The sequence below is a fragment of the Nomascus leucogenys genome, chromosome 2 (assembly GCF_006542625.1).
Source record: "Nomascus leucogenys isolate Asia chromosome 2, Asia_NLE_v1, whole genome shotgun sequence".
Classification (NCBI taxonomy): Eukaryota; Metazoa; Chordata; class Mammalia; order Primates; family Hylobatidae; genus Nomascus; species Nomascus leucogenys.
Window position 1 is genome coordinate 125,943,163 of NC_044382.1, and position 72,089 is coordinate 126,015,251.

Below are 72,089 nucleotides of genomic sequence, written 5' to 3' on the forward strand. Positions count from 1 at the left end.
TTTTGACATCAAATACAAAAACAAAATTGAAGTAAGAAATTCTGGTTTCACTGAGTTATCCTTAACATTGCATAATTGGTTGTAAGCTACGTATCCACATTTAATACAAACTTAAAAATCCTTTCCATTGCCCTTAGCTTTTGGTAAGCCTTGTTTCATTTTATAGTTTGGGCTTCAAAATTCTACCATCTGAGTTTTGAATTACTCGCATATATTTGTCTTTTTTTCTCATCATTTTTACCTGCATATCTTAAACCAAAATTTAAATGTTCTTGGATCCACACTGGATTCTTTCACCACATTCTTATTTTTTTTACTTAAATATTTTATTGTATAATCAATACTGAAGTTCTGAAAGCCTTCAAATGTTAGAGAAAGCTTTTTTCTCCCACAGTCTTATGGTATGTAGTAATACCTCTATCTTTTCTAAAATGTTTGAAATCTAACTTCCTTCCTATCATGTAGTAACCAGAGATATAAAAAGAGACACTAAAAATGATCTATTATGTTACATTCACTTATATATTTTCTTAGTTGTCAAATTACAATTTACTCAATAAGTTTTACCTTTGTTTACCTTAGTTTTATAATATACTAAAAATATTGCCTGATACAACAGAATAACATTTTGCAAAATATTTTATCTGCTAGGTAAGATGCAATTAAAATGTACATTGCGTCCAATATACTCAGAAGAACGGAATATTGATTGATATTTGTAAGAGGAACAAGCACAAATGAGATTTTTTTAATAACAGTTTTTTCAGTATAATGTTCTACTTTGGTGACATTCTTTACCAGCATATTCATTATCATAATTTCAGTGTAAAGTTATGCAGTAAATTAAATGAAAATCTTTTTAAAAATTTATCCTTGAGTAACTTTGTAAGCCTCAGAAAAGAGGTATTAATAAAGCCTATTTTGCAATAAATCTTCATTATCCTCTTATGTAAATATCACTGCTTGGATTAGTGAGTACACTTAAGAGATTAATGACAATAAATAACTTTCATACCTCACACATAGCTGATATATCCATTTCCAGATCCTTATGTGTATGCGGACATTATATGTCATATTCCTGTAAACTTCTTGTTATAAATATCAGCACTGTAATGATAATGACCTTATCATACATTTCACAAATCAGAGAAGTTACTTGTAGGGAATATAAACCATTAGACATATTTTAAATGTGATGGTTGATTTATTTTTGGTATATACAGAAGTCTCTGTAGCTTTTCATACTGTCAAGAACCTGGAACTATTCAAGAAATATAAGTCTGTTGGCTCTGTGTGGTTAATGACACTAAGTCCAAAGGCGGGAATGAAACAGAAGGCCTCAGAGCTGAGTAAGACACATTTAAAGGTCTCATCCAATGCAAGATCTCAGTGGGATTTCAAGCAGTGTGTAATGTGGAAGGTCATAGACAAAAACTTTATAATAAACCTTTCTAGCCAGAAAGCAGTCTTCCATGCAATCTATCCCCCAAATGGCACACTAAATAAAAATAACATCGCTAAGTTCATAAGTTCCAATATACTACTGGCATATAATGAGATATCCAAATATTTGGTCATTAAAAAATATGATATGGGTATATTGTTTTATCTGGCACTTCTTTGTCATCTCCAAATAGTGAAAAAATAAAAGTAAGATGGATACACAAATAATGATAATGGACAAAGGTTAAATACAATCAGAAAATGAATTCTCCATAAGAAAATATACTTTGTTTAGTTCAGTGAAGAAAATAGTATTTTCTTCATGTGGCCAGTGATCCTTATTGCTTTATTAGTATATTCAAAAATGATGGTTCGTGAGCTTGTATCCTATGAATAGCAAACTATGCTACCTGGATTAACCAGCAAAATTAAATCTTAAATGATTAGAGATGATCTCTCCATGTTTATCCTTTTAGCCGCCAGTTACCTTCTCTCTCAAGTCTCCCTTGTAGTTGAAAAGGCATAAATAGGTGTGAGTTTAGTAGGTGTTTTATAAGAGAGGAGAAAATTTAAAAATGTAGATAGTTATTAAAACCTTTAAATATTTGCATGCACTAAAGTGTATTGCTCTGCATCAAATTTATGTTTGCTCTCTTTTAGTTACAGCCTTAATTGCTTCCTTTTTGTGTATCATCTCACAGAAACTATTGTTTTATGTATTAAATCAAAGAAGGTTTGTTCACGCTCATTATAACTCACCTGCATACAAATATTTAATAACATCTTTTGTATCTACACTTCTTGCAATATTTTACTTTTGCCTAATAATGAGAGCCAAGAAGGTAAGCTTCGTAGCAACACTGTGATGTAATTCTCAGGTTGAGTTTTATCTCTAAATGTTTTTCTCTAACATTAAGTGCTATAGAACCTATTAGCTTGCTCTAGATAAAAGTGTGAGACTGAGCTATAAAGATTGCAAATGAGGGTTCGGATTCATTTTTGGGAGTCCTTATTTTTTTGCAGGAAATCTAGAATCCGTCATGCTTACCTTAACAAAACCCCAGCTGCTACTATGTCTCTGCTGACAACCTTCATCATTTTCCTACCAATAAGACATAGGAAATAAAGGGCAATCAATATTAAATTTATTTTGCATGTGAAGTACCAATAATTTTTCCTTAACACCCTACTCTGATGTACTTCAGCCTGCAACTTTGAAGTGGAGTATTTCTAAAGCAACGTCACACAACAGTGGAACTCAAGGATGTTATTTATTCAGATGTTCTTCCAGGTTTGAGAACAGATACAGGCATCACTGTTCACCTTCCATCTGACGAACCTTTCTGGCATTTTAATTACCTGAGTACTGATTTTATCTAGCTAGAAGTTTATCTTAGTGTAGTGGCAGCAGCAGCAAAACAAGGTCACAGTCACAATATCACCAGGGAGATCCAGACACATCAGTTTCAAAACACCCATAATAGTCCTAGCACTTTGGGAGGCCAAGGCAGGCAGATCAATTGAGGTCAGGGGTTCGAGACCATTCTGGTCAAAATGGTGAAACCCCATCTCTACTAAAAATACAAAAATTAGCCAGGCGAGTTGGCATATCCCTGGAGTCCCAGCTACTCCAGAGGCTGAAGCAGGAGAATTGCTTGAACACAGCAGGCAGAGGTTGCAGTGAGCTGAGATCGTGCCACTGTACTCCAGCCTGGGTGACAGAGTGAGACTCTGTCTCAAAAACTAAACAAACAGAAAACACCCATAATGGGACAACATTGAAGCTGTACCTTCTGCATAGCCATTCTTTTCCTCTAATTACCCCTACTTCTCTAACTGATTCTCCTTGTTTTTTTTTTTTTTTTTTTTCCCGGTGTCTGTGTTCATGACATACCCTGGTTCTCAGCTGGATGTCAATTAATCCCTAGTAACTAAGATGTTAGCCAATAAAGCTTTATATATTCCCTCCTGCAGTTATTCACATATCAAAAGAGAGGAAATAATCCTGTCAATCTAGAAGGATTGAGTTTTCAAAAAGAAATTATGCCTATCTCTCCTCAGTGGTTCCTAATCAGTGACTTCTAATTCCAGTTGCTCTCATCAAGTAATACAAACTGAAAAATCTATATGTGCTAACCAAACAGCTGTCCGATGATGTCTTAGAAACAGGGTGGTTAATCTAGACACATCACAAAGTAGTGCTAGAAAGGAGTTGGAAGAAACCAGTAAGCCTTTTACCAGAGCAGAGCTCTGTTTTATTCCAGACACCCACCAGCAGCTTATTTATAAAAGTCTAGAATCAGATTAAACATTTGCATAATTCTCTATATCATGTAGTCAGCTATACCTGACATTTAATACTCACTATCATTATCATAGAGACAATATAATATTTTAATTAGAATTTTTAAATATACCTCAAAACCATACTGAAACTCACCAACAACAAACTAAAGGTAAACAGAGAAAAAAACTTCTCCAACAACATTTTTGGGATCAGAAATACCACCCAAAGTCCAGAAGCCCAACTGTCAAAATTAAAAGATGACAAAAATATAAGTAGGTAATTTTTAAACTTCAAATAAAACTAGAACAAAAATTAAGCTGAATAATCAAACTCTGACTAGGTCAGAGTTTATTGCCTGGAGACTCAGGTCTCTGAAACAAGGTAAGGCCAGTGAGAAATTCTTTGAAGCAGTTAATGAAATAAGATAAGGACTTTGTTCCTCCTGATTTACACATGTTCCTAGTGCTGTTACCTGAATCAAATATCCTTCCTGAACTCAACCCCCTTAGTAAAAAGGACAGCAAAATCTACCTGGTAAAGTTACCATGAATATTATTGGCTCATTCAGTGTAAATATAGTTGAGTGCTTTATGTGCCTTTCTGAATACAAAATATAGATGCTTATTTCAGAAAATAAAACCTCACTACTCCTTGAAAACACTTTGGCATTTTTTTCCCTAGTATTTTATCTTTGTATCACAACCCTAAATCCTTCTTTATTCACTAAATGTGTTATCATGAGAGGCAAATGCCGCTAAACAGAAAGTCCAGAAAATCTGAATCTCAGATCCTTTTATGGAATTGAACAGGATGCTAAAGCTCTATAAGCCTCAATATTTTTACTTTGATGATGGGGATATTATTAGCTACTTCATAGATTCATTTAATGAGATAAAGAATGTAAAAAGCCTAGCACAGATTGGATATATATAATTTATCAATAAATTATGTCCATTCTATCCTGAAGGCTAGTGAAATCAAGCAAGGGAACTAACAGACAAAACCATCCATCAAGTAACTAGGAACTATCCTCAGGTCTTCAGTGCTTTCAAAACTGTCAGGAAGAGGTGTGTGTGCGCACGCGCATTGAATGTGTGCATACACGTGCGTGTGTGTGTACAGGCCATGCTTATGTGCAAATGTGCACACATACATGCTTTGATGTATATTACCTTAAGACCCTACCAGAGTGGAAGTCTCTTCTGGGGCAGGGACACGGAGATGGATGCCTTCTGAAGAAGCCCATGGGGAAAACTGAGGTAGGCTGCTGATCACTCTGCTAGACACCTCTGTCACTGTGAAAAAGGAGTCACCATTCATGATAGAATCTGCTAGGCCTTTTGCTCCTGTACAGTCGCTAAGTAGCAGGCATTCCTATCCTGCACTTTGGAGCTCCCATGCCAAGATGGCATGCTGAGATTTTGCAAGCCCTGGACCAAAAGGGTTATTTTTGAGCTAGATGTGGCTCAGGGAATCTAAGGAGAGTACAAGGTAATAAAATCAAGACTTCGCCAACAAAATTACTCCCTTATTCCCTGCCATTAAGATAGTTCTGCTTTATTCCACAGGATATAAAGAGGATTTAGTTGAATAAGTCCTATTATTTATTACAGCCACCATTTACAACAGAAATAGTTTCCACCCGCCTGCTTTAGGAAAATGGACAAATTACTAGATCATCACTTATGGCACAGAAACATCAGTTTCCTAGCCAACAGAACTCCACACTGCAGATAAAAAGATACAAGATGACAGAGAAGGCGATAGAGCAAGGAACGGAAGCTTCTGACTTTCTAGCACTGACTTTGAAAGTCATAGAAATATGGGAAACTTTTAGAGGCAGCAAAGTGGACTGCAAATGTGGAAATGCAGGCTTCCAGGTATACCCACACAGAAATTTAACCTCAAAGAAAGACAACAATTTTACCACAATTCATTGACGTGTTGAATTTCCAGCTTTCATGTAAAGTCATTGAAAATAAGAGTAAATGCAGTCTTTTCAAATAAACACAACTATCTATTTTGTTCTCATTCAGTCAAATTCAAAATGAAACACAATGTCTGGATACATTTAAATTCCTTGACAGTTAAATGCATTTGTAATGTTGGTAAAGGAAAAATTACATATTTTAATGTAGTAATGCAAGAGAGACCTGTATCTCCTGACATCTTTGAAAGTATATATTTATAATTTTTTTCTTTCTAAAACTATGATTATCCCAACCTGTTTCTTAAGTTAAAAATAAAATAATTACATTTTAACAATCACAAACACTTTCAGTATTTTTGAAGAGTAATAGCCTTTAGTTGGTTTGTAACTTGATAACTCTACTGTATGAATGTGAATAACATTTATATATAATGTATATGGATAATTTTAAAAGTATTTAAATAGCCACCACTTTGTCTTTCCTAGTCTAGTTTCTCTTTAATTAAAGGCTGTAAAAATCCACAGAGACTTTTGGATAGCTGTTACTTCTGGGAAGTCAATCAAATAGTCGGGAGTCCCTAGTCACCTGGGAAGCCAGGAAGAAAATACACTTTAACAAAGTACAAGTGCAGTTGCCTAAAAATCTGGAGTCTGACTTCTGGTACTGCCACCTCTTATGAGCGTTTGACTTGAAAAAGTGACTTAAGTCCATGAAACCTAGTACACACGTCTTCTTACATTAGATTGCAGGCCAAGAACAGGGTGCTTTGAAAAAAAATTAAAAATATACAAACTTTGTGGAGTTGTTGGATTAAAAAAATTAGATGTTGTATAAATATGTAATAATAAAGTAGAATTCCATCTGTTATTCCAGTCTCTGGAGATAATTGCCTTCAACAGTTCTATTTCTCTGCTCCTCTTAGTGTATTATTATTTTTACTGTGGTTATTTTATTTTATTATAAATATTTTTTGAGATGGTGTCTCACTGTGTCACCCAGGGGTGGAGTGCAGTGGCGCAATCTTGGCTCACTGCAACCTCTGCCTCCTGGGTTAAAAGCGATTCTCCTGCTTCAGCCTCCCAAGTAGCTGGGACTACAGGCGCCATGCTACCACACCCGGCTAATTTTTTATTTTTAGTAGAGAAGGGTTTCACCATGTTGGCCAGGCTGGTCTCAATTTCCTGACCTCAGGTGATCCGTGCTCCTTGGCCTCCCAAAGTGCTGGGATTATAGGTGTGAGCCACCGCGCCCGGTTGTTCCATTTTATCTTAAGAAGTTTCCCTATCTAGTAGACTCTCCTCTGACAAATTCAAATATTATTTGATGTATAATTTTCTTTTTTCTTAGCAAGAGTTTAACAACAGTATCCCTTGCATAAAATGAGAGACACCTCTATTCGTTGCAATTTCAAGTCGTTCCAATTCTTCCAAAGGTCAAGTTACTGCTATCCCCAAATAACTTAAACATTTATAATTCTTTGCCCCCTAGGAGTTAAGGAGCTTCTAAACAGGACTTGCTTGCAGGGAATGCTTTGTGATCACAGAAACTTGCTCATTAGCTTGAAAAGACGGTTAACATTTCAAAGTGTAAAGGCATTATAATTGTATTTTTGGTGTAGTAGAGCGCTCCTAATGAAAATTATAGAGATGCTACATTTGTTTAAAGATTTTAAAATACAAGTGTATACTCTAGAAAATACCAAAAGGATTACACAACTTAGTCTCCTTTGCTCAGAAGCCACAAGTTATATTTAAACAATCATGATTTATGGAAGCCTGGAGAACTTCATGTTTTAAATATTATAAATCTATTTGGGATGCTTGTTGAATCTGAGGTATGTAATATGCCATTTATAAAGATGTATGTAAATATCCACAACTCTGTATGTCGATAGCTGTTTAAAAACGGATACTTTCATTCCCTCATCCAAGCATATGTAGTAGCATGCTGACTATGTGCCAACAACTATACTAGTTTCTATAGGGAATAAAGAAGAAAGGGCAGTTTCAAGGTACAAGCACCCTTGCACACTGTTGGTGGGACTGCAAATTGGTATACTTTTTGCAGGGAAGATGGACAGACTTTACTGAAATCTGAAATGTGTATAGTTTTTGATCCTGCATTGGCACTTCTGAGAGTTTCCCCGAAAGGAAAAACTGTGGCTGTGTGCTTGTGCATGCATATGTGTGAATGCAGAAGTTGCACTGAGCTGAGATTGAGCCACTGTACTCCAGCCTGAGCAACAGAGCAAGACTCTGTCTCAAAAAACAAACAAACAAACAAAAAACAAAAAAAAAGATAAAGTGGAACATAGTTTACAAAATAACTGGAGACTTCTTAGTAAATATTTTTATGACTGTGATCTTTCTGGAGTTATAATTTCACTTTAAGATTTCGTAATTGGCACATATGAATCACTTCAGAGAATGAAATCCAGAAATTGAGTTCAGTATTCAATGAAAGCAACATAGTGATGTCAAATCTGTTAGCTCATTTGGGCTACATGGGCAAGACAGGAGAATGATTCAAAACCTAACAGCTAGGGTCACACTCAGCAAGAGAACAAGGCAAAGAAGTGGCTTAAATACAAGTAAATATTGCAGGGGCAGAGGTCATGAAGATTCAGACTCAAGACAGACAAGTGGCAGAAATGTGGCAGACAGATGGGAAAAGAACTAACATGCATTGATTTTTCAACATAAACCAGGCACGGTGGCAACATCTTTTCAGACAGCTCTTATTTCTCTTAATCCTTCCAACAGCTTCTGACAGTCATTTATACTGATATTTATAGAAGAGGAATTGAAGCTCAGAGAACCTAAGTGGCTTTCCCAAGGGTTAGTCAGTTAATAAAAGTTAAGGTTAAAGCAACAAAAAGGATATTCTGTGAACTGCCCCATGCTACAGACCAGGGTGAAGACCCAAGTGAGAACAATCTGTCTTATAATAGGGAGAGAAGCTGTCTTTTCAGTAAGTTTCTGAAACTCTATGAGAGTAGGAAGTAAGAACTGGTTGCCTAATATGGGATTAAGTTTAGTCCAGCAGTTTCTCTAAGTATCATTTTAGGACCACATCTGTAAATATTGCCTGGATCCTATTAAAATGCAGGTTTAAGAGTTTTAACAAACATCACACATGACTTTAAGCACAGTAATACTTCAGAAATACTGATTTAAAGGCTCAAAGTTAGTTGTAATCGTATAAACCTTGATACCTAGCATATCCAGAGGAAACTGGTATTTAAAATTCAGAGGAAAACTATCCAGTTTTGCAGTTTCTGAATATGCTTAAAAATAATCATGAAATGAGGACAGCAGAATTAATTCCACCGTTAGTGACAAATTAAGTCAGAGCAGAAAAAAAGAAATACATACTAGAAATCAGTGTCAAGGATTATCAAATAACAAATGACAGAATTACTAAACACTAATAACAGAAGTGTCAGTTACACTAAAGCATGTGAAAAGCATTTGAATGGCAAACTAGCGTATGTTGATAGTTCTCATGGGTTTTCAGAACTTTGAGGCAAGATGAGATGTAAGTAGTTGGAAGAGTATTTTCTAAAGCAGCTGTTCAGCTAGTATTTTCAGATATATTAGAATAAGGGCTCAGGTAATTAAAGTTCCACCTTCAATTTAATTGCCAATTACACTACCTAAGTGAATCTGGTAGATGCTGTATAGGAAAGCCAAGGAGTCTAAGGGCCCAAAATACTTAATTATCAATTGGGAATTTTACATACAAATTGTCTATGGGGGAAAAGGAGGATTCTTTCTACAGCAATCACGTTTAGTACCTGTGAGGGACTCTACCAATGTCAAGAAGGAAAAAAATGTTATTCAGGAAACAAATTTCCTTTCCTTCATTCTACATGCCTTTCAGAAATACTATCTTATTTCTTATTTTTTGTTTTTGCATTTCAAACACTACATCCACAATAATTTCCCAACTCACCTCAAATAATATCATGTTACAACTTCCAGGCATGATATTCAAGCATAAAGGGATTTGTCACCCATGAACACATGTGTAAGTTCTAAAGTGACTCAGGAAAATTTAGTTGACATTTATTTTGTTTTATATAATCTCCTAGCCCTATTCAAATTATTTATATCAATCATCTGCTTTAATTCTCATCACAGTTCTCTCAGATGTGTTATCAATATACGCATTTTACAAGTGAGATCAAGACTCAGAAAAGGGGAAAGTTGCCCAAGTCACAGAGTCTGTAAGTACTGGAGCCAGGATTTCATCCCAGGAAATTTGACTCTAGAGCCCAAACCTTAACCACAATGCCATGCTAACAGCAATTAGAAACACAAATGTGAATATATGTAGTATCCAAATCAGCACAAATGTCTCTAACATGGGGTACTGACTGCTTTTAAGAAAATAAATGCAAAGTGTTAAAAATATGCCTATTGCACATGTTTTAAATAAAGGAGATTTACACTGTTGAGTATGGATTTAATTTTGATTCTCTGTAGCTCAGTTTCTAGAATGTGTGACTAATAATGAGAATCAAAGTTCATACTGACAAAGCTGCATCTCTGAAAGATTCTAGTTTCTTTTCAAAAATGAAAAAGAAATTAAAATGATGTCAGTATAGCCTGACTGTTACGTAGTTTAATTATTTGAAAACTGACAATTTGTTAATGGTTTTGGAATAAGATAAACTAGGATCAAATCCAAGCTTAGGCACTGACCATTGCTGTGATCTTGGTCAAGAACTCATTGTTAGAACTCATTGTTGTAATCTTGTATGTTAAGAAGGTAGACTAATTATTACCCCAAATGCTCTTCCTGGTCAGGCTACTTCAGAATCCTGTAGGAGGCTTGCTAAAACTTCACGTTCTTAGGACTTAGACCAAGATATATTGAATCAAAATCTCTGATGGTAGGTATTCACATTTTAAATAAGTCCTCCAGGTGAACATGTGAGCACTGAATTTTGAAAACTAATGGACTAGATGACTGAAATATTTCCAAGACACAATTTCACAATTAAAATAAATTACAGCTTCTTTTTTCTAATTTTAAAGAAAAGAGCTAAAAATATCTCAAAAATATAATGAACTATAATTAATACTCTGTATGTTATTTTCTTCCCAATAGAGAAATTTTAGTCATTGCCATTCTTTTTGCCTGTATTTACATTTTTCAGATTTTTAAAATTTATTATAGGTACATAATAGTCATGTATTTTTCTGAAGTAACTGTAAATTTCTTTAATACACAGATCTCACTCTATTGCCCAGGCTGGAGTGAAGTGGTGTGATTACAGCTCACTGCAGCCTTGACCTCCCAGGCTCCAGTTATCCTCCTGTCATCTCTCAGCCTCCTAAGTAGCTAGCACTATAGGTACACACCACCATAGTTGGCTATTTTTCTTTTCTTTTTATATTTTTTTTTCTAAAAACAGAGTTTTGCCATTTTGCCCAGGCTAGACTTGTGGTGTTTTGATAAAGGCACACAATGTGTAATGATTAAATCCAAGTAACTGGGGTATCCATCTCTATTAGGCTGTTCTTAAATTGCTATAGTGAAACATCTGGAACTGGGTAATTTATAAAGAAATAGGACTAATAGCCTCACAGTTCTGCAGGCTTTACAGGAATCCTGGTACCAATAGCTGCTTGGCTTCCACAAGGCCTCAGGAAGCTTAAAATTATAACAGAAGGTGAAGGGAGAGCAGGCACATCACATGGTGAAAGCAGGAGTAAGAGAGAGTGAGGGGAGTAAGTGTCACACATTTTTAAATGACAAGATCTCACAATAACTTACTATCATGAAAACAGCATCACGCCATGGGGGATTTGCCCCAATGACCCAAACACCTTCCACCAGGCCCCATCTCCAGCACTGGGGATTGTAATTCAACATGAGATTTGGGTGATGACAAATATTGAAGCTATATCATTCTGCCCCTGGCACCTTCCAAATCTTATATCCTTCTCGCATTGCAAAATATAATCATATCTTCCCAGCAGTCCCCCAAAGTCTTAACTCATTGCAGTGTTAATTCAAAAGTCCAAAGTCTCATCCTGGACAAGGCAAGTCCCTTCTACCTATGAGCCTGTAAAATCAAAAACAAGTTATTGACTTCCAAGATTCAATGGGGTTATAGGCAATGGGTGAATATTACTAGTCCAAAAGGGAGAAATCAGCCAAAAGAAAGGGGTTATAGATTAGGAGCAAGTTTGGAACCCAGTAGGCCAATCATTAAATCTGAAAACTCCAAAATAATCTCCCTTAACTTCATATCCTGTATCCAGGGCACACTGGTGCAAGAGGCAGGCCCCTATGGCCTTGGGAAGCTTTACTCCTGTGTCTTTTCTACGCTGAGATTGCAAGTTGCTGATTGCTGTACCATTCTGGGGTCTGAAGTTCCCACAGCTGCACTAGGCACTGCCCTAGTTGGAATTCTGTGTGGAGGCTCCAACCTCACATTTCCCCTCCACATTGCTCTAGTAGGGGTTCTCTATGAGGGCTCCACCCCTGCAGCAGGCTTCTGCCTGGACACCCAGGCTTTCTCATACATCATCTGAAGTCTAGTCAGAGCCTTCATTTTTGCACTCTGCATGCCTGCAGGCTAAACACCACGTGGAAGCTTCCAAGGCTTATGGCTTGCATTCTCCAAAGTGGCAACTCAAGCTGTACCTGGGCCCCTTTGAACAACAGCTAGAGATGGAGTGGCCAGCTGTGGCGAGCAGTGTTCAGAAACTGCGCAGGGCAGCAGGTCCCTAGGCCATGAAACCAGACTTCTCTCACAGGCCTCTGGACCTGTGATGGGAGGGGCTACTGAAAATGTCTCTGAAATGCCTTTAAGACATTCCCCCACCACTCCCCTGCCCTTGTCTTGGCTATTAGCACTTGGCTCCCTTATAGTTATGCAAATATCTCTAGCAAGTGGTTGCTCCACAGCCTCCTTGAATTTTTTTCCCAAAAAGAAAAAGCTTTTTTTTCTTCCCAGTCACATGTCCAGATTGTAAATTTTTGACGCTTTTTTACTCCACTTCCCTTTTAAATATAAGTTCTAACTTTAGGTCATTTACTGCCACATTTGAGCGTATGCTGTTAGAAGTGGCCAGGCCATATCTTGGATGCTTTGCTGCTTTGAAATTTCTTTCATCAAATTTTCTAGATCATCACTCTCAAGTTCAAATTTCCACAGGTCTTTGGGGCATTGACACAATGTAGCCAAGTTCTTTGCTAAGTTATAAACATGGGTGACCTTTGATATAGCACCCAGTAAGTTACTAATTTCCATCTGAGACCTGATGAACCTGGATTTCACTGTCCATATTACTATCAGCATTTTGATTACAACCATTTAACCAGACTGTAAGAAATTCCAAACTTTCCCTCACTTTGTCTTTTTCTGAGCCTTCCAGACTTCCAGCCTCTGCCCATTACCCAGTTCCAAAGCTGTGTCCACCTTTTCAGATATCTTTTGAGCAATGCCTCACTCCTTGGTACCAGTTTTCTGTGTTAGGCCATTTTTTTCATTGCTATTAAGAAATTCCAGAGACTGAGCAATTTATAAAGAAAAGACGTTTTACTACCCTACAGTTCTGCAGGCTTTACGGGAAGCTTGGTGTTGATATCTGCTTGGAGGCCTCAGGAAGTTTACAATCATGGTAGAAGGCAAACGGGGAACAGGCACATCATGTGGCAAAAGAAGGAGCAAGAGAGACAGAGTGAAGGAAGGGTGCCACACATTTCTAAATGACCAGATCTCACAAGAACTCACTATTGTGAAGACAGCACCAAGCCATGAGGGATCTGCCTCCATGACCCAAACACCTCCCACCAGGCCCACCTCCAGCACTGAAAATTATAATTAAACAAGAGATTTGAGTAGGGACAAATATCCAAACTGTATCACAATCATCTTAAGCATTTATCATTTTTTTTTTGTATCAGGAATATTGCAATTTCACTCTTTTAGTTATTTTAAAATACACAATAAAATATTGTTAACTATAGCCATCCTATTGCACTACGGAATACTATATCTTATTCATTCAAACTATATTTTTGTACCCATTACCCATCCCCACTTTATCCTCATCCCCCCATTACCCTTCTCAGCCTCTGATAACCATCATTCTACTTTCTGTCTCCATGAGTTCAATTATTCTTTTGTTTTAGCTCCCACATGTGCATTAGAACCTGTGATACCTGTCTTTCTGTGCCTAGATCATTTCACTTACAATGCCCTGCAGTTTCATCCATGTTGTTGCAAATGACAGGATTTTCTTTTTTATGGCTAAATAATAATCCATTGTGTATATGTACCACGTTTTCTTTACCCACATTTATTTTAAGTTGTCGGACAGTTAGATTGATTTCCTATCTTGGCTATAATAGTAATGCAATAAACATGAAAATGCAGATATCTCTTCAATATATAGATTCTCTTACTTTTGAACAAACACCCAGCTGTGGAATTTCTTGACCATTTTTTCATTCTATTTTTAGCTTTTTGAGAAACTTCCATACCATTCTTCATAGTGACTGTACTACCTAAATTCCCACCAACAGTGTGTAAGATTCCTCTTTATCCACATCCTTTCCTGCATTCATTATTGCCCATCTTTTAGATAAAAGCCATTTTAAGTTTTGATTTTTATTTCTCTGATGATTAATTATGTTGAATATTTTTCCGTATACCCATTGGCTGTTTGTATGTCTTTTGGGAAATGTCTATTAAGATCTTTGGCCCTACTAATTTTTTAAGCTTTTTATTTTTAGAGACAGGATCTTACTCAGGTTGCAGTGCAGTGATGTCATTATATCTCACTGTAACCTTGAACTCCTGGGCTCAAGTGATCCCCTCACCTCAGCCTCCCTAGTAGCTAGGACTACAAGGACACACCACCAAGCCCAGCTAATTTGCTTTGTTTTTTAGAGATGAGGTCTTGACATGCTTCCCAGGATGGAGGCCAATTTTTAAATTGAATTACATTTTTCCTATAGAGTTGTTTGAGCTCTTTGTATATTGTTATAGCCTTATATATTCCTTGTCAAATGGGTAGTTTGCAAATATTTTCTCACGCTCTGTGGGCTGTCTCTTCACTTTGTTGATAGTTCCCTTTGCTGTGCAGAAACGTTTTGGCTTAATGTGATCTCATTTGCCGCTTTTTGCTTTGGTTGACTATGCATTAGAGATCTAACTCAATAAATCTTTGCCTGGAACAATGTCCTAGAGTTTCCCTAAGGTTTTCTGCTAGTAGTTTCATAGTTTCAGGTCTTAGATTTAAGTCTTTAATCCATTTTGATATGATTTTTGTATATGGCAAGAGATAGGAGTCCGGTTTCATTCTTCTGAAAATGGATATCCGATTTTCCCATTTATTGAAGAAGCTGTCCTTTCCCTAATGCATGTTCTTAACATCTTTGTCAAAAATGAGTTGCCTGTAAATATGCAAATTTATTTGAGTTTTCTGTTCTATTCCATTAGTCTATGTGTCTGTTTTTATGCCAGCCTTATGTTGATTTGGTTACAATAGCTTTGTAGCATAATTTTAAGTTGAATAATGTGGTTCCTCTGGTTTTGTTCTCTTTGTTTAGCACGAGTTTCGATGTTTAGGGTCTTTTGTGGTCCCATATCAATTTTAGTATTATTTTTTCTATGTCTGTGAAGAATGTAATTGGTGTTTTGATAGTAATTGCAGTGAATCTGCAGATTGCTTTGAGCAATAAGAATATGTTAACAATATTGAGTCTTCCAATCCATGATATGGAATATCTTTACATATTTTTGTGTCCTCTTCAATTTCTTTCATCAATGTTTTGTAGTTTCATTGTAGGGATCTTTCACATCTTTGGTTTAGTTTATTTCTAGGTAGTCTATTTTGTTTGTAGCAAATATGAATGGAATTACTTTGTTGGTTTCTTTTTCAGATTGTTCACTCTTGTCATATAGAAATGCTACTGATTTTTGTATGCTGATTTTGTATCCTGAAACTTTACCAAATGTGTAAGTTTTAATTGTATTCTGGTAGAGTCTTTAGGTTTTTTAAACATAAAATATGTATGCAAATAAGATAATTTGACTTCCTTTCCAATTTGGTTGCCCTTTATTTTTTTCTTCTAATTGCTCTGGCTAGGAAACCCATAGTACATTGAACAAAAGTGGTGAAGTGGGTATCCTTAGCTTGTTCCAGATCTTAAAGATTTCATTTTTCTCCATAAAATATGACACTAGCTGTGGGTTTTTCATATATGGCTTTTATTGCAGTCCTTCTATACTCAGTTTATTGAGGGTTTTTTCCATAAAGCTATGTGGAATTGTATCAAATGCTTTGTTTTTGACATCAGTTGTAATAGTAATAGGGTTTTTTCTTTATTCTTTTGATATAAATGTATCACATTTATTGATTTCCATAAGTTTACCCATCTTTGCATCCCTGGGATTAATCCCATTTGATCATCATGAATGATCTTTTTATTGTGTTGTTGAATTCAGCTTACTAGTACTTTGTGAGGAGTTTTGCATCTATATTCATAGAAAGATACTGGCCTGTGGTTTTCTTTTTACCTTGTGTTTTTATCTGGTTTTAGTACCAAGTTAATAAATTGGCCATGTGGATTGAGTTTGGAAGTATTTCTTCAGCCTTGATTTTCTGAAATGGTTTGAGTATGATTGGTATTAGTTCTATTTCAAATGTTTGGTAGAATTCAGCAGTGAAACCATCAGGTCCTGGACTTTTCTTTGACAGCAGACATTTTATTTTTGCTTCACTGTCATTGTTTTTGGTCTATTCACGTTGCAGATTTTTTTCATGATTTAATCTTCATAGGTTTTATATGTCTAGAAATGTATCCATTTCTTCTATGTTTCCTGATTTATTGGCATATAGTTGCTCATAATAATCTCTAATAATTTCTTTTAATTTCTGTGGTATCACTTGTAATGTCTCCTTTTTTATCTCTGATTTTATTTATTTTAATCTGTCTTTTTTAATCTGGTTAAAGTTTTGTAGATTTTATCTTTTCTAAAAACCAACTTTTCATTTATTGATATTTTGTGTTTTTTTGGTTTCAATTTCATTTATTTTTGCTCTAATCTTTATTATTTCCTTCTATTTTGGGGGTGTTTGAGTTGCTCTTGCCTTTCTAGTTCTTCAAGATGCATCTTTTGATGTTTATTTTAAAATTTTCTACTTTTTTGATGTAGGTGTTGCTGTTTACTTCCCTAGTAGGACTTTTTTTTGCTCTATTACATCGGTTTTGATATGTTGTGTTTCCATTTTCATTTGTTTCACGAAATTTAAAAATTTTCTTTTTACTTTCTTCATTGACCTGATGGTCATTCAGGAGCATATTGTTTAGTTTCCGTGTGTTCGCATTATTTCCAAAGTTCCTCTTGTTATAAATATTTAATTTTATACCATGTGGCCTGAAAAGATAATGTGATTTCAAATTGTTTGAAACTGATTTTGTGGCCTAATATATGGTCTATTCTAAAAAATGTTTCATATGCTACAGAGAAGAATGTATTCCGCAGATATTTGGTGAAATTCTTTGCAAACATTTATTAGGCCTATTTGTTCTATAGTGCAGATTAGGTTTGATGTTTCTCTTTTGATTTTCTGTCTGGATAATTGGTCCAATGCTGAAAGTGGGGTGTTGAAGTTCCTGGCTGTTACTGTATTGGTGTCTATCCTTCTCTTTAGCTCTAATAATTTTTGCTTTATATACTGGATGCTCCAATGTTGGGTGCATATATATTTACTACTGTTATATCCTCTTGCTGCATCGATCCTTTTAATATTATATAATGACCCCTTTTTTACAGTTTTTGTCTTGAAATCTATTTTATCTAATGTTAGTGCAGCTACTCGTGCTCATTTTCTTTTTAGTTTTTTTTTACAGTTTTTGTCTTGAAATCTATCTTTTCTAATATAAGTACAGCTACTCCTACTCATTTTGTTTTTGTTTTCCATTTACATGAAATATCTTTTCAATCCCTTTCTTTTCAGTCTATGTGTGTCTTTATAACTGAAGTTAGTTTCTTGTATGCAGCTTATGGTTGGGTTTTGTTTTTTAATCCATTCAGCCTCACTTTGTGTCTTGGAGTCCATTTTCATCCAATGTTATTATTGATAAGTAAGGATTTACTGCCACCATTTTTTTATTTGTGTTCTGATTGTTTTGTTGGTCCTCTTTTTTTCTTTCTTCGTTTCTGTTTTCCCCTGTATAAAGGTGTTTTTCTCTGGTATTTTAAAAAAATTCTTGCTTTCTATTTTCTGTGTATCTGTTATAGGATTTTTTGTGGTTACTATGAGGCTTGCAAGTAAAATCTTAAAACCACCTATTTTAAACTAATGACAGGTTAACTCTGATTACAAAGAAAAGACAAAAATGCAAACTAGCAAAGAGAAAACTAAGAAAACTTTACTTTGTATATTATTGCAAAATTATAAAACAAGAAGGAAATTTGAAAGCTATTTGACCTTTTCCTTTTAACGAAGACCTCTTTTATCAGGTTTTAAGTATTACATATGGAAGATGATTTTCTCCATTATTCTGTTTCTCCAGTAACTGAACTGACTCCAAAAATGATCATCAGCAGATACCTAGATAGTTCATAATCCCATATAAATACTAAATTCTGTTATTACAAGCTTGAGGGGATATTGCTTGAAAATTGCTCTATGTAAAAAAGTAATTTATTCTTACTGTAATTTATCCAGTACAATTAAACAGTAAACTTAAAACACTAGAGCACCATAAGGTTTCTAGGTGGTGCCTTAATCAATTACAAGGAAAAAATTCTAAGATTCTCTTTTGTCTCATAGAGGTAATTCTTTCACTGTTTTGACTCTAACAACATAGGACGAGTTACATGAGCTGAATATAAGCCAGAATGAAGTGAATTTCCATATGCCATGTAGAAATAAAATTTCTAATAAAACTGCATCAATATAATTAACACTTGATATATAAGTAGTGCTCAATAAATGTTTGCTTAAATAATTAACTTAAATTTTTTAGACTTACAACTCAACAAGTAAGCAAATGGAACTCAATTAAAAAATGGACAAGGAACGTGAATAGACATTTTTCCAAAGAAGATATACAAGCCCATGGAAAGATGTTCAACATCACTAGTCAGTAAGGAAGTACAAATCAAAGCTACAATTGACACTACCTCACACCAATTAGAATGGCTACTATCAAAAACGCAGAAAATAATAGGCGTTGGTGAGGATGTGGAGAAATTGGAACCCTTATGCACTGTTGGTAAGAATGTAAAATTATGCAGCCACTAATGGTAAATGGTATTGCAGTTTCTCAAAAAATTAAAAGTATAAATACTGTATAATCTAGAAATTTCATTTCTGGATATGTCCCTAAAACAATTAAAGCAAGGACTCAAATTGATATTGGCACACCTATGTTCACAGCAACATCGTTCACAATAGCCAAACGTAGAAGCAATCTAAGTGGCTATTAAAAGCTGAATGGATAATGGGCTTGGTGGTGCACACCTGTGGTCCCAGCTACTTGGGAGGCTGAGGTGGGAGAATCACTTGAAACCGGGAGGTGGAGGTTGCAGTAAGCCCAGATCATGCCACTGCACTCTAGCCCGGGTGACCGTGAGACTGTCTCAAAAGTTAAAAAAAACTGAACGAAAAGCAAGATGTGCTATATCCATACAATGGAATATTCAAATTTAAAAAGGAAGAGGATTCTGACACATGCTACAACATAAATGAAGCTTGAGGACATCATGTTATGTGAAATAAAGTAGTCACAAAGGACAAATACTGTGTAATTCTACTCATATGAGGTACATAGGTAAATTCATAAAGATAGATAGTAAAATGATGGTTGCCAGGGGCTGGGGAGTCAAAGAGAATAGAAAGTTATTGTTTAGTAGGTCAAGTTTCATTTTTATATGATGAAAATAGTTATGTGGATATATTGTAGATGGTGGTTATGCTAGCATAACAATGTGAATAAATTATGATTAATGGTGAAGGTTAGAATTTTGGATACTAAAGTTAACATATCAAACAAGGTGCCCAAATTATTTTAAAACTATCATGAACACCTTGAGCAAAGTAGCTGTATGTTACATTTTTGTACCCTCAGCAGCTAAACTAGGACCCCAAATTCCATTGCTTAAAGATTATTTAACTGATCTGCAAAGTGAACACTTTCAATGAAAGTTGGTTTTCCTTTACTCTTAAGATGGAAAAGTGAGTGGGGCTTGATTCACATGAGCAGCATGACTTGAATTTTAACATAACCTTTTAATAAATGACTAAAGGAGCTACAGTCTATGGGCCAAATGCAGAAAAATCTGAAATATGAGGAATCTCCACATAGAAAAAAATTGTCCTTCCTGCGGAGTAAAACAGAAGTGTCTAGAAATGTAAAGTAAGATGATTAGATATCTGTCCAATGAGGATTTTTAAATCAAAATGGAAAACCATGACAAGTTTGACATCTATACCTCTGATGATTTAAATAATCCATTTTAATCCGATTAGGATGACTTAGAAATTATTTTGCATAATATTTACAGAGGAAGGCAGGGTAAAGTAGCTTTTCTGAAAGCACAAAATTTTATGAAACATCTTTACCCTGCAAAGAATAAATCTAATTTAAATTATAAAAATATTATTTGATTTGAGCAATGCTATGTAGAATGAAAAAGCATTAGGATACAAAGTGGTGCCTTAATAAATGTGAAATTCTAAAATTGTAACTATTCTTTGAATTATGTATAATTAAATCTATATTTTATTTCGAAAGAATTACAATAAAGCAATGAAACCCACTAAACACATAAAAATCCTGTTTTTCCATCTTATAATGTTATTGGCTACTCCATTTTAGCGTATAGAGACCTGTCTGATATTTAAGTATATTCATCTTAATTACTAATAAAATGATATCAAAGTAAAAAGAACAAAACTGCTTTTATGGAGGGTAGGAGGAGGCAGATGATCAGGAAAAATAACGAATGAGTACTAGGCTTAATACGATACATGGATGACGAAACAATCTTTACAACAAACCCCTATGACACAAGTTTACTTATAACAAACCTGCACATGTACCCCTGAACTTACAATAAAAGTTAAAATAAATAAAAATAATTAAAAAAATAAAACAAAAACACTCTTCGGAGAAAAAAAAGAAAAAATCCTAGGATGTTAAAAAATTGTCTTTTTTTAGTGCCTTACTTTTACCTAAAATACAAAAATAAAACCAACTATTCATGAATTAAATACCTTCCAGGAAAAATGTGCAACACATATGGTTTCACGAACACACAAGGGTTATAAGAATTTGCTGTATGTTATCTTTCCGTTTTCTGACACATGCTGCCTTCTGTTTAAGGATCTACATACAAAGCTTCCTAGGGAAAGCAATTCTAACGCCTATTGAAGCTGTGAGTTGCAATTTCATCACTTAAAATTCTCAGTTTTCTTCTGACTCTAACAGGGGATTCTTTTTTGGAGCCTAGAAGTAATAAATGATTAAAAGTCAGTCACTTCTGGTTCTCCAGACTAAATTCAGGTAGGAGTAAAGCTGGAAGTGACAACCTGCAAACTGGTCCCCAGTCCTCACATGCACACTTTCCCTTCTGGCTCTGCTCTGTACCTGAAGATATTGGCCCCTCCTGGCATTTCTCAGGCTTCCCTGCCAGGCGACTTCCCATAGGTTTGGCCTATGACAGGTCTTGGCAGAAGGCTAAAAGCTGCGGAAAGGGAGAAAGGAATTTTCCTCTCTCTGCCTTGGATTTTTTTCTTTTTCTTTTTTTTTTTTCTTAGCTAGCTATATCTGAGTGAAGCAGAGTAAGAGAGTTCTTGGAAGAACATGACTTTTGTCCAAAATTCAAGAGCTAGATGTTAACTCAGACACTCATGTCAGCTTCTCTCCTAGAGGAGGCACAGTGCTGGCTGGCTGGAGTATCACATTTGACTTTTTCTTCTAAACCCTCATGCTGCTAATCTGGTCTTAGAAGGAATTAAGCAGGTATAAAAAGGAGGTTTTAAAAAGAGTGGGGTGGGGTACAGTGGCCCACGCCTGTAATCCTAGCACTTTGGGAGGCTGAGGTGGGTGGATTGCCTGAGCTCAGGAGTTTGAGACCAGCCCGGGCAACACGGTGAAACCCTGTCTCTACTAAAATACAAAAAAAATTATCTGGGCATGGTGGTGTGAACCTATAATCCCAGCTACTCAGGAGGCTTAGACAGGAGAATCGTTTGAACCCCAGAGGCGGACGTTGCAGGGAGCCGTGATCATGCCACTGCACTCCAGCCTGGGCAACAGAGCAAGACTCTGTCTCAAAGAAAAAAAAAAAAAGTGAAAGAACAAAATATGCCTCATGATCAAGCATCTTAAATGTCAATGGTTTAAGAAAAATAAAGTCCATGATGTTTAGACCATTCAATAAACCAGTTAAAAATAAATATTTAAGTCAATCAGTTTGTATACTTCACTAAATGTTTGCACTGGAAGTCAAGAACTTAATTTGCCATGCCCCCGCCCCCGCTGTATCTCCAATATCTGAAACTCAGCCTAACACAAAGTTGGCTGTCAATAAATGTCTGAATAAAGGATTAAATGAGCATTAAAGAAGGATCTAAAGAAAATTTCATACTAACAATAAATAAAATTATACATTTAGTTTAGTTTTTCTTGTTTGTTTTTTACTTATCTCTAATGCTTATTATTATCATAAAATAATTGTAAAGGTGTAAATTTTTGTCAGCCATGAATTTTCCTTTAACCATCAAAGAAGTTGGAGTCTCCATCCCTCACCCCACACTCATAAACATATGAGATATATATATATATATTATATATTTTTAAAATATATATTTTTATATAAATATATTTTTCTTTTGAGATGGAGTTTCATTCTTGTTGCCCAGGCTGGAGGGCAGTGGCATGATCTCAGCTCACTGCAACCTCCGCCTCCCAGGTTCAAGCGAGTCTCCTGCCTCAGCCTACCCAGTAGCTGGGATTACAGGCTCCCGCCACTACACCCAGCTAATTTATTTTTGTATTTAGTAGAGATGGGGTTTCAACAGGTCGGCCAGGAAGGTCTCGAACTCCCAACCTCAGATGATCCACCTGCCTCCACCCCGCAAAGTGCTGGGATTACAGGCATGAGCCACCACGCCTGGCCATATATGGGATATATTCTAAATCAGTTGCCCATTTTTTTTTTTTTTTTATTTTGGCTGACTCTTTAATGGAATAACCAGATATTTTGGTTTCATATCATCACAGCCAAGTGTGCAGTAATTAAAAAGATGATTTCAAATGATATTTACACTTAACAACATGCACCAACTTCACCATATGTTTTCTACCGTTGTCAACGTGTTTATGTGACATTTTATCTGCAGGCAACAGCTTTGTTCCTCATGGCTGGAGTCACATACTGTGAAAACAAACAGAATCAGAGGTAGATAGAAACTGCTCAGTGAACTCACCTGTGCTTGAGGCAGCCTCACATTGAGATTCTAATGACTTCATTCTAGGGAAACTCACAACCAAAGAGGGTTCCTCAAAGTCCCTTTTCCTGAGCTCTGAACAGAGGGAATCTCTACTGCAGCGGCAACTGACTGGTGAAAGTTCCTGCACATTTGTGTGCACACATGAGCTCATGCCGCATACATGTATGCTTTTGTTCCCTACAAGGTCCTCCCTTAACCCTCTGCCAAAGTATCAACAGTAGTTACCTTTAGTGAGAGGGACTTGTGGAATAGAGGGGACTTTTTTTTTTTCTTTATAACTTTCCATATTAATTATGTATCTTCCTTTCAAGAAATAAGATGATTTTAAGAGGAAACATTAAAAAATTCAATATGCAAATGTCTCTTGAATTGGTTTATTATCATTTCTAGTTCGAGATTTGCAACTAGATTTTCCCATATGACTAGGAGCTTGATGTGGAGAAAAAGGTTCAAAACGTATTTAAATACACCAGAAGCATTAATTATCCCTGTGTCCTCTCTTTCAGTGATGAAGAGAAGGATAATCATCAATTAAAACAAAAAGTTAAGTTTTTACCACCTTAATCTAAGTTTTGGAGAGGAGGGGCTAGTATATCCTCATAGGTTCTGTCCTTGTCCAGTCATTGTAGAAATGGTTTTTTTGTTGTTGTTGTTGTTTTTGTTGTTTATGTTTTTTTTTTACGAAGTCTCACTCTGTCACCCAGGCTGGAGTGTAATGGCATGATCTCGGCTCACTGCAACCTCTACCTCCCAGGTTCAATTAATTCTCTGTCTTAGCCTCCGAAGTAGCTGGGATTACAGGTGTCTGCCGCCACGCCTGGCTAATTTTTGTATTTTTAGTAGAGATGGGGTTTCGCTATCTTGGCCAGGCTGGTGTTGAACTTCTGACCTCGTGATCCACCCACCTTGGCCTCCCAAAGTGCTGGCATTACAGGTGTGAGCCACTGCGCTGGCCAGAAATAGCTTTCTTAAGGTGACCTTAGAGAATGCAAAACGACAGCATTAACTGAATGTGTGCCTTGTTGCCATAGTCTATCCTCGAGAATTGGTCATTGAACACATTAACTTAATGGACAGTTTGACTGTAGCACCATCAATAAGATTGACCAAGAAAGCATTGAGTGCATCAGTTACTCAGTGTTTGGGCTTTCCAGGGACAAGTAACCCACACATCATTATAAAACATTCAGGGAAAAGCCAATATACTATTACATCAAAAACATATTTACATTTAAATTGCAGCATAATATTAGGTTATACCAGGCAATAATATTTCTAAGGCATAGAGACTTCATGTATGGCCACTAAAGAAAGTTTCATTACTAAGTGGCAATTGCTTAGAGATCCTTACAGCCCAGAAAGAATGTTGTCCCAGAATTCATGGTGTCAAGACCTGTCTTAGTGTGACTTGAGTTGGGTTACCTGAGAAACAGACTTTGATATGGGTACTTGCTGTCAGGAGGGTTGTTGGAGAGTAATTTGGGGAAAAACTTTAAGGAAGTAAGGGAAAAAGGCTTGGGGAGCAGAAGAAATTTAAGTGTGATTCAGTTTAAACAGACACCTCGGCCAGTTCTGCAGGGAGCTCTGAAATTGATATAGCCATTGAGAACTGTCCCAATCCTAGGCAAGGTGGCCAGGCTTTAATACCTTTGCATCAACTGCTCATCAGATGCAGATGTAACACTGGACAAGGCAACTCTCTTTGGCTGAAGACAAGTCTTGATGAGGGACTCAGATGTGAGTCATCAGTAGTTGTCATCCCTTGAAGCTCTGAAAGTAAGTGCCTTGGTCCCAAAGGATGGATAGGGTGGAATACCACAGCATCCTATACATAGGATGTCTAAACTACTGGGCATGTACCTAGTGCTAATAAGTCTGTCTCATGTTTCATTTGTGAGATTAAACTGTGTTGAATATAGTTTTAAATAACAGTTAAGGCCGGGAACAGTGGCTCACACCTGTAATCTCAGCACTTTGGGAGGCCGAGGTGGGTGGATCACAAGGTCAGGAGTTTGAGACCAGCCTGACCAACATGGTGAAACCTCGTCTCTACTAAAAATACAAAAATTACCCAGGTATGGTGGCATGCACCTGTAATGCCAGCTACTTGGGAGGCTAAGGCAGGAGAATCACTTGAACCCAGGAGGCAAAGGTTGCAGTGAGCCGAGATTGCGCCACTGCACTCCAGGTGTGCACCACTACACCCAGCTAATTTTTGTGTTTTTAGTAGAGACAGGGTTTCACCATGTTGGTTGGTCAGGATGGTCTTGATCTCTTGACCTCGTGATCCACCCACCTCAGCCTCCCAAAGTGCTGGGATTACAGGCGTGAGCCACCGTGCCCGGCCAAAAATGTGACAGATTTCTACTATAAGACCCAAGAAAAAGTAAAACTTTGCAACAGCCCCAAATTGTGGTATATGCGCTCATGACTTGCAAGTTAATTCTTTGTATCTCTTCAGCTTTTATATCCCCAAGTCTCATGCAGATGACTTGAGTAATTAGTATTCTCATGAAATTATCTACAGCATATAGATAAATTTGGTTTCATTAAATTTAAAATGCCTTGCCAAAGGTCACACGCCAAAATACTAAAGAAGATCCAGATTCAGGGCACAGATATTGGGTTCCTTGAACTTAATACTAAAGACATTGTGTCTGCTTTGTGTTTTCCAAGGATAACTATTCATTATTCATTCAAATTGAATTGTTCTAGTGAATAACATGAAAATTATCTTACTTTAGTTACACAGAGCAAACTGCAAAGCCAAATGGGACTTCTATTGAATATTATAATGGAACAGGTCCCAATGAAGCCCTTTTACTTGATAATGTTCATTGGTAACTCAATTCAAAAATTACCTTAAAAAGTTCAGCTGTGAGGCAAGGCATTGAAATGAATTACTTGAGCATGACCTAAAGGATTTGTGCCAAAAACTAATTCATTATTTTTCAGTGCCTCTCTAAGTAATTTTCTTTGGCTATTTGACATACATATATATATGTTATCCTTTGTGAAAGCCCCAAAGAGTAGTTGAGAAACTAACACCTGATAGATTTGTAGAATCATAACCACAAGATGCAGAGGGATCAAAGCCAACCAGACTGGATGGAGAAATTAGGCTTTATTAGGCTGTGGTCTGTTTTGAAATTTTCTGTTTCCCACCCTTGTCTTAGAGGATGCTTTTCTTGAAAACTAAGAATTGCATAGCTACAGTGGGCAGAGTAATTCTTAAATTGTAGAAAACAAACAAAAAAAACACCTATTTTCCAGTTTCAAAGAACAGCTTCTATTTCCTCTTCATAATATACATGCTTATGGAATGCATGCAGTAGAAAGTTGGCTGCCTTTTATAGGCAAGAGAGTCCTGCATAGGATTCAGCCAGCTCACAGAGGATGGCTTTGGGGTTAAGAGAAAAATATCCTTAAGACTAATGTGTGCAATTTTGTCCATAGAGGGGTGTGTGCATGTGTGCACATGCACGCTTGGTGTTTATTTCCATATGTATGTGCTCATATCTCCCCTGTGAACCTAGGGTATTGATAGAGAAAAAGTTGTGATGAGATAGGAGGGAATGAATGGGATTCAGATTCTGAATCCAGTTGATTTCTAAATCTAGTTTTCCATGCTGCAGAAACTATGACAGTTGTGTTGAAGACAGAAAGACCACTCTACTCTTGACTTCCTGTTCAATGATCAATTGAAAATGTAACAAGCTGCTAGCCACCCTTTAAATGCTCACACCTAGTCCTAGGGAGAACCGATTTCAGTTCTAAAAAGGATCTTTCTAATAAGTAAGCCTCTCCCCCCAATAATTGAGTTGTGAGTTCCTGATCCCCGAGGCATTTTAGCAGAGGCTACATGGCAGTGGGTCCTAGATCCTCCAAAAGGGACTCAGTTAATGAGTTAATGGTGGATAGTAGTCGGTGATCTGCAAAATGCCTGTTAACTCTAAGACTCCGTAATTCTAAAATCCAGCTGTTAGAACTAGAACTGTGGTCACACCAAATAGCTGCCAGATGAAACAGGTAATAAAGACAAACATGTATGACAGGATGCAGCCTGAAGAACTAACTCTCAGGATCAATACTCCAGTCACCAAGTGACAGGTAGCAAAGACAGCTGCCAGAAACTTGCTAACGTCTCCCAGTCAGGTCAACTTCCCTGACTTTTATGTTTGTGTATTTGGCAGCCCTCCTAATGTAACTATTGCTGAACTTCTATTTAACTTCAACAACAGTATAATATATTACATCGGTATAAATTTAATTCTCTTGCTGAGAATTTTACAAAGGAGCACTATATTTTGAATTATCCTTATAAATACTGGCACTATTTAATAAGCTCAATGCAGCATTGCAAGTTTGCAAGTTTTATGGGATGGCTTGAGTGGAAATGTTACAAAATGAGATTTCAATATGTAAATCCTCAGAATTCGTACGTTGTATTATCAGAAGATGATCACTTTAAGTAAAGCTAAAGTTTTTGTACACTCACTTCATTTTTGGCTCTGTTGGTTTTGTTTGTTCACGTATATATGTGTGACTTTATCCCTTTTTCTGCCATTGGATTTAGTAGGAATGAAGGACTAATGGGTGTTTCCAGGTTCAGGGTACATTTTATCACACTAGGCAGCCAGTATTAAAGTCTCTTTTTTTCCCCCAGCAGCCATTTCTCTCTCAGCTAGTAGCCAGAAATGAGAGCTCAAGTACAGGGGGGCCATCCATTCTGCCCTCAAACTTTTCCAGAACAGCTTTGATTGCTGCTCCAAAACCATGGGCTTCCTGGGAGTAGGAGTTGCTTTTTCCTTGCTTTGATGCAACGTTCAAAATCTTTCTAAATTTCATCTTTGAATCTTAATTTTTAACCTCTTACTGATGCTTCAAATATTTTTTCCTATTCATTAGGCCACATTTTCAAACTGCATTTCCCTGTAATTTGTACCTCATTTAACATTATCACTTGAAATTATTCTGGGATGTGCTTAGTTCCAGAGATTTCTCACAAAATAATGTTGCATTGCCTTGCTCAGTTAAGGACACAAGTTAACTTAAAACAGATAGGAATTATAAGCAACACGATCTGTGGAATCATACATATGTAAAAATAAACAGATTCATATGTCAGAATTCTTCTAGTATCAGACTTTCTGTATCTTTGATAGAAATAAAATTTGTGAAAAATTTTTTCATAAGTGGTTTCCAGAAGACAAATGGTTCGCTTAAGCTTCTTCTCTGAAGACAAATAGTTCTCTTCAGTTTCTCCCCCGAAAATGACTACAATTATAATTAGTTACTGGAAATTTGATGAACTTCTTGCAGGCTGTTCATAAAGAGTACCTGCAATTACCCAATCTTTGGCCATTTATACCTACTTCAGTACTGTGTTTCAAGTTGAAACTGCTGCACTGGTGGTTAAGCAGGCATCTAAGGGAAGTAAGACAGCCTAAGTTATGTAAAGTAAATTTAATATAATTGACAGATAGGCATTAGCCCTGGGGTCAGAGAAATCTTACAATTGGAAATAATTGAGAAATTTGGAATATATGAGAGGAAAGAACTTAGGCATAGTGCAAATTAATCCTTTCAGCCTTAGATTTTGGCATTTATAATAACTGGTAAAGAAATAGATTGGGGTGGGGGAGGGTGGAGTGGAGAAGGTACGCATTCTTCATAGTCATAAAAATAGCCAGTAGAAGGAAGCTCTCTAGGCTTTCTTGAAAATAAGCTCTGTCTAATGGAGGCATCACTTTGAGTCTTTCTTGGGTGACCCACAGAGGTACATCTGCAGAATTGGTCACTTGTTATCTGCCCTTCCCTTCTGCAAATGCTCCGTTTTTCATTGTGCCTGGGCCTTCTCATTGGCTGCCCTGTCTGTATGGTATCACAGTCAACTTTTTTTTATTCCAACTTCAACTTTGCTTAATCACTACCACTTAATCCTTCTTTGCTTAAGTTCATATATATTTATCATAAAAATTAAATGGAAAAATTAGTGTAAACCACTGACTCGTGTGCCAGGATCAGAATCATGGATTAGGAAATGCTACCCTATCATTATCTTCATTAGCATCATCAGTAGCAGCAGCAGCAGCAGCCTTCTTATTCCTTCTGCCTTTATAATATTGTTTATATTATGCTATGAAAAATATTAACATAAATTCTATCCATTAAGATACATAAATGCTTATGCTCAATTAGATTTATGTACCAATTTTTTCTGGGAGGACAACCGGGTCTTTTGGGGGTAAGGGGGAAAGTAAAAATAGCTAATGGCATACTTCTGGAAAAATATTTTATATACACACACACACACACATATATATATACACACATATATACATATACACATATATATATACATATATATACACACATATGTATGTGTATGTGTATATATATATTTTTTGAGACAGAATCACTCTATTACCATCTCGGCTCACTCTAACCTCCACCTCCCAGGTTTAAGAGATTCTTTTGCCTCAGCCTCCCACGTAGCTGTGACTACAGTCATGCACCACCATGCTCAGCTAATTTTTGTATTTTTGTATTTTTATTAGAGACAGGGTTTCACCATGTTGGCCAGACTGGTCTGGAATTCCTGACCTCAAGTGATCCACCCGCCTTGGCCTCCCAAAGTGCTGGGATTACAGGCATGAGCTACCACATCTGGCCATTATTTTGAAATTTTTTACAGAAATAAATAGAAAAGACAATTGAGATATATTTTACAAACAGCAGTATTATAATATTAAAGTATCTCCTTCACAGATATAACCTTTCTTTCACTGTTTTTTCCTTTATCTCTCATATTTTCTTATTAGTCTTAACCAGTCACTGGCATCAGCAGTTCTTGTTTTTATACTCTTAATAAGAGCTCAAAGGCTAATTAAAAAAAAAAAAACTAATGGAATTCCAGATTAACACACATAGGAACTAAAGGAAAAATTTCCTACCATGTTACCAAGTAGATATCCGACTTGAGATTTTAAATGTCCTTTCTATCCACCAAGTTTGTTTTCAGTGAGGCTATTGACACTACAGTGTTACTCCTGGACAAGTCCAGACAAGGCTGTAAATCTGCTGAAGTTCCCCTTTGGCTGAAGTATCTTCCAGTTTAATTGCCTCTTCTCTTCTGTTACTTCTGAGTTTAGCAACCTCTTTAAATAGTTATCTCTGGAAGCATACACCCATTTCTCTTTCCAGCAAAGTTTTAAACCAACAAACTGGTTTTTGATTTCTGAATACTTTGAATTCAAACTCCAAAAGAGAGATTTTGATTGATTTTGGCAATATCTATTATAGGCTGTGGCTATTGTATAGAACACTAAGAGTAGACCACTGTATGAGCCACTCTTCAGTTCGGCAAGAAATGTAATTGATGGCATGGCTATCTTGGGTCACATGCTGTCTTCCTCCCAATCAGCTACAACTCAGGGGAGTGCAGCTCTTAGTGACCTTGGGTAAGAAACCATTCTGAAGGAAGCTGTGATTTGTTTGTCACTTACGAAAATGAAGGAGGAATTTTTATAGCAACTTTACTCATAATTGCTGAGACTGGGAGGCAACCAAAACATTAAATTTTTATCCACTAATGGGTTGATAAAAAACTGTGGTACATTCATACAATAGAATATAATTTAGTGATAAAAAGAAATGAGATGTTAAACCACAAAAATTTTTGAGGAAATCTTAATATTGCTGAGTGAAAAAAGCCAATGTGAAAAGGTATAATACCATATGATTCTAACTATATAACATTCTGAAAAAGACAAAAGTCTGGAGACAGTGGAAAGATCAATGGTGGCTAGGAATTCAGGGGGATGGAGGGAGGGATGAATACATAGAGCAGAGGATATTTTTAGGGCAGTTAAACAATTATTCCATAAGATATTGTAATGGTAGATACATGCAATTACACATTTGTCAAAACTTACAAAATGCACAACACAGCATGAACTGTAATGTAAACTATGAAATTTGTTAATGAAAATGTATCAATATTGGGTCACCAATTGCAATAAATGTACCACACTAATGCCAGATGTTAATATTAGGGGCAACTAAAGTGTGGGAGGAAGGTGCATATGGGAATTGTCTGTGCTTTCTGATCAATTTTTCTATAAACCTAAAATTGCTCTAAAAAATGAGTCTTTTTTAATGAAAGAAGGGTACAGAGACAAATATATGGTGAGCAAGAGGAAAATACAAAAGATCATAAAGTCTATAAAAATGTCTCCAAAACACTGCTTTTTCTGTAGGTCCAAATTTCTTAATAAAAAGTACGAGTTATACATGTTATATTAGTTTTTTTTTTAACAATGCTGGTAAAACCTATTGAATTTCACCATTCCTCTGCTGGCAGATAAAAATCTGAAGTAATATTTTAAAGATACTGGCAGATCTGGAGTGAAAATTCTAGCAATACCAGAATTGCTGAAACATTAAAATATGTTTGTTTGTTTTTAGTTAAAAATGAACAGATCAACCTTTTACTCTTCTCTGAAAAAATATAGTGAAATTAGTAATCAAGAACAATTTTCTAAAATGAAAACATCCAAACAGCATACTGTAAAGACATTCAGGGGAAAATAAAATAGGTATGTATATATTTTTTTTGTCAAGATTGAAATAAGGCAGTGCTTCTGACCAGAGGAGTAAAAAGAAACTGTATCTTTAATTAAAAATTTAAAAAAATACTGGCCACATTCAGACTAGAACTCAGTCTCCTGTCTCAAAGTTCAGAGTTATTTCCACTACATCACGAGTAAAAAATAAGGCTGGAAAGGTGGGACAAGCTTATAAAAGGTAAGACAGAGTACAAAAGCCTTAATTACACAGAAAATAACATTTTGAACAAGGTTTTTATAAACCAAGAGAGGTCAGGGTAGATTAAAATACAAAAGTCAGTCTTGACAGGCACCTACTTGACACTATCATTAAAAAATCAGAACTTGAAATGAAAGGGGAAGGCTTATAAAAAAGATCGTGAAATAGATACTAGTGTTTTTCACCCAGGAAGCGATCTGGGAGCTCATGAAAGACAGGAATCACAGTTTCTCTGAAAACTGAAAAAAGTACTCTAGAGTTTATGCAGGGAATTCCTTTCAAAGTAAAGTTGGGTCAAGAGAAGTAATAACTTGTAGGAAATGAGAAATACTCAAAAGATATATTAAGAAACATCTTTTATAAGAGAACATAAAAGAGACTTCCTTAGCCAACAGATAGAAGAAATGATATTTAGAGAGAAAGAACCATTTCCCACCATTTTATTACATAAAAGGATGTAATATCATGTAACTGTAGCCTAGCCAAATGAAAATTACCACTCCAAAAGAAAGCCTGCATAGAAGGTACTCAGGATTGATAATCTTGTCATGGATGTAAGGGTGGAATGGGTATAATTATGCTTTACATAGCATAATATAAAATGAAAAAAATAAATTGCATATATGTTGTCACTCTGCTATTTTGTGCCAATCACTCAAAATTGAAAATCAACTTGAATTTATTACTGACAGACAAAAAATTATGGATAAGACTAAAACAGAATTCCAATGTCCACTTAGGATGTAGAAAGGCAGAAAAATACCACTCTTACCCTAGCAAGAAGGAAAAAAAATAAGGTAAATCTACAAATCAACCTTCTAAAAACTCATTGAAACCAAAGGTTCACAAACCAACCCATAGCCTGAAATCTAAGGAAAGACAGGAAACTTCAAGGAGAAGGATTCAGCACTGGCTTACCTAGGGCACAGCTCAGGGGGAAGACAGGTTTGTCATGCAAGCAAGAAAGAAACTTTCAGCTAAAATCTTCAGCAAACTGCTCAAGATCAAGTGTGAGCCAGTGTGAGAGCATAGAACCCTAGCCACAACAGACACTAGGGGAGCTTACAGCCACTTGCAAACTCTTCTCCCCAGACCTCACAGGATGCTCACAAAAAAGACTCGGGGTGGAGTGGGAGTGGAAGCCTTCCTTGTGGTGCTGCCTGAAGGTAAGAAGTGAACACTGCTGCAAAAAAGCCATGAAGCCTAGCCTAGAACTTTCTTTCCTTAAGAGCAAAAGCCTTAGGCAACTAGGAAAGGCAGCAAAAACTGTTGCCCCTAGGACACATGTGAACACCCACTGGCTGAGAAAGAGGCAGGAAACTGACTTGGACCCAGACTTACTGAGGGGCAGAATCCCTGAGAAAGCTCCACTCCAAGACCTGGCTACCTGAGACTGAGGATGAACCAGGATAACAGAGAACAACATCACACCCTCTCAACCACAGGCCATGCAGAGTAAGAAGTATGAGGAGTCTACCCCTGGTTGAGTCTCTATATCTGTCAAAAACTCTGAGACAGACCCTATCTGAGGTATAAGCTCACAGGGAAGTTAAGATGAGACTTCAGGTAACCATAGCGACAACAAAATTCCAAGAGAGCTAATAAATAAGTTTAAAAAGTTGCAAGATACACATTTGATAACCAAAAATCACTTTTATTTCTATGCATTTGCAATGAACAATTGTAAATTGAAATTTTCAAAAGCATAATTTTCAGTGGCATCAAAAAGTTTGAAATAGGTATAAGTCAAAATCTGTACAAGAGCACATCTGTGCTATAATCTACAAAACACTGATGAAGGAAATCACAGAAGACCTAAACAAATGGAGAACTGTGTTGTATTCATAGTTTGGAAAATTGAATATTAAGATGTCAATTATTTCCACATTTACCGATAGATTCAATGCAAAACCTATCAAAATCCAACTGGGATTTTTTTTCTGTAGAAATTGAAAAACCTATTTTAAAATGTGTTGGGAAAGGAAAGAACTAATCTACAGTAGCAAAACAAGTTTGAAAGAGAAGACCAATATTGGAGAGTACAAACTACATGATTTTCGGACTTTCTGTGAAGAGATGCTAATCAATAAATTGTTGTGCTTGTGAAAACACAGACGTGTTCATCTAACTGAACAAAATAGTCTAGAAGAAAACATAGGAGAAAATCATTGTGACCTTCCGTTCAAGGCAACGATTTAAGATACCTGAAAGCAAGAACCACATTTTCAAAAACTGGCAAATTGGACCCCATCAAAATTAAAAACCTTTGCTCTTCAATAAGAAAATGAAAAATAAGCAATGTGTTGGGAAAAGTATTTGTAATATTTATGTATGATGAAGGACTTTTACCCAGATTATCTAAAAAAACTCTCAACACTCATAAAAGCAAACAAATAACAATAAATGATAAAACAATTGAACAGATACTTCACCAATGAGACTAGTTAACAAATATGCATATGAAAATATGCTTAACACAAATGCAAACTAAAATCACAATGAGATGCCTCTTTATACATATTAGAATAGCTAAAATAAAAAATACTGACAATACCATGTTCTGGGGAGGATGGGGAACAACTGAAACATGACACTTTTCTGGGGAGACTTTAAAATACTATATTTACTTTGGAAAATAGTTCATCAATGTCTTTTCAATTTAAACATACATTTATTATATGACCCAGTGAACAGCCTATAGGTACTTACTGAGGTGAAATGAAAACTTATAATCATTTTTAACCTGGACATGGATGTTGCAGCAGTTTCATTCATAAGTACCATAAAATGGAAACAACTCACATGCCCTGCAATTTGTGAATAAAACAGTAGTTTATCCATAAAATGAACTCAACTTAGCAATCAAGAAGTGAACAAAGTATTGATACTCACAACTTGGTTGAATCTCACATACATTATGCTACATGAAAGAAGCTAGACTCAAGGACTGCTTACTCTACAATTCTATTTATATGACGCCAAAAAAATCAAACCTATAAGGACTGAAAACAGGTAACTAGTTATCAGGGTAGAGTGGGGAGGGTTTTTCTACAGAGAGGCACCAGGCGATCTTTTTATGGGATGAAACTACTATATATTGACTGTACTAGGGGTTTTATAATTGTATGTGTTTGTCAAACATTCATGGAAATGTACACTAAAAAGGGTGAATTCTGCTTTAGCTCAGTCTTACCACAATTTTTAAAAAGAATTTATAGAATTGATTGTAACCACTCTAGGTGCTCTTTCAGATTTTCTCCATTGTTCCGCAACTTTATTAATCAGGAACTCACAGAAAAGTTATCTAACAAGAAAATGATCATCACAGAAAAGTTATCTAACAAGAAAATGATCACCATGAATATGACCAATATTAAGTATTAGAAAAAAAGTTTAGCACATTTTATAGTTAAAATGTTGAGTCTATAAAGTAGTGTATACCAACATAATATTGGCTTATCAATATTACGGACAAGTGTAGCTGTCCATGCTCATGCAGTTGTCTAGTATATCTGGCATGGGCTCTGGAAAGAAGATGTCTAACATCAATCCTGATGCTTTCGTAAAAACTTTTAGAGTAGGTACATACAGCTAAGTTCTTGAGTGGTGAAATAAACTTACTCTGAGAAAATGTCTTCTTTCTCAGGTGATCATCTGTTGGTCAAGTTGAATTTAGAATTTCTCTTTGGAATCTTCTTCTGACCCTGCAGCACATTCTTTTGATGGTCCTTGGTATGAACTCATCATTAATGTTGAAAATGGGATTTAATTTTTAGAAACAATCCAGTTATTTGAAGTATGGTGACTAATGAGTATTTTGTCTTTTCCATTGTGCAAAATAAAACAAAGCAAAATAAGAGTAAAGTGAAGTAAAGCAAAATAAGTAGATGAGTCTTCTTAGTCATAAATTGAAGGCTACACCAAAAGAAGAGTTTCCCAAATATGAGCAATGACAGTATAATTGAATAAGCATATAACATGCTAAATTAACTATTCTGAAAGTCAGCTTTTCTTGAATGTACAGTGTTTGGCCATTCTTGTTATTGTACGTCTAAACCTCATCTATTATAATTTCTGGTTAAGAGTTCAGAGGAGGATTTTGTGAGTTTTGTTTTTAACAAAAGAAACCACCTCTGACTAATTCAGCTAGTGATCAACCATAACCCCAGATCCCTTACACTGTATTTGTCCATAGCCACTGATTCCTCATTTCTCATTGTGTACAGTCTCTGCCCAGTTACCCACACTAATGTAGAAGAGCAGCGGTGCAGGTAATCTCAAGTAGCAGATGGTGCAAACACATTTCATTTTTTGTTTTGTTTTGGAATGCAATGTATGACTATTTTTACAGAAGGTGTACACATTCCTATTTATAGCTGCCTTAGGCTGTGGTCAAAAGTGATGTGCCTATTCTCACACTCACTGCTAGAGCAGTAGAAAAAGTCATCTAGGAGCAAGCATGGCATTGAGGAGCAGCTGGCTAATAGCTGGTCAGTATCGAAACTGCATCAAGAATAGTTAAACATGATCATTGCTTTATGCAGTTTATTAAATTTGGTTTCTGTGTGCCTGCCTTCAATACACTGACTACCTTACATTTTCCTTTATGTACATCGTTTGCTGCAGCCAAAGTGAAATATGGTTTCATTCATTCATTTTCTTTCATTCATTCATTCGTTTAATAAAAATATATTGAGCACTGTCAATTATTATTATAGGCACCAAAGAGAAAAATAAAGAAAACCAAAATTCTAATCTTGCCCTGATACTTTTCTAAAATAATTCCCTCTGCCTGATATTCCCTCACCTTCTGCTCTGGACACTTTGAGGGCATCTCTTTTTCCTTTTGAAATCCTGCTAATTTCCATTTGGAATCCAGATGCATCAGGAGACGTGGCTCTTCTAAGAGGTGTAGCTGTTAACCATGTGACCAAGGCCAGTCAAACACAGTGAACCCCAGGACTTTGGTGAGGAATCCTCAGACACTTGTGCTCTACTCTGCTCTGGATCCTGAAGAATGTTGGTGTGAGCATAGAAACTGCTGCAATGACAATATCACCATGAAAGGAGATTACTGATTTGTAGCCAGAGTTGATCCACAATTAGCAAAGCTGAAAGAAAAAGTCCAGAAACATAGTTAAAGGTTTTCTGTTACTTACAAATAAAAATATCATAATAGATAAATTCACATTGCTTGGTAAAATACTATTGGTATTAATACCTCAAGGGCCATCTTAAAAGTTTTCCTGATCCTTTAAATAAATAATATACTGGGTATTCCATGGGAAAGGCACCCCTGGGCCCATAGACTAAAATCAGAATGTGGGCCCCTCCAGCAGTACAACGTTGTAAGTTTGACTTGAAACAAGAGGAGATTTGATTTTTCTCCACTGAACTTTTCTGACATTTCACATGAACCTCTCTTAGGCATTGTTTTAAGATTATTTCTATATTTATATTCTTCCCCCTTCTACTCTTTAGTCCTTTAATTGAATCATCCCTGCTGAATTTCATTTGTTTTCTTTTCCAGCTTGACTCAGTAATTTTAAATTTTAACGTCAATGTCTCTGTCACTAGACTCTCCACCCAATATAATGTCATTAGAGAACCAAAATAGCTCATTGTCTGTGGCATAATCCAAGATCACTACTTAGAGGTTATAGTAAAACTCACAGTAAATTACATATCAGGGTTTAGTCATTTAAATATTTCATTTTCAGTCTATGACTTCTGCAAGTAAACCTAAATGGAGAAGAATGATTAAGGCTATTCACATTTCTGAAATCAGGAAACCTCGGCAAATTACATCACTTACTAGCGATGTGATTTTTAGCAAGGCATTTAACCTCTCTGAGTCTCATGTCACCCATTGACAAAATGGAATACCTGAACTACTCAGATTATTTTGTAAATTGTAAAACATCTTATAATTTTAATTCTCTTATCTTTGTATCCAGCAATATTTATTGAAAAATCTTAGTGCCCAGTCAATATGCAAGCCACCAGGGATACACAAATAAATGTTGTCAATAAATCCATTAAGGGGGAAACAACATGCAAAGAAAAACGAGAATTCACAGGGGGACAGCATGGAAAATTTCTTCAGTTAGTATGAAAGAGACTGGTAGCTATAGGTCCATTTAGTAAAATTATATTTCTTTTTATGAGGTAAACAAGTAGACCATATTTCTAAGCCTCACTTGCAGATAGGTGTGACCATAAAACTGAGTAATAGAAAATGGGAGGCACATAGAAGTAATATGTATACTGTTTCTATGCCAAATAAGTTAAAAAGTGTATATGCCACCTCTGACCATCTTTTTCCTGTGAACTGCTAAATGTAAATAATAATACTGAAGCCATAGGCAGTGAAAGAACAGCCATAATTTAGAGGGAACATGAATACCTGACTGACTGATGAAAGACAGGCGCCTCCTGTTCTGGCACATGTGCTTCAAATAGTTATGTGAGGAAGAAAAAGATATTTGTGCTTAAACCATTAAATATTTGTGTCAACTTAATACTTAACCATAACCTATCTTAACCAATAATCAATAACCCAGAATACCATGATCTTTTGTTGTTGTTGCTGTTGTTGTTTTCTACTTAACTGGCAGTTCCTTCTTGGTCTCTCTTCTGGTTCCTTTAAATCCTTAATTCGTAAATTCAGAATGTCCCTGAATTGTCTTTGAACATCTTTTTGTATTTATATCCTCTTCCTCAGTGATTATAGGATTTGGCTTTTACTCTGAGTGAAAAACAAAGTCATTTAATCACATGGATTTGAATATTGTTTTCATGATGATAATGTATGTTTCTGACAACTTTTTCTCATGGGATGCATGAGGTTTAACAGATGTCACATATGCTTGACATCCCTGCTTGGATAACTCAAAGTCATCTCAAATTCAACCTGCCCCAAACTATGCATCTTATACTACTTCCCATACCTCTTTCTCTGTATTTTTCCATCTCAATTACTTATGCCAAAATGTCACCCTACATCTCAACTCTCAGCTATATGCTGAAAGCGTATGCAGAGTTTAACACTACTTATCAACTCCATTACTACCACCCTCAATAAACCATTATTATCTCACAATGGATTACTGAAGTAGCCAACTAAGCAATCTCCTAACTTCATCCTTTTGCTCTCTTACCATCTATTCCCAACAAAACAGCCAAACCCTCCTCTGCTTTCCTTGGAAAATGCTCTGGTGGCTTCCTTTCCACTCAAAGAAAATGGCAAAGTTGCAAATGCATATATGATAGATAAACTACCTCTTTAACCTCATTTCTACAATTCTCCTTTCACTAACTGCTCCAGTTTCTCTTGTCCTCTTGCAACTCTTCAAGCACTCCAGGTACCCTCAGACCCCAGGTAATCTTAAACTTGGCACTTACTTTTCGTCATGCCTGACCTGCTTTTTTCCAGGATGTCCTTATGACATGCTTCCTTACCTTCTTCAAATCTTTACTTGAAAGTCATCTCATTAGAGAGTTCTTCCCATGCCATCCTATCAAAAATTGCAACCCCCCAAAATGTTTATTGCTCTTTCCTGTTTGATTTTTCTCTTTGTCCCTTCTCACTAGCTAACATTTTATGTATTTATTGTCTTCCTCCTCCTCAAGAATATAAGTTCTAGAGAGGCAGATTTTTATCCATGTTATTAACTTCTGCATCTTCAGAACATAGAATAATATCTGGTATATAGAGGAGCTTAATAACATTTCTTGAATGAATAAATGATGAAATGTTTTTATTGGTTTTTCATATTGAACTCGAAGGTTGAATAGAGCCTAGCCAGGTAAAGAATAGGAGGTGGATAGCATTCCTAAAACAGATGAATGGAAAAGGTAGCAGGGCATATGTGGGTAACCTGACAGTCAGACAATCATGTGCTGATCACAAGGAGCTCTTTGAGCAGTGATGAGCTACGAGGTTAAAGATGGAAACAGAGGCTAGATTACAAGGACTTTTGCCCTGTGCTAAGGACATGGCTTTTACTCTAGAGTCAGTAAGGAGCCACTGAAGAACTTTTAGGTAGTGGAGCAACACAGCAGATTTACCCTTTAGAAAAATTACTCTGACAGCATCATGGAGGATACAGTAGAGGGAAGCAAAGCCAATTTAGGGAAAATTAGTAAGAAATTACTGCCATTGTCCTGGATAAAAATGCTAAGAGTTTGAAATAGAAGGAGACATACGTGGGATATTGGTATATAATGGTATTTGGTAACTAATCCACTATGGAGATTAGGAAACAGAAATGGGTTCAGAATAAGGGATTGCAATGACATCTGCCTTGTAAATGTTCTCATATTTCCCCAGTTACCTACTTTCTCTCTCCTTGGGTTGGTACTCCACCTAGGCTGAAGCATCTTAAATCCCTGACTGGCCACCAAGAGCCTAGATGATGCAACCTAGAAGTTAGCTCCTCCCAGTGTAAACACTAAGGAGTGGAAAATGTGAACCTGTGGAGAAAATCAGGCAGATAAAGTTATCATTTATTCTCTTTTCTGTAGACCATTTCAAAGAAGGGTTTCAACTTGCAGCATGGTCAGAGAAGTTCAGTATGCTCCGAAAGTACACCTTATGAAAGACCTTTGTGTCCTTTTATAGTTTATTGTAAAGCTGGAACCAATATGATAATGCATAATTTCACGTGGCATACATCTTTTCTTGCTTCAGATTCCTTTTGTCCTCTTCCTTACTATCTGGGTCTTGCATTTCTCATGCAAAGTGTTAGCACGTTAGTCCTTTTCTCAGGATATACTGTCTACAGCATCCAGGCTAACAACACACATAAAGTCTAATGTTTTAACTTGGAGATTGGCTAAATGGTTATTCCATTCAGGTGAAGGGGGACATTAATAAATTCTACACTGATATTGTAAGGCATAAAGTACTAAAGCAACATCCAAGTAAATATTGTGTAGTCTGCACTAGAGATCAAGGGAGAAAGTCTGAATGAGAGAGAGTTGTAAATCACGAATATAATGACTTTGGTGGAGTTTTGAGTTTAGGATAAGAGAAAATGTCTATGAAATATAAACCTATGGAATATGGGCAGAGACTAAGAAGGAATTACTTGAAATACATAAAAATTAATAAAAGAATGCTTTAATGAAAGTTAAGGGGGAGAGAGTTGCAAAAGGGATAAAGTGTACAAAAGTGTCAGATATAATGAGGACTACAAAGTGTCAGATTTTGCAATTAGTCTCTTATTGTTGATATTGTTGGGAGTTATTTCAGTGGAATGGAAGTGTCAGAAAGCAAACTGTAGTAGGTTAAGCAGTGTCAGGGAGGTTACAAAGTAGAAAAGATGATAAATTCCTCTTATATAAAACATTACTTGGGAGGGAAAGAGGTTACTGGCATTTTCACCTTGGAAAGATATATCACTACAAGCAGGCCTTTCTGAATGACAGAAAATGGTGGTGGCATTTAAAAATTATGCAAAGCTTATTAGAGATACCATGCTTCTAGAGTCACTGCTAATATTAAAACCAGTGATTTGTTAGCCAGAAGGCATTGCAAATCACATATAAGCATTACATTGGAGTGATTGGATATGTTAATACTGTTGCAACAAAGTAATATGGAATTAACAATTCCCTTTTCCACCACAAGATAATACTCATCCTGGAAGACAGCCCCCCTATGAGATATATATATATATATTTTAAATCTGTAGAAATTCTTTCACTATCACAGAGCAAACATAGGGTATTCTGGCTAAGCTACAATTTTTACAGATAATAGAGAAGAAGGAATCTCCTTAAATTTCAAAACCATACATGTGTACAATAACAAATTGAGGTCCAATGGTAGTCACAACCATAAATGTACAGTTTATAAAAACTCAGTACTTAAAGTCCAACCTATGAATAATTTATTCAAGAATATTAAAAAGTTTCTATTCTTATTAAAAACACTTCAAGTCAAGAAGGTGACAATTCTGAGTCTTGATTATTATTAAGTACAACAATGTAAGATCAAAAAAAATTAGCTGATGACCTGAGTAAATAAATGAGAAAAAATCAGAAACAGAAATGCCTGAGACAAAGACTTTTAGCCACATGTGGTTGTGGTTTCACCAATACATTAACTAGGGAGAAATATTGGAATTCGTGGCTTAACCATGTTATAATTTGGTAGCTATATTAGTAGGAATGCATAATCTGTAGATCTTCAGACATTTCCCTTTAATATCTAAATAAGGAGAGTGTAAGTCCCCATAAGAATTGACCACAGGAAATTCAACTTTATTGGATTTTCCTCTCCACATATTTCTGGGAATCCCCATGGAAATTACTTAAACATTCCATAAACACAAGTGGGCTGTCATTTGTCCGCTTAGTCTCCTGCCTCACTGCAGTCATCTAGCTAGAGTTTCTCTGTTGATCACACACTAGTCCGCTCAGACTGCCCCAACTCCCTCTGCTCCACTTAACCTAAATTTAGACACAGGCTTCTTCCTAAATTTCAACCAGTCCAAATATGACCAGATTGCAACGTTTGAACTTTGCTGAGACTTCAAAATAAGGGAATTGAAACTCATAAAAGAAAGTACATATAACTAGAAATAAGTTATGACCAGAATCCTTAAGGCAAGACACTTCTTGAATATCTTACTTGCAAACCCCTGGTTGGTTAATTCTGTAGGGATCACTTATGTCCAAACCTTGGAATGTAACTCAACATACTTCCCACCCTGGAGTCCAGATTCTCAACCACTCTAAGGCCCTCATAGAGTAAAGACATTTATTTTCTAAAATTACATTAGATGCAATGCAAACACATTTTTGCAACTTCATTTTATTGAAATTGCCAATTTATCTGATTCAATTGCATAATAAGGTCCATTAAGCTGTTTTTTCCTAAAATAAAGGAAATCTGCCCTCAAAGGTGAACTCAATCACATCTCCAGCTTCATTATTATTTTTTTGATGGAAGGAATGAGGTTCAGCCTCAGCTAGAATAGACCTTATGGCATGTATAAAATTTTTTTTCTAACTTCTATCAAACAACAGAAGTCAGTGTACTGTACATTAGAATCAGGCAATGAAGGATAGTGATTCCTGAAAGATGGAAAACAAATGAGGTGGTCCCTATGACTGCAGCAGTTTACTACCTGGAAAGAGTTTCCAAGGAGAAGAACATAGGTAGAGTTCAATAGTCTCTCTGAATTAGAGAACATACTGGGAGGTCAGGGCATCCAAAAGAGGCTGCTAGAGTTCACAAGGCACGAGTAATTTAAATCCTTTAGTTTGGCATGTAAGGTTCTGTATGATTTGATCCAATCATCTAACTCCAGTTTTATCCATTCAGGAATCTCCTCTGAAAGTCATTTTTCCGGCAATTCAAACCCCTTGCAGTTCTCTGAACATGTCTGTCTTTGCCTTCCGCTGTGAAAATGTTTCACACCTCCCTCCGTAATAGCTTGGTGCTCCTCTGGTGAATACCTCATGACCAAATCAGCACTCAAGCATTACTATCTCAATGAAGCCTTTCCTAAGATCTTGCCTCCACCCTTCAAAGCTGTGAGATAATAATTCTGTAAGATAACAATAAAATAATAAAACTGTACTATAACAATAAGTGCTAAGTCACTAGGTTTGTATGTGTTTGTTACAGTAGCAATAAGATGTGAATAAAATAGCCTGTGATCACTTCTCTCATGGTGGCTATTAATATAATACATGAATGCATGAATGTATTTCTTTGTTTATGTCTCTTACTGCTAGACAGTAAGAATGTAGAATGTAAACTATGTGAGCAACCATAATCAGGGCATATTAATCTCTAAGTTCTTATTCCTTAGCATAATACCTGGCATCATTTAGCATAATACCTGGTATGCCTGGTATATTAGTAGGCACCTAGTAAATATTTGTTGCCTGAATGGATGAATAAAAAATAAATGGCTTGTCAGTATCTCTAATACCTAACCCATTTCCTTCAATCCCTGAGCTCCTACCCTAATTTCGGTGACTGAATGCCTAGAATAAATGAATCCTCCTTTTTTTATTTTTTTGACTTGAAAATAGTGTTTAATCTTATCTTATTTATCACCAGTGTGTCTTTGGACTATCACCCCAAGACTCCTTGTGAACTCTAGCTGCCTCCTTGGATGCCCTCAGTTCTCAGTATGTTCTCTAATTCAGGGCGTCTATTGAACTCTACCTATGTTCTCCTCCTTGCACTACAACCTGGAAACTTTTTCCAGTTAGTAAACTGTTGCAGTCGTAAAGACCACCTCATTTGTTTTCTATCTTTCAGGAATCACTATCCTTCATTGCCTGATGTACAATATATTGATTTATGTTGTTGTATAGAAGGTAGAAAATAAAGCCAGGTGCAGTGGCTCATGCCTGTAATTCTAGCATTTGGGGAGGCTTAGGTGAGTGGATCACCTGAGGTCAGGAGTTTGAGAGCAGCTGGCCCACATGGTGAAACCCCATCTCTACTAAAAAAAAAAAAAAAATATGAACATTAGCCAGGCATGGTGGTGGGCACCTGTAGTCCCAGCTATTCGGGAGGCTAAGGCAGGAGAATCACTTGGACCCAGGAGGCAGAGGTTGCAGTGAGCCAAGATCTTGCCACTGCACTCCAGCCAGGTTACAAGAGCAAAACTTAATCTCAAAAAAAAAAAAAAAAAAAGTTAGAAAATAAATTTTATACATGTCCTAAAGTCCATTCTAGCTGAGACAGAACCTCATTTCCTCTATCTAAAAATTGAAGTTTAACCTTCTCTTATCACCAATGTGTGTTTGGACTATCACTTCAAGACAGGTACAAATGAAAAGAAATTGAAGAATCGTAGAAAGAAGTATGTTAAAGAAAAAAAAAAAACCCAAATAAAACCTAAACAACACTGGTTTTGTTTCAGGAACCAGAAGATGGGAAAGAACCTGTAAATCTATGTGGAGTCCAGCCTGAGTAAATAGCCGCCAGTGCTGGAGAAAGGGAGCCCAGATATAATTTGGGAGCTGGACTGGGCAACATCCTTGAATTGTCTGTCCTTAGATATATACTTCTGCCGCACATCCCCACTATTGAATTTCAGCCATCAGTCCCTGTTTGCATGCCCCAGGCCCACCCCAGTTGGTGGGAGCTACCATCAGTGACTTCTTAGACATTACTGCAGCACCCAGGACCTTAACAAGCAGTGATGTTTCCTGTCAACCCAATTTGGATATGAGTGCATTTTTCTGTGAAAATAGTATAATGTTTCCAATGAGGTTTAAGACATAACAAAAGGATTCTATCCATAATGTCTGTTGTGGGTAGAATGTATCTTTTTACATCGGTCTATGAATATTACCATCATTTAAAATGTTTTTATGGGAAATGACTTTGGGTTCCCAGCAGACTATTTAAATATACTGCATATAGGTCAAATAGAGTCTCGATTTGTAAGTAAATAAACACTTCTATCATGCCAAGTAAACAACTTTGGAAAAGGCATGTTTTTAATTCAGAGGTTCAAAATTTGTGCAGAACAAAACTGAAATTTGACTTTTATTTACAGCTTAAAAGTTTTCTAGTGGTTTTGAAACTAGAAAATACAGGTATCTTATGCTCTTTTTCCCTGGCAGTGACACCAAAGAGCCACCCTACTCCAAAGTGCACTCTGAAAAAGGGATAAAGTCTCATTCGCCAAGAGCAATAAGAAAAGAGCTTCAATTATTTTTCTCCCCAAGCGTCTCTTGTTTAGCATCAGCCTTTTTTCTCCCCTATAATGCCAGACAAATTAAATGATCTGGGCTACTGCTTGTTATTGAACATCCAAAGGGATTTAATTTCAAATATTCAGCAATAGATTGATGCTGCTGGAAGAAAAACTGGAAGCCAATAAACTGCTAGATTGAGTTTATGGCTCCATATGTAATGTCATCTGAAAGAGTATGCGACAGTTTGCAAAACAAGCAGGCTCTAGGCAGCATAAGCACTTGGCTCAGGCATTTACACAAGAATGACAAAACTAGGTTTTTATATCTGCAGTGCCTCTAACCCTATGATGGTTTTGTCACCATTTGGGCTTTTCTCCTATGGTGACCCAGCTAGCAAACTCAGAGCAAAGTGACCCAACTGAGAAGTAAACATTCAGCAGCTCTTGGCTCAAGAAAACAAAAAAATAAAATTGCTTGACATTTGGAGTAAACATTATGGATTTGCTTAAACAAAATAAATCAGTCTGGTATTTCAAGACATTCACTAGTTCTAATGCAGTGGGGAAAAGGAAAACTGAAGGAGCCAGCAATGTCTGTTTTTCATCAGATTTTATGTATAGGTAGCTGGCATAGCCAAGCCATTTCCTTAAGAAGCTGTTCATTATCAGCAAAAGAAAAGGAGACAGCGCTATTTTAAATACCTTTCCAAAGCAACTATCTATTTCATTGTAGTTTTAGAAATGAATTTTGTTTTCTCCATCCTATAATTGTAATTATTTCCTAACTCCTTGAGAGATATTTACAGTGAAAAACGGGGCTAATATTTTTCATTCTGTTCCTTTTATAATTTTCCACTTATGCCACTTATACTATAGATGATAGATTTGCCCTAGTTCCAAATCTACTTTGCAATAATTAAAGCAAATAAAAGTATCATTCAGCCTGATTTCCACATGGAACTTGTGTTAAAAAGTGTTTTATGGTCATAAAGAAATCACTGTACTGTTTATATGAACAGATTTCTAGCCATTGATCATGATTAAATTAATCATTTCCAAACATTTTGGGATAGAAACAATTTTGGCAGGGCAAAACCACTTTACTTTCCCTGGGATACTACGCGACAAATAATAGTATACTACTTCTAATAGCCTAGTTCTTGGTATTTCTCACACTATGGAGAATAGAACAGAGTGCTTTGGGCAAGGTGATGCAGAAGGGAGAGCAAAATCAGAGTTGGGAACAAGTGATCTTCTTATTGAGGCTTTGCCTGATTTCTGTTCTCCTTCTTTTACTTTGGAACATAGCTATGAATGAGAAGGATTCCATTGAAAATGTTCTATGACAAGATCCAGGTGTTAGCAACATCATTAATTCTACCCAGTCTCCTAACACTATATAGTCATTCTTGGCAAAAGGTAATTTCAACTGTTTTATCTTTTTCAGTCCTGATAATCGTGCTATCTCAACTCCTCTCAGTAAATGAATTAATTTCTTTAAATTACAAATAGCACATGCTTCTTTGGGTATATTTTAAATAAACAAATCTTTACGTTGTCACCTTTCTTTTGAAGGAGTCTCTCTTCTCATTCAGACTTTTTCTTTCTCCCTTTCCCCTTTTCTTTCCTCCCTTCCTTCCTGCTTTTCACAAACATACCCTGAAGCTAATTTTCTCTTACTTTACTGCTAAACTTGTTACATTTTTGAACTAGGTCAAATTAGAAATAGACTAAAAATAATTTGAGATTTGAAGAGATAGTAATACACATACTATATGTCAAACAAAATAATTGTATAAAAAAGGAAGGTGGCATACTTCTTAAGGAGCTTTAGTTACAAAATTGTTTTAGACATTTGCCTGATATGATCAGTTTATAAGCTATATCATAACACTAAAACAAAGACTAAATTAATTCTTACTGAAAGTAAGCTACTCACAGAATATGGAATGTAACATGAGACAGGCAGGTTTCTATTTGAAGTTCATTAAATATTTCTGTTTCTACCAAGGCTTTATATTTTTCCCAATGTGCTGTCATCATTATTTTAGTTTTAGTACTTATAACATTCCAATCCATAAGCACATTTTAACTTAATTATTTTTATTACAAAGCTATATTCTTGGAGAAATGTAGCCTCACCTATTGTTCTACTCTGTGTGTACACTGCATAGTACCTGAAGCAGCAAGCACTAAACATTTTTCTCAGTCACCTCTGGGGAGCAATGTGAGATCTTCTTTTGATATATTCATATTTTTGTGAACCCTACATTCCACACCTTATACTATACTTATAAACAGAGTAAAGTTTCAAAATATGCTTTGATTTTTCCCCAAAATTGTAATTAACAAATAAAATTTAATATTTGGGTCTTGAGGAAAGTTGACTTAGTTACAACCTAGCAATATCACCTGGAATTTCTACAAAGCAATGAGAAATGTCAGGAGAATTCAATTCTAGTGCTGGATCTGCTCCATATCAGCTAGGTAACATGAAGAAAGTCACTTAGCGTTGTAGGTCCTGAGCCTCCTGAAATATGAAATAAGAGGATTTTATTTTATTTATTTTATTATTTTTTGGGGGGGAAGAGAAATTTTTTTTTATTATTATACTTTAAGTTTTAGGGTACATGTGCACAATGTGCAGGTTTGTTACATATGTATCCATGTGCCATGTTGGTGTGCTGCACCCATTAACTCGTCATTTAGCATTAGGTATATCTCCTAATGCTATCTCTCCCCTCTCCCCCAACCCCACAACAGTCCCCGGAGTGTGATGTTCCCCTTCCTGTGTCCATGTGTTCTCATTGTTCAATTCCACCTATGAGTGAGAACATGTGGTGTTTGGTTTTTTGTCCTTGCGATAGTTTACTGAGAATGATGGTTTCCAGTTTCATCCATGTCCCTACAAACGACATGAACTCATCATTTTTTATGGCTGCATAGTATTCCATGGTGTATGTGTGCCACGTTTTCTTAATCCAGTCTATCGTTGTTGGACATTTGGGTTGGTTCCAAGTCTTTGCTATTGTGAATAGTGCCGCAATAAACAAACATGTGCATGTGTCTTTATAGCAGCATGATTTATAGTCCTTTGGGTATATACCCAGTAATGGGATGGCTGGGTCAAATGGTATTTCTAGTTGTAGATCCCTGAGGAATCACCACACTGTCTTCCACAATGGTTGAACTAGTTTACAGTCCCACCAACAGTGTAAAAGTGTTCCTATTTCTCCACATCCTTTCCAGCACCTGTTGTTTCCTGACTTTGTAATGATGGCCATTCTAACTGGTGTGAGATGGTATCTCATTGTGGTTTTGATTTGCATTTCTCTGATGGCCAGTGATGATGAGCATTTTTTCCTGTGTTTTTTGGCTGCATAAATGTCTTCTTTTGAGAAGTGTCTGTTCATGTCCTTCGCCCACTTTTTGATGGGGTTGTTTGTTTTTTTCTTGTAAATTTGTTTGAGTTCATTGTAGATTCTGGGTATTAGCCCTTTGTCAGATGAGTAGGTATCAAAAATTTTCTCCCATTTTGTAGGTTGCCTGTTCACTCTGATGGTAGTTTCTTTTGCTGTGCAGAAGCTCTTTAGTTTAATTAGATCCCATTTGTCAATTTTGGCTTTTGTTGCCATTGCTTTTGGTGTTTTAGACAGGAAGTCCTTGCCCATGCCTATGTCCTGAATGGTATTGCCTAGGTTTTCTTCTAGGGTTTTTATGGTTTTAGGTCTAACATGTAAGTCTTTAATCCATCTTGAATTAATTTTTGTATAAGGTGTAAGGAAGAGATCCAGTTGCAGCTTTCTACATATGGCAAGCCAGTTTTCCCAGCACCATTTATTAAATAGGGAATCCTTTTCCCATTGCTTGTTTTTGTCAGGTTTGTCAAAGATCAGATAGTTGTAGGAATGCGGCATTATTTCTGAGGGCTCTGTTCTGATCCATTGATCTATGTCTCTGTTGTGGTACCAGTACCATGCTGTTTTGGTTACTGTAGCCTTGTAGTATAGTTTGAAGTCAGGTAGCATGATGCCTCCAGCTTTGTTCTTTTGGCTTAGGATTGACTTGGCAATGCGGGCTCTTTTTTGGTTCCATATGAACTTTCAAGTAGATTTTTCCAATTCTGTGAAGAAAGTCATTGGTAGCTTGATGGTGATGGCATTGAATCTATAAATTGCCTTGGGCAGTATGGCCATTTTCACGATATTGATTCTTCCATTCCATGAGCATGGCATGTTCTTCCATTTGTTTGTATCCTCTTTTATTTCATTGAGCAGTGGTTTGTGGTTCTCCTTACAAGGGATGTTAAGGACCTCTTCAAGGAGAACTAAATAAGAGGATTTTAAAAGCTGGTTTCAAAATCCACTTTCAGCTCTCACAGATCATAAGCCTTTTCTTTGTTTCTTTGCTAGATTTGATTTTATTGTTAAATCAACTTTATTAAAATAAGCATACTTTATGGATAAAAATATACCAATTTTAAGTGTACTGTTCAATGAACTTTGACAGTTATATACATACAAATAACTAGCAATCCTAACAAAATATGAGACATTTCCAACTTCTCAGAAGGTGCCCTCGCGGCTGTTTTCAGTCAGTCCTCCCCCTTCGCCCTGACTGCAGGCAATCCCTGATCTGCCTTTTGCCCATTCTTGAATAGCATGTATGTGGAGTCAGATAGAATACCCTCTTTTTTGTCTGGCTTCTTATACTCACCCAAATGCTTCTGCAATGTATACATATTTTTGCGTATATTAGCAGTTTATTAATTTTTTGTTGATGGACTGTATTTCCTTTTATGGGTTTATCACATTTTGTTTACCTGATCATCTCCTAATGGGCATTTCTGTTATTTCTAGTTCTCAGACATTTTGAAAAAAGTTGCTCTGAACATTTGTATGCATATATATGTACTGTCTTTTGTGGAGATATGTTATTTCTCTTAAATATCTATGAGTAGAATTTCTGGGTCATATGATAAATATATGCTTAGCATTTAAACAAACTGCCAGTATTCCAAAAGGTATGTACCATTTTGACTCCTGACTGCAATGTATAAGAGCTCCAGATGCTCCAGGTCTTTACCAGTACTGAATATTGACAGTCATTTTTTATTTTAGGCATTCCAATGGATGTCTAGTAACTAGTCGTGGTTTTAGTTTACATTTCCCTTATCACTGGTGATAATAAACATCTTCTCCTTATGGACCATAAATGTATCTTTTGTGAAGAGTGTGTTCGAATCTGTTGCTCATTTAAAAAATTATATGGATTTCTGTTTACAATTGAGTTATAAGAGTTTTTTGCATATATCCAAGATACGTTTTTGGCTAATATGGATTTTCCAACACAATAATGTATTTTGAATATTTTCTCCAAGTCTGCGATCTGTTGCTCATTTGAAAAAATTATATGGATTTCTGTTTACAATTGAGTTATAAGAGTTTTTGCATATATTCTAGATATGTTTCTGGCTAATATGGATTGTCCAGTACAATAATATACTTTGAATATTTTCTCCAAGTCTGTGATTTGCGTTTTTCTTTTCTTATGTATGGCTTTTCAAGAGCAGAAGTTTTCATTTGATCATCTTTTTTCCTTAATAGCTAATGCTTTTTGTGTCCTGTCCAAGACATTTTTGTCCTCTCTAAGATTGTGAGGATTTTCCTCTAGGTTTTACTAAGAATTTTATAGTTTCAGATTTTATGTTTAGGTAGACTGTTTCATTTCTGTTTTTGGTATAGTGTGTGGCAAAGGTCAACGGTTGTTACTTTCCATCCTTTTATTCATCTGTTCCAGCACCATTTGTTGAAAAAAATGTATATTTCTTTCCCCATTGAAGTATCTTAGCACTGTTTTTGAAAGCCTCTTAACTGTATTTTTATAGATCTATTTCTTGACTCCCTAATCTATTCCATTATATGTCAAACCTTAGACCAGTATCATACTGTCTTTATTATCATAGCTTTATGTTACTAAAGATTTAATCAGTAGTATAAGTCCTCCAACTTGATTTTTCAAAACTATTTTGGCCATTAAAGATTTTTACATTTCATTTAAATTTTGTAATAGGTTTGCCAATTTCTAAAAATAAATACAGTGTTATTTATGTTTGGGATTGAGTTGACTCTGAAGATTAATTTCGGATAATAAGATCGAGGCTGAATCAAAAAACATGGCATATCCCTTCTTTTTAGGTCTTAAATTTCTTTCACCAAAATTTTGTACTTTTCTGAGTACAGGTTTTGCATGTATCTTGTTAAACACATCCCAAAGCATATGATGTTTTTGATAGTATTATAAATATATTCTTTCCCATTTGTCATTTGATAATAGAAATGCTATCCACTTGTGTAAATAGAGATTTCCTTATTCTGGACATTTCATATAAGTGTAATCACACAATATGTGGTCTTTTGTGACTCGCTTCTTAGGCTAATGCTTTCAAGTTTCATCCTTATAGTAGCACGTAACAATACTTTATTGCTTCATGTTGCTGAATTATATTATCTTGTAGGGATATGGCACATTGTATTTTTCCATTGATCAGCTATGTATTTGGATTGTTTCCACATTTGTTCTGTTATAATGTTAGTCTAAGCATGTATAAGGTTTTGTGTAGACAAATGTTTTTATTTCTCTTGGATATATCCCTTGGAGTAGAATTGCTGGGTCATATGGTAACTCTATGTTTAACCTTTTGTTGAACTGACATACTGTTTCCAAAGGTAACTTTATAATTTAACATTCCCACCAGCAGTTTATGAAGGTTTCAGTTTCTCCATATTCTCACCAAAACATTATCAAGTGTCTGTTTTTATTTCAGTCATCCTAATTGGTATATAGTAGCATATCATTGAGGATTTGATTTGTGTTTCTGTCAAGGCTAGTTATATTGAGAATATTCATGTGCCTAATGCCATTTGTGTATCTTCTTCCAAAAAAATCTATTCAGATACTTTGTCTACTTTATTTATTTTCCTTATTGATTTATATGAGTTCATTGTATATTTTGGGTACTAGACTCTTATCGGATGGATGATTTGAAAAATATTTCTTCTACTTTGAGGGTTGTCATTTCATTGTCTTGATGGTGACCTTTGAAGCATCAGAATTTTTCATTTTGATTATGTTCAGTTTACCTATTATTTTCTTTGGTCGCATGGGCTTTTAGTGTCATAGCTAAGAAACCATTACCTAATATAGGGTGATAAAATATTTTTGCCCATTTTTTTCTAAGAGCTCTAGAGTTTTAAATCTTATATTTAGGCCTTTGATCCGTTGTGAATTAATTTTTTTGTATATAATATGAGGTAGGAGTCCAATTTCATTCTTTTGCGTGTGAATATGCCATTGTTCCAGCATTGTTTGTTGAAAATACTGTTCTTTCTCTATTGAATTGTCTTGATATATTATAAAGAACTTATTGATTACAAGTATGAGGCCTTATTTCTGGACTCTTAATTATATTCCATTGATTTATATTGTTATCCTTATGCTAGAAATGCACTGCCTTGATTGCTGTAGCTTTAAAATAAGTCACTAAACTATGAATTTGCTAAATTTACTTGATTTACTTAATTGTTCCAGTAGCTTTTGTATAGTTTAAAGAATATTTTACATTTATGATTATGTCATCTTAAAATAAGCAATGTTTTACTTCCTTCTTTCCAAACTAGAAGACTTTTATTTATTTTTCTTGCCTGGCTAGAATCTGTGGTGCAATGTGAAGTGAAAGTGATGAGGTCAGTAAGATATATGATAAATCCCGTATGGTTTGGCAACCGCTCCATATGCTAAACAAGATAGTGAATAGATCAAAGTAAATGAAAAAATTCACGAAGATACTGCTAAATATCAAGAAAGTAATTTGACAGTCAACTTCTCTGCATGCTTATGAAGCATAATTCTAAAAAAGTCAGTATTTAATATACGTCTCTTTTACTGCTATAACATAAGAGGAGCTGTACTCCAAAATTTTACAGTGTAGTTTCCCATAGAATCAGTGTCATGAACAAATGATTGTGTTCCCATAACAACACAAAAAAGTCTCTGTAACTCATGGTGATGGTACAGTGCAGCATTCAAGATTGGTCTCTGGAATGAAGCCACTTGACATTAAATTCAATCTATTACTCTTGTAAACTGTACAACATTGAACAAGTTATTTAACTTCTTGTTTTATCAGTTTACTTATCTATACAATTGGGATAGTCGTATATCGCCTGCCTTAGAGCATTATTTTGAATGTTTAATGAGATAGTGCACATAAAGTACTTAACACATTGCTTGGTATATTCAATACATTATAGTTATAATTTTACTTGGACTCAGATACCCCGAAACAAAGCATTAATTATTTAATATGTTAATAGAATTACTATGTTCACTAATTGAGTGAAACCTAACCAGAAAATGTTTCCATTGCTCCAAACTTTTGTATGAGTATGTCCTAAAATGATGCTATGTTAATTTTTACTACTGAAATCCCTACAGTAAAAATAATGGAGGTATCCACAAGGGTTTCTCACTGCATTACGATACATAGCAAATTTTCCATTGGTCATATCCTGTCATGTGTACATCCTTCAAATTGTGCTTTACCAATTTGGTGTGATCCAAGAATTTATTCCATGTATGTACAATAAACCAAGAGAAAAATAATGTCTTCATTCCAAAAAGAGTTCCTTAAAGACATGAGACTTCATATGTGGCTTAGTTTTGGGGTGTTTTTCTCTCTGTCTTTTTTTTGTTTTATTTATATTTCCGTTTCCAGCAACTACAAAACTGTATTCAAAATATTCAGTGTTAAATATTCTACGAAGATCAGCTGTTTACCCAACTGCAATTTTTAAAATTAAGCTACTTGGATTGCAGGGTGGCAAAGGAAACAAAAGGTGGGGGTGGGGGATGTTGGATGAGCACACATGAAGGTGAAAGAATTTGTTTCTATTTTAAGAAAACTGCTAAATAGTTCAAAACACCATGATACATAAATCTAAAAATGTGTCCATACATTATTTGTCTAAGGGTAATGGACAAAAGATTGTCAGCAACTGTGTACATTAGTTCAGCTATACTTTTCCAAATATACCCCAATTATGTGTTAACAAATGTCTTTCCTGTCTAAATAATAAACAGTTTAATGGAGAAACAATACACATCAAATAAAAACAAATAAAATAATAAAAGAGTCATAAAAACTAAGATAAAATTTTTACATAGGAAAATTTAAACCCGAATGGACTTGGGATGTGACTGAGTCATGTACCCTATAACTGAGATAAATATTAAATCTCAGCCATCAGTTTTCTAATACAAATTTCATTTCAACCTTAATTATATCTATTCTCTTGGTACCATGATTATAAAAATTCAAGGAGAAAAATATTTAAGAATAACTTGTCATTCATTAAAGAGTTTCAGTCTCTTTGGAATGTATCATGGTTCAATATGACTAGCACGATGATTCCTATTCATCACTTTGCTGGGTAAAATACTCTAGGCTTCTCCCCTCTCATCTCCACCTTACTAAGAAAACTGTGAAGCCATATTTTTTCTCTTTTTGCCTATTCTTACTAGAGTAACTATTAATACTGATATGCTAAAACATAATTTCTATGTCTTTAGACTATAACACGTTAGGAAAGATATTAATAAGGGTAGTTTTTGTCCAAAGCTAAAGAAATATAATTTTTGGTTCAGTGTGTGTGTGTGTGTGTGTGTGTATCGAGAAGCAGAGAGAAAGAGGACAGAGCACTCAGTTAGGCTGCAAACATTATTGGCACACAATTAAATCCTCCATTGTCATTTCCAAACAATAAATTCAAACATGTGAAATAACAAAGAGTAACTGGCTGTCACAAACTCAGTGAGGAAGCCTTTATTTAGAGAGAACAGCGTGATCCAGATGTGGCCATGTCATTCTTATTCACATTTGCTAAAACCAGCTCCCTCATTCCATCACCTGAAGGACCCAAGCTTATGCACAGTTGATCATGGACATTCCTGCAGCCCTTGGAAAGTAGAAATTATTGTAGTTTGTGCACAGCCTGCATCACCTAGATGCCTGGCAATCTCTCATATTTCTCCTTTCTCCTATCTATTCTACCCAGCTTCCCTACTCCAAAGGTTCCTGCGTTCTTTTTGTAAGCGGTCCCATGTCGTCAAATCAACAAGTCCTCATAACGTTGCTGAGTCAGGTAGTTGCGTCAGGAAGTCTCATTTATCCTGAATCCTCACACCCTTCATAGTGAATCACCTGAAAGACAGACAAGGAATCATCTTTCTTCCTTGCATAAAAGACTGGCTTTCAGTATTGCCTGAACTGGCTCCTCCACCAACTAATTATAAGTAAGGAAGGGTGAATAAAGCAAGTACCCTCCTGCCCCTGTCATGAGGTTGAGAAAGACCAAAGGAACTGCAAGATATTCAAAGACTGAGAAGTTCCATACTGTCATACAGACAGTCAGAACCTAACTTGTGCAAAACTGGTCAGTGAAAATAGAGCAAACAGAAGTTGCACTGAGCAACTCTTTGTGGTCAGGAAGCATATTTTCTGAAGTTTTCTTTTTATCGCAAGGAAGTAGGAGTCTATATTCAAAGCTATCTGCCATTTTACTTTGGCATTTGTAAATCTAGTATTCCCTATAGTGTAAATGGCCAGAAACCCTGTAGTAATTCTCAAAATAAATAAGAAACAGATTGTTATATACCATCAATTATATATTTTTTATCAGAATAGGAATTGATTTTAAAATTGTTATATACCATCAATTACATATTTTTTATCAGAACAGGAATTGATTTTAAAAGATATTATAAAAATTGCATGGAATACTATGTTTATGAATATGTAATTTATATATAATGGGAAGGCATTTAATTACCACCTCTACAATAAGTCTTACCTCTTATTTCCCACTTTTTATCTGTAATACTCACTTTATGTACGCCAACATTTTCCTGTATCCCAAGATAAATATTTTGTTTCACAAATAATTTCCAAGTCTAGCCTTTCTCTACTGACTTCATTAATTAGATACAACCCTAATATGATTAATCAATATTTTCAAGTGTGGCAAGTGTTGTATAACTCTTCAAGCTTTCAGAACAACTTCCTACCAACAGCTCTCAAAACAGCTTTCATTTATAAATTTCTTTCAAGAATACTTACCAAGTGGTTCTCTTCCACTTGCAAAACCTCATGGGAAGGTCCAATTTGCCTTTCCAATTTTTTGTATTTTTTCCTAGGCTTCTTGTTTCACCTCATGATCAAAAACATAATTTCTAAACATAGATAATGTTATTTCTTCACTGTAAGACCTCTTAAATAATAGATAATTAATTTCAATCCTTTCTCAATGAAGCAAAAAGACTTTCTACAAAAGCTCTTATCGCTTGCTAAGGTTAACCACACAATTTGAACAGAAAAGCCTTTTGTTTTTCAACTCACAAGAAAATGTTTGATGCAAAGAAAGATTTGCTGGTTTTTGAAAGAATATGATTAATAATAGATTCAATCATGGGACTGCATCAAAGGTTCAGGTGGAGAAAACGGGAATGAAATTGATAGAAGAAAAGATGCTTAGATGATGCAAATTAGGCTAAAGAATAATATAAAAGGATTAGCAATCAGTGAGTCAGTTTTTAATTAAAAATAAAAATTCATGAGATCCTGTGCAAGCATTAAAGTACAGAAAGCTAATATTTGTTCATAAAGCCATCTCAATGAAAGTTGAAAGCAGAATATTAAACTATTAGACTACTTATGAGATAGAGCAAAGAAGTTCATTCAATTCCTTAATAAATGGAAATGGAAAAATATACTCTGAAAGGAAAAAATATGCAGTAAATGCTTTATTAAACATACATTGAGCGCTGAAATACATGATTAACAAATACACTTTGTAGGATGATTTTCATTAGAATAATAGACTTTTTGTTTGTAGATTTTATCCTTATAAAGATATGATTTTTTCTTCTTCACTCCCTACAGTTCCCTAGTCATTAAGCCCAGCTGGTCTTTCTCCATAACTTCAAAATATGTCTCCTTTTCATTCTACAGGCAGTATCCTAATGCAGACTCTATCATTTTGTATCTGGATTCTGATCGTGGTCTCCTAGCTGATCTTTCTGCTTTTAATTTTTTCTCCATATAATTCTTTTTATCTCCCACTTCCAGAGTAAAACCTCTTTGGTAATGCAGTTGCCCTTTTCTAAAACCCTTTAGTAAATCTTTGAATCCTACTAAATAAGTTATGAAAATTTAGCTTAGTGCTAAAGGCCTTTGGCGAACTGATCACTGCAAACCTTGTCTCTACTTTTCTCTAATTCCCTGTGCTATAGCAGAGCTGAGCCATCTATCAGGACCTGCACACATCTCATGTTCTCAGACTTCTTGGTTTTGCCCCAGTAATTTCCTTACCATGAAATGCCAATTTTTTTTTTTTTTTTTTTGACACAGTCTCACTCTGTCACCCAGGCTGGAGTGCGGTGGCGTAATCTTGGCTCACTGCAACCTCTGACGCTTGGACTCAAGCAATTCTCATGCCTCAGCCTCCGGAGTAGCTGGGATTACAGGTGCATGCCATCATGCCCAGATAATTTTTGTATTTGTAGTAGAGATGGGGTTTAGTCATATTGGCCAGGCTGTTCTCAAACTCCTGGCCCCAAGTGATCCACCGGTCTTGGCTTCCCAAAGTGCTGGGATAATAGGCATGAGCCACTGTGCCCAGCCTTTGGAATGCTATTTTTATCTCCTTTGTCTCTATCTGAATTCTACTGATATTTTACAGTCTTCTCAGATGAAATGTCATCTCTTCCATTTTTGTTCATATTTCTGAAACTGAAAAATATCTTTGCCTTTAAACTACAAGCTTCATTTTGGTATAAGTAAAAATCATAAATCATACTTGACCAAGTGCCTTGTATTTTTCCAGTCCTGGCACTTCACCTATTTGTTTCATCTACTGTTTCTAGATGTTCTAAGCACCAAGCCTAGGACTCTCACATACCAGTGACACACCGAACTATTGTTGAATGAATGAGTTATTTACAAAAATTCAACTTAGTGACGAATCATGCTTTCCATGTGTATATCCATAGTTGTTGAGCTTACAAACTAATTACCAACAAGTATTGTTTATAATCTCCATGTTACTTAATGAGAAATTTACCAAACATGTATATCAAATGATTAGCATAGTGACTAGTACATATTAAGCGTTCAAAAATGTCAGTTGTTATTAGTATTAATAGTACTTGTATTGGTAGTATTCGTAAAATAGGTTGTGTGTTAGAGCTTATGTTTTGCATTTCTTAATCGGTTTTGCATGTTTTCACTCAATGGATTTAAAATGTATTCACATAAAAAAGTAAAAAGAAAAATATGAGGAAATTAGTAGAATGGATTAATGTTAGGATGCTGATAAGACACAGAAATTAGAAGTCCAGCTTCCTAATGTAAAAGGGAGTTCATTTTTATTCATCTTTCCTAACGTAAGGGTGTCATGTCTGGCAACCTGTTAGCTACTTGATGGCTTAAACTAAAAATTCAGCAATGCCCTGCATTCTCTCCACAATACTTCTCTTTGCCTTTTCTAACTTTCGAGGTGTTAGACCTTGTTTCTATACTTACAGACTGGCATTTTCTGATCGGGCAACTATATTTGATGAGTGTAGTTAAAAAAATTTCTCTTGTACCAAAATAGTGATGAGCTCTTTCGAAAGCCTTTCTTCTTATTCATGTTTTGCAAAACGAAATTTTCTTTATCTAAAGTGTAGCTTCTCTCTGGATACGCTGGTCATTCCCTGAGCTCAAAAATCCCGTGATTGAAAATCTTATAATATCTATAAAGGAAAACTTCTTTCTCTGAAAGTTAACTGCTGTAAACTATAGAATAAACAGCTGGGGAAGACCAAGATGTCAGCACTCCAGGAATAGCATAGCATTAGAAGACGGCAGGGTGATACATGATGATGAACCAGCTTTACTTACATTGGAGCCTGGCTGAAAGAAATTGTAGCAGTTATCTGGCCTAATGTCTTTGAACAGTGCCTTCATATGGATTATGTCCTCCATGGAACCTTGTAAAATGTTACATTTCTTTAGTTAGTTCTTTTGTTTTGAAATATTCTGATCAGCTCACACTCAAAAAAGGAAATATATTATCCTACAAAAAATTTGGATGGAAGGATGAGGTCCCTTTAGATGTATATAAGGACTCTGCAATAAGCAAGACCTTTGGGCCAGGGTGTCTCTAACACAGGGAATTTCCATCTAAATTGTCTACTTGAAACAGTGGTTAAGGCAGAACTGGTAATATTTATTCAGTTTAGCTTTATTTGCTGTCAAATATTTATTTTCAGGTTCTGAATAATCTGATATCTTTGAACAATGAGGTTATCTCGTCGAGTGAGTGGGCACCTAGGTAAGGAATATTTCAATCAAGGAATACAGAAAAAAATAAATAACAGCAACCTGTGTGCCAAGGCCCTACCAAAGAACATGATTTTAAAGAAAATGTCATATATGTTCAATTTTGGGAAAGTTTTTTGTTTGTTTGTTTAGTGCCACTTGTGTAGTACATTGGAGAAATTAGAACGCATATTTGTTATAGACTGAATGTTTGTATACCCACAAAATATATATGTTGAAGTCTAAATTTCCAATCTGATGGTATTAGGAGGTGAGACCTTTAGGATGTAAGTATGTCATAGGGTGAAATCCTCAAGAATGAGATTAGTGTCCTTATAAGGAGATAAATCAAAGTTTTTTGTCTCTGCCATAGGAGAACACAGTCTAAAATATATAAGGAACTCACTACAACTCAACAGTAAAATAACAAATAACCCAATTAAAAAATAGGCAAAGGACCTCAGTAGACATTTCTCCAAAGAAGACATACAAATGGCCATAGATACACAAAAAGTACTCAACATCACTAATCAGGGAAATAAAAATTGAAACCAAAATGAAATATCTCTTTACACCTATTAGCATGAGTATTATCAAAAAGTCAAGAGATAATAAGTGCTGGTGAGGGTGTGTAGAAAAAGGAACTCTTGTAGACAGCTTGTGGGAGTGTAAATTAGTACAGCCATTATGAAAAATAGGATAGTGGTTCCTCAAAAAATGGAAAATAGAACTACCATATGATCTAGCAATCCCCCTTCTGGGTATATACCCAAAGAAAATAAAATCAGCAGCTCATAGAGATATCTGCATTCCCATGTTCATTGCAGCCTTATTCACAATAGCCAAGATTTGGATCCAACCTAACTATGTCCGTAGACACACAATTATATATATGTACACACAATGGAATATTATTAAGTCTTAAGAAAGAAAGAAATCTGTTTATTCGTGACAACATAGATAAACCTGGAAGACATTATACTAGGTGAAATTAAGCCAGACACAGAAAAAAAAAAATTGCATGATCTCTTTTACAAGTGGAAACTGAGAAAAGAAATAAAACTCAAATATATAGAAACAGACCATAGGATCGTAGTTTCTACGGGGTGCGGGGATAGGAGGGATAGCGAAGAGGATTTGATATAGGTCAAAGGGTACAAAGTTTTAGTTATGTAGGATGAGTAAGTCTAATGATTGAAAATACAGCATGAGCACTACAGTTAATATTGTATTGCATATTGAAGAATTGGTAAGAGAGTAGATTTTTGTATTCTTAATCACACACAAAAAGAAAAAGCTAACTCTGTAAAAAGAAGGATATGTTCATTGATTAGAGGGTATGAATCATTTCACCATGTATGGATATTTCAAAACATTGTATACCTTAAATATACACAATAAAAATATCAAGAAAAAAATAAATTGGAGATTATTTACTCCAAAAGTATTATCTCTAACAAGATTGGCAATTGTTCTTGCGGCCTCAATGCTCAGAAATCTGCAAATGCTGCCAAGTTGTGTCTAAATTTGAAGGCTTTCAATAGGTTATTCTAAAAAATTATCTTTCCTCTAATGCTAAACAAAAATAGTTGCAATTTTATATGAAATATTCCTGATACAAGATTTACATGACAAAAAGCAATAGCTTTCCTTTATACTGGCAACATATAACTTACATGGATCCCATTCCTAAATATAATTGATTTCTTAAAAAGTATCCTAGGATAAAGCTAACAAGTACATGAAAATAATAGAAGAGAAAAATTATAAAACTTTATCAGAAGATATAAAGTTAATTATCTAGAGTTGCCACATTTCTGTATAGAAAGACAAAATATGTTAAATGTACATTCTTTATAAAATATGCATGGAATTGATGTGAAACCAAAGAAAATTTTAACAAAGTTTAATTGAATAGGTTAAGCTAATTTTAAAGATTATATGGGGGAAACGTGTGATAGAAAAGCCAAAAATCTTTTTAAAAAGACAATTACGGGGCACTTAAAATGCAAAGTATCTATCTATATACACAAAGTTTGAGAAATTTTAAGAGTTATTTTGGTATTAAAATGTATAAATATATTAATGAAAAACAATGTAAAGTCAAGTATCAGACCCATGCATTTACAAAATTAATTTTATAAAACGTAACATTGCAAGGATGTGAAGAGTTTTAATAAAATGCTTTTGGAAAAATTTGAAAGAAACACAGTTGCATGCCTATCAAACTCCATGCCCCAAAACAAATTCCAAGTAAATTATAGTATCAAAACAATAATATAAATTTAAAACTCTAATTTAAATGTATTTAACATTAGAAGGGTATGTATATGATCTTGGTTAGAAAGTCCCTTGTATATAAGACAGAAAAAAAAAAACACAATAAAAACAAAAAAGAACCCATAAAGGAAAACAGTGATAGTTTTAGCTATGTAAAAACTTTTAAATTATTTCAAACTAAAATATACATCATAAGCAAAATAAAGAGACAAATCTTGAGATAGAGGTTTGACACAGATTAAGGAAGGAATTGAATGCCAAACTAAGGGCAGTGAATTTTTATCTGTGAGCAACTGAGAACCATAAAAGGTTTTTGACAAGGAGGGTAAAATGATCAAAGATGCCTTTTAACAAAGGAATTTGTTCAGCCACATAAAGAATGAATTAGAGCCGCAGTGTCTGCCCATGTGTGGAGGAGAGTGCTGTGCACACAGCTGTTCAGTTTGGAGTCAAGATCAATTATAAAGCAGTTGCAATGGTCCAGGAAAAGCAAGGCCATCTTGGTACTTATGTGAAAGACGAGACTCACATTTAAGAATCTGAGAATCACAGAAGAGGTAGAGAACTAATGTTTATTGAGCGCCTATATGTACTAGAGATGATAATTTACCCATAGGCAAGCAAAAATATGTTGCCATGTCTGATCTCTCCAATGTCAATCCCATGCTTTTTATTCCTCTATATATTTAAGTTGCCTCATATGTAACCTACCCTTAGCTTATGTATGGCCACCCTTGGTACAGTCGGGAATAATCAGAGTCACTGCATAAGATAGAAGTATCTGTCAGTGAGGTATGTGTAGGAAAGGGTTAATTCAGTAGGCTGAGTTGCTCAAACCCTGCACATTCCAAAGAAAGACCTGTCTTCATGACTGGCCCTTAGTCAAAGTTTTGGAGATGACCTCAAAGTAGTTGATATATTTTGTTGGACAAAAGTGTTTTGTATACCTGAGGCATTAGGCCATGCAGTACCAATGTTATCAAATAGTTTATGCTAAAAATGTGATATGGTAAATGCCTGTTTTTACTCAGCTCTGGAGTCTGAATAACTATAGTCAGTAGCATCAGTGCTTCATACCTATGTGACTGTTCCCCCACTAAAAATTCTAGACGTCATGCCTTGAGTCAGCTTCCCTGGTTGGTAAAACTTTGCATATATATCATACATTATTGCTGGGAGAATGAAGCAAGTCCCACAAAACTCCACTGGGAGTTGATAGGTGGAATACTGCACCTGGTTTTACCTGGACTTTACCCCCATGTGCCTCTTGCCTCTTCCCTTTACTGAATTTACTCTGTAACCTTTTTGTGTAATAAGCTATAACTGTGAGTATAACAACTTTGCTGAGTCCTATGAGTCCTTTCAGCCAATCATTGAGACTAAGAGTGGTCTTGGAGACCCCTGACAAAGGGCAGTTGCCCTGTGAAGGGCTACTCTCTGATGGATAATAGTTTTGCTTTCTAGTATGGCTAGTGAAGGAAGCCAACAAGGAATCTGAAAGAGACAGAAGAAACAAGAGTGCACTGTCTTGGAAAACAAGGGAGGATAGATAGCTACCTAGGAGGATGGAGAGATTATCTATCTATCTACCTATCTATCTATCTATTTATCTATCTATCTATCTATCTATCTATCTGTCATCTATCAGTCATCGAGACTATCTATCTAGAGAGCAGGAAGAGGACCTTCGAGGTGAATAAAGAATGAAATTAGGTGCTTGCAAGAGGGTATTTGAAAATCAGTGATAATTATGAAGAAAATAGTTTCAGTAGAATGAGGAAAACAAGTTGTAAAAGAGTTTAAGAGTCAGTAACCTGTGAGACTTTAAGCTAGACTATTGGTACAACTTAGGTGGTCAAAGGAAAGAGTCCAAAGTTGGAGCACAGGAATGAGTTTTGTTGTTTTGTTCTTAATAGCATGTTAACAGGAGGTGTGAGTTAAATCACATAACATAGGTTCAGTTTCTGCTCTGTCACTTATTGTGTAGGTGCTTAACACTTGTCATCAAATTTATCTGGGCCCACGTTATCTCATTTGTAATGAAATGGGCTAAATCTATTAATATTTGTTCTCTGATTAGGTTATTGTGAAGATCAAATATAAGTTGTTTGTGAAGATGTTTTGAAAATCTAAAAGACTAAACACTTATATTGCATTATTTTTACCTCCACTTGATGTGTAAACAGGAAGTATAGTTAGGCAAAATAATAAAAAGAGTCTAAATATCCTTATTCTTCTGGTCTTAGTTAAGGGGTATTTAATAAGTGCATGTAGTAATGTAGGAGTAGTATATCATTATGGTATATACCTCTCTCTACTATTGCTTGTAAATTCCTAGTTAGTGAAGAAACATCAAGTTGTTTATCTTTTCAATCTTGTAATACTATATCAATAAACAGAAGATGATTTCAAGTTAGGTTGGAAAGGAGCCCCAAATATCACCCTCCTATGTTTGAGAAGCTACTGTTTAACCATTTAGTAAGGACATTATCTACCGTTTAACCATCTAGTAAGGACATTATCTACCATATAAGATTGTTTTTGTTTGTTTGTTTGTTTGTTTTTCAGAGATGGAGTTTTGCCATGTTGCCTAGGCTGGTTTCAAACTCCTGGGCTCAAGCAATCTGCCTACCTCAGCCTCCCAAAGTGCTGGGACTATAGGCATCAACTGCCATGCCACACCAAGATTAATTCTAGAGATCATTATCATATAAAAAGCTGAACAGATAGTAATTTTATTTGTCTTCCCCATCAATGTATTTTTATGAAATCTAAACCATTATTTTAAAAATAATTGTGTTGTATACACAATTTAAATACATATACCAACCAATTTAAATATTATTTTTCCCTGAAAATAGCTAAACTAGCTTATAGTAGAATTTTTACTCTTTATTTCAAAGATTTTTCTCGTAGCTTTATGATAGATGTCATCTCTGAAGTGCCCTGGTCCCATAAACATAAACTCTGTAACCTCCTGAACTATGGAGGAGAATGCTTAAGTCAATACAACAAAGATTACCGGAATCAAAATCCACCATGTGAAGTCAAGGAAAAAACAATCTTAACACTCAAAAGTTGGTTATAAAACAAATGAATCAATTTCAAACCAGCCCCATTTGTGGAAAGCTCTTCTTTAGTTTGGAATACACCAGTCAAAATGCCATCCTACTGAAGTATCTTAAATCTACCATGTAGTTTCTAATAAGGAAGACGATGAGAGTGAATCTGCTAAGATGTATACAGACAAAAAACTAATCAACAGAGTTATACAGAGATAGCACTACAATAAAGCACCATGTTGTCAACCGTTTCGCCATGCTTCCTTCTCTGCATATTCTGATACAGTCTTAAAACTGAGCAGCCCTTAAAAGGACAAGTGTTAAAGACACATGGGTGTAGAGACAGGAAAGTAGAGCTGCCAATATTTGTGGTTTCAAGAACCAGTTACAGGTCAAGAACAAATGGAAGGTCAAAACATACTTCTGTTGATTGGCTTTCATAGATTTCAGCAAATGTTTTCTGTCTGAGAAAATAAATGTTGAACACATTTAAATATCACTTCCTAGATCTTAAAAGATGAAGTGTGCAAACACATTCAAGAACACCTATCTTTTAAGAACATATGGACTGCTGCTTACTTAACATTAATGACTGATTACTCAAAAACTGGTGCAAATATCAAATTTTGCTAGGGCTTAAGCATCTGGTTCATAGATTTGGCCATTAGAATCAAACAGTGGTTCATTTCAGAAATTGATTTATTCATTAGAAAAAGATAAAAGATAGTCTGGCAGTCAGAGATAAATTTGGATATTAACAGTTTTTTTAATTTTCAAGTGTATATTCATGAATCTCTTTTCAAAGAAACTCAAAATTACTCAGTTAATACAGACTGAACCTCAATCAGCCTAATGATCCCAAGAGAGAAGTCAAAAAAAAAAAGCAGGTTTTTAAATCCTGTTGGAGTTCTAGCATAAACCAACTGCCCACTACAAATTGAACACACAGCATTTGCCTATAGTTTGCTGCTTTTAGAGATTGCTAGCATGTTGAAGAATAATTATTACATTGGTAACAACTAGCAAGTATCTTTTGCTATCTTAAAACCCGTGATTCTAGTTTGACTCTATCTCTTCTTCCTTTTATCCTTCACTTTCTCCCTTCCTTCCTGTCTTCTCCCCTCCGCTCCTTCCCTCTTCCCCTGCTCTCCTCTCCTCCCCTTCTCTTCCCTTCCCTTTCCTTCCTTCTAGGAAAGTGGAAATGTATCAAATGAAAACATTTGATGTTAGAAAGCAAAGGAAAATACACATTCAAATTGCTAATTGGTACCTGCTAATATCACTTATGTTGTTAAATAACTATTGAGCAATTGTATTATTATTTTTTAGGTATAATATTGGGCCAAACAGGTTTGGTGGTCTGCCAATTAAATATATATTTGGATCATCACTTACAGGCATGAATTTACTTAAATATTTTAAGTAAATAGTCCCCATGATTCCAGTCAACTAATAAAGATTAGAACACTGTGTAAAACATGCTTTCAAAAACATAGGGTCCTTCTTATTTACTTCTGATAAGATACTCACTAAATCTCTAAACATTGCCTCTCAGTTTATGAATATCTCTATGTTTTTGTCAAAACGAAACCTAAATTACTATGTGTATAAGGAGGAGAACAGCAACAAGAGTACACAGAAATGATTGGATTTTGGAGTCGGTAATTATTTTCTTTCCTCACTCTGTTCCCCACTGTCCCCGACCAGAGCCAATATACTTAAAAGCACATTGTTTGCTCTTTATTTACCACTTAAGTCCAACTAGCTTTCTCCATCTCAGAACCAGTGCTTTCTGGAAAATACAAGAATTGGGTACCCAATCATTTTGTCTAAGCCCTGTGAAAAGAATTACTGAAGAGGTACAGATATAATGGCCAAACTTTCGCAGTATCTCTTAGACAAAGGTGTGCCCAGTCGTCAGTGGTTCCAGGAAATCATTGCTTCTTTTACCATCTTTACTGCATTGCCATTACTGCCTAAAATGATACAATAATAAAAAGCAGCCAATCACAACTGCTATAATGATCTATTTTAAAAATGTGGAGAAGATCACTAAATATCCTCCAATAATTATCTTCTCTGACCTCCATAGTAATACAGTTGTTTCTGGGAAGCCACTGCCTAGACAGAGATGATAGTTCCCAGCGGATCTTACAGCTTGGTATAGAGATATGAACAGTTTCCACACTGGAATGGTAGCATAAATGGCTTGCACCACTTCCAAGATAGAACTTAAATAAAAAGAGATTGTACTTCCTCAACATGCTCTTTTCTGCCTAGAATGTTGATGAGAAGAGTGACGCTGGAAGGAAATCTGCTGAAGATGGCAGAGCCACTTTCAGTTTGAGTCCCTCAGTGACTAAGGAGAGCAGTGCCACCTGTCACAACACAATGAATTATTGCATGAAAGAGAGATGAACTTTCAGTCACTGAATGTTCAGGCCCTTTCTTGTTATAATGAGTAGAACTGTGTTTGCTAAAACAGCAAGAAAGTAAATAGTTAAAAGGAATTTAAGAACACTGACCATCAAATGCTTGCAAGGATATAGAGCAACAGGGTCTCTCATCATTGCTGGTGGGAATGCAAAATGGTACAACCATTTTGGAAGACAAATTATTGTAAAGCTTAACACATTCTTATATGATCCAGCAGTTTTACTTATTGGTATTTACAAAAATGAATTGAAAACTTATTTCATACAAAAACTGGAACACAGATGATTACAGAAATTTTATTCATAGTTGTCAAATTTGGAAGCAACCATATTTGCTTCCGAAATAGGAAGCAAATTTGATAGGTGAATGGATAAATAAACTGTAGTAAATCCAATAACCTACTGAAACACATCCTGGTTGCTCCCAGTATGTACTATAATACATCTATTCAATAAAATATTATTCAATAATAAGAAATGAGCTGTCATCTAGCTGAGAAGTCAAGAAAGCAACCCCATTTACAGTAGCTACAAAAATAAAAATAATAAAAGTAAAATATTTAGAAATAAATTTAGTCAAGGAAGTGAGACTACAGGAAAACTACAAAACACCCATGAAAGAAATTGAAGAAGACACTAACAAATGGAAAGACATTCCATGCTAATGAATCAGAAGAATTAATATTGTTAAAATGACCACAGTGCCCAAACAATCTACAGATTTAATGCAATAGCTATATACAGAATGAAACAGGACCCCTCTATCTCACCATATATAAAAATCTAATCAAGATAGATTAAAGACTTAAAAAAAACTGGAACTATAAAACTACCAGAAAAAAACATTTCAGGGCATTGATCTAGGGAAATCTAGGCAAAGATTTTGTAGATAAGACCTGGAAAGCACAGGCAACAAAACCAAAAATAGACAAATAGGACTATATTAAACCCAAAACCTCCTGCAGAGCAAAGGAAATAACAGAGTGAAGGGACAACCTGTTGAATAGGAGAAAATATTTGCCAACCGTTCATCTGACAAGGGACTAATATCCAGAATATACAAAAAACTGAAACAACTCAACAGTAAAATAAAAACAAATCACATCAAAAAGTGGGCAAAGGATATGGATATTTTTCAAAAGAAGACATAAACATAGCCAAAAATATATTTGAAATACTCAACATCACTAATCATCAGGAAAATGCAAATCCAAACCATAATGAAATATTTTTTACCCCAGTTAAAAATACTATTATGAAAAATAAATAAATAACATTCTGGTGAAGGTTTGAAGAAAAGGAAACTGTTATACGCTGTTGGTGGGAATAAGAATTAGTATAGTCACTGTGGAAAACAGTAGGGAAATTTCTCAAACAATTAAAACTAGAACTATAGGATCCAGCAGTCTCACTCTTGAATATCCAAAGGAGAATAATATATCAGTATAGCCACGGGATGCCTGGACTCCTATGTTTATTGCAATACTATTCACAATAGCCAAGACATGGAATCAACTTAAGTTTCCATCAACAGACAAATGGATAAAAAAATGTGCTGTGTATACAAAATGGAATATTATTCAGGCACAAAAAAGAATAAAATTACTATTGATGGTGGTTCATGCCTGTGATCCCAGCACTTTGCAAAACCAAGGCAGGAGGATCACTTGGGGTTGGGAGTTTGAGTGCAGCCTGGGCAACATAGAAAGACCTCATCTCTACTAAAATTTTTTTTAAAAATTAGCTGGGCCTGGTGACACCATCCCTGGAGTTCCAGCTACTCATGAGCTAAGGCAAGAGGAGCCCAGGAGTTCAAGTCCTTGAGTTGAGGCTGCAGTGAGCTGTGATTGTGCCATTGCACTCCAGTCTGGGCAAAAGTGAGATCTTGTCTAAAAAAATAAAAGGATGAAATCAGATAATTTGCAGCAACATGGACAGAACTAGAGGATGGTATGTTAAGTGAAATAAGTCAGGCCAGAAAAAGCATATTGCATGTTCTCATTCATATGTGGTAGCTAAAATGATTGATCTTATAGGGGTAGTAAATAGAATGATAGATAACAGAGGCTGGGAAGAGTGTGTGGGTAAAGAAGAGGCATAAAAAAAGATTGGTTAGTGGGTACAAACATACAGTTAGAAGGAATGAGTTCTAAAGTTCAAAAGCAGATTAGGGTGACTATAGTTAACAATGTAATGTATATCTTTAGATAGAAGAGAGGATGTGAAATGATCCCAACACATAGAAATGATACATATTTAGGGTGATAGACACCCCAAACACCCTAATTTGATTGTTATATGGTCTCTGCATATAACAAAACATATATGCTCCATAAATATTTACAAATATTTATATCAATAATAAATAAAAATAATGATTCAGAGAAACTCCCTCCACACACACACACAATGAAGAAAATGAGCTATCATGCCGCAAAAAGACATGAAAGAACTAAAAATGTATATTGCTAAGTGAAAGAAGGAAAGGATACATTACTATGGGATTCCAACTATATGGCATTTGGGAAAAGACAAAACTATAGAGACTATTAAAAAGTCAGTGTTTGCTAGGGGTTCCAGGTGAGGGAGGAAGGAATGAATAGGTAGGGACAGTGGTTATTTAGGCAGTAAAACTATTCTGTAAGAAACTAGAATAGTGGATATATGTCATTATACACTTGTAAAAATCCATAAAACTATACCACAAAAAGTGGACCCTAATAAAAAAAAAAAACATGGACTTTAGTTGATAAAAATGCAACAGTGATAGTTCAAGAGTTGTAAGAAATGGACCTTACTAACACAAGATATAAATAACAGAGGGAAGTGCATGTGTGGTAGAAGAGCTAGGGTATGGGGGATTCTCTGCACTTTCTGCTAAATTTTCCTATAAATCCATAACTACTCTAAAATAAGTCTATTAATTTATTTTAATTTGTTGTTATTATTTTTTGAGACGGAGTCTCGCTCTGTCGCCCAGGCTGGAGTGCAGTGGCGAGATCTCAGCTCACTGCAAGCTCCGCCTCCCGGGTTCATGCCATTCTCCTGCCTCAGCCTCCCAGGTAGCTGGGACTATAGGCGCCTGCCACCATGCCCGGCTAATTTTTTGTGTTTTTAGTAGAGACTGGCTTTCACCGTGTTAGCCAGGATGGTCTCAATCTCCTGACCTCCTGATCTGCCCACCTCGGCCTCCCAAAGTGCTGGGATTACAGGTGTGAGCCACTGCACCCAGCCAATTTCTTTTAAAATTTATGTTTGCTTTCTTCTATAACCACACACACAACACACACACATGCACAGAGGACTGGCTGAGAAGGTGAGGAGCATAACAATGGAATTTAAATTGACTGAAAGAAGTGATGAAAATAGAACAAGGGAAACATGAAGTGAAGGAAGTGAAGCATTAGTGAGACAGCACTAAGAGTACACAATACCTTAGGTTTAGACAGGAAGATTCAGGACAGGATCTCACGGCTGGCAGCTCGTCCTGAGAGGTGACAGCGTGCTGGCAGCCCTCGCAGCCCTCGCTCACTCTCAGCGCCTCCTTGGCCTTGGTGCCCACTCTGGCTGCGCTTGAGGAGCCCTTCAGCCTGCCACTGCACTGTGGGAGCCCCTTTCTGGGCTGGCCAAGACTGGAGCTGACTCCCTCAGCTTGAGGGGAGGTGTGGAGGGAGAGGCACAGGCGGGGGCGCTTGCGGGCCAGCTAGAGTTCCGGGTGAGCGTGGGCTTGGTGAGCCCCGCACTCGGAGCTGCCGGCCCGCCCCGCCGGCCCCGGGCAGTGAGGGGCTTAGCACCCAGGCCAGCAGCTGCGGAGGGTGGGCCGGGTCCCCCAGCAGTGCAGGCCCGCCGGGGCTGTGCTCAATTTCTTGCTGGGCCTTAGCTGCCTCCTCACCCGGCAGGGCTTGGGACCTGCAGCCCACCATGCCTGAGCCTCGCCCCCCGCCCGCAGACCCCCGCCCCCGCTCTGTGGGCTCCTGCGCAGCCCAAGCCTCCCTGACAAGCACAGCCCGCTGTTCCACGGCACCCAGTCCCATCGACCACCTAAGGGCTGAGGAGTGCGGGTGCACGGCACAGGACTGGCATGCAGCTCCACGTGCAGCCCCAGTGTGGGATCCACTGGGTGAAGCCAGCTGGGCTCCTGAGTGTAGTGGGGACTTGGAGAACCTTTATGTGTAGCTAAGGGATTGTAAATACACCAATTGGCACTCTGTATCTAGCTCAAG

The 72,089-nt window shown here is 35.9% G+C and overlaps 1 long non-coding RNA gene across 1 annotated transcript; it reads left to right on the forward strand.

Moving 5' to 3' along the window:
* The first annotated feature begins 15,437 nt into the window (after nt 1-15,437).
* LOC115837546 lies at nt 15,438-28,235 on the forward strand. Its single transcript, XR_004032561.1, has 3 exons — nt 15,438-15,517; nt 15,655-15,662; nt 28,223-28,235. It is a non-coding gene; the product is annotated as an uncharacterized LOC115837546 (long non-coding RNA).
* The last annotated feature ends 43,854 nt before the right edge of the window (nt 28,236-72,089 follow it).